This window comes from Cetorhinus maximus, chromosome 10 (genome assembly GCF_964194155.1).
Source record: "Cetorhinus maximus chromosome 10, sCetMax3.hap1.1, whole genome shotgun sequence".
NCBI lineage: Eukaryota > Metazoa > Chordata > Chondrichthyes > Lamniformes > Cetorhinidae > Cetorhinus > Cetorhinus maximus.
In genome coordinates this window covers 107,744,379-107,816,467 of record NC_135888.1, presented here as the reverse complement: position 1 = coordinate 107,816,467, position 72,089 = coordinate 107,744,379, and the positions used below count along the sequence as shown (strand labels likewise).

The following is a 72,089-nucleotide window of genomic DNA, read 5'->3' as shown; positions in this document are numbered from 1 at the left end:
GGGGTGGCCAGCACTCTCCGGGAAGCGCTAAGGGGCCGTCACACAGGGCCAGGAAAGGTGCTAAGTACACACATGATAACCAGGTCTCTCTCTCTCTTTCATGCTGCAGGAGGACCACATCAGGAGCATGGAGCCTGGTGACCTCGCTGTATGTCTGATGGCCTAAAGGAAGCGAAGAAGACGGAGGAGAGAGCGACCGAGGGACCTGGCCGCGCAAAGGCAGGAGCAACAACCTCAGGAAGAAGCGGCTGCTGGGGCTCCCGCACAAACTGCCCAGGAGCAACAGCGAGCCGTGGCTGGTCAGCGCCTAGCGACACCTAAGGTCTACAGATGCCGCCTGCCTTTCCTGCAGATGACCGAGAACCAGTGTTGCCGATGACTGTGCATGTCTAGGGACCTGGTCGCTCACATCTGCCGTTTACTTCAGGACTTGGCGCCAAGGGGACATGGAGGGCATCCAGTTCAGTGGGTTGTGAAAGTGACCACGACACTCAATTTCTATGCCAGTGGCTCCTTTCAGGTTTCCACAGGTGACCTCTGTGGGATATCACAAGCCACCACCCACAAATGCATCCATGAGGTCACGGATGCCATTTTTGAGGGCAGACAAATTTGTGTATTTCGCCCGGGACTGGGTAAGCCAGGATGCAAGGGCCATTGGATTCTCCTGGTTTCGGGATTCCCACAGGTGCAGGGTGCACCCATGTGGCACTCAGGTTTCTGTCGCTACACTTGATGGACTACATAAACCACAACGGATTACACTTAGTGAATGCGCGGCTGGTGTGCGACCAACAGAAACACATCCTGCAGGTATGCACACAGTTTCCAACGCCTACATCCTCAGTCGGTCACAGATCCCTGGAGTCTTCCAGGGTCCACAGCAGCTACAGGGATGGCTCCTCAGAGCCGAGGGCTACATACTGTGGCTGTGGCTGATGACACCCATGCGGTGGCCTCAGACTGCAGCAGAGCGACGCTATAACAAGGCTCATGCAGCAGCTCGCAACTTGGTGGAGCAGACCATCGGGATGCTGAAGATGAGGTTCTGGTGCCTGGATGGGTCTGATGGAGCCCTGCAATATAGTCTGCAGAGGGTGTCATGCATTGTCGTTGTCTGCTGCGCCCTTTACAACCTGGCTCTCCAATGGGGAGAGGAGCTGGCTGAGGAGGAGATGGAGGAGCTGCACCCATCCCATCCAATGAGGAGTCATCCAACGGGGACAAGGCTGAGGAGGTCCTCGGAGGCGACAGTGATAGGGATGAGGCCTCGCACTGGCTAGACGAGGCAGGCGTGCTCGGGAGGCCCTCATAGCTACCATATGTGTGGAGGATGATGACGACATGCAGTGAGGTAACCCCATAGTACCTCACAGCGCATTTGTAAATGCTTGACTCCAGTCTGGCTTATGGCAGCGTGAATACCCTCTGTGAGAATGCTCCTGTCATGGAGATGCAGTGGAGGGCCCAATAATCGTTCAATCACAGGAGGATGATGACAACATGCAGTGAGGACACTCCATAAATCTTCACATAGCCTCCAAGAATGTCTGACTCCTGTCTGGCCGAGAGCAGCTCGCTTGCGCTCCGTGATCAACGTCACATCATAGAGTCGCAACCAAGAAGCTTTAGAAGCATCTGATGCTTTGTCCACCTTCAGCACCTGAGCCCTTCAGCAGTCACAGATACTGACGTGTACTCCTTCCGGCACCAGGTTTTCATCTGCCTGGCCCGGGAGGAGTGCAGGGAGGGGGCCTTTAATGTGGAATAAGAGGGGGCCGCCTACCGGGTCTTTTGGACTGCAGATGGTGTGCGGTGCCATGCCTGCAAGGAGGTGGGGCATGTCCGTAAGAACTGCCCTGCCTCCAAGGCTGCCAGTGTTACGCAGGTGGCCGCGGCTGGCACCACTGCTCCTCCCCCCGACACCCCTCCACCCGCCACTACCCCATCTTCTTCCCCGCCAGGGTAGGTGCCGACAGCAGCCATCACCATCTCGGCTGCTGGTGAGGCGGGGGGGAGAGGCCCTGCACCGTAAAAAGGCGCGGATGAAGACCCGCCACCTCTGGGGGGAGCTCAAACCCCTGTCACCCCTGTTACTCCTGTTCCCTCGCTGCAGTCCCAAGCAGGGCCCCCTCGGGGGTTGCTGAGGGTACCACACTTATGGTAGTGCCCCCACCCCGACCCACCTTGTACCCCCGAGATGTCATCTGGCTCGCCAGGGGACTGCAGCAGTTCATTCTTAGCCCCTGTAACTGGGTCATTGGTTGGCTGTGGCGAGGAAGGCCTCCCTGCTCCCTCCCAACCTTCAGCACCGGGCGCCACTTTCTTAGGTCCAGTGCTTTTTCCGGACTCGCCAGACGACCCTGTGCTTGAAGGGGGGAGCGGGGCTATGAGCCGCCGCCACCCTCTGACCCCAATCCCCAAGAGGAGACCAGAGAGGACCCCTCTGGTCTTGATCCTGGGGGTGGGATCAGTAGGGGGGAGGGATTGGAAGCGACGACCTGGAGGAGGACAGAGTTTCAGTGGTGAGCACTGAGGACGACTTAGAGTCGTTGTCGGGTGAGGTGGTGGATCCCCTGATGCCCCCCACCGACTCTCCCCTCATCCCTTAGGGAACTCCAGGACTTTTTAGTGAGTCATCGCAGTCGCCAAGACAGGGTCCGAGTTGGCCATGGACTGGTGGTATTCGTTTCCGCTGGTGTTCTGGTCCACTCACGAGGCCCTAAAGGTCCCCAAGTTGAACAGGAGTGCCCGGCAGAGGGTCCATACGTTTCTCGCTGGGCTCCTGAGGGAGAGGAAGACTTAAAATAAAAATCCCTCTCCTTTTATTTAGTCTCAGTGATGGTAACACATACTTCTGACAATGAAGACTACCATAGCGAGTCTCAACATCCACAGCAGCAGGAACGCACAGCACAGGTTCCAGAACTTCTTGGTCCTCCGGAACAGGAAGTATGCGGTGTGCTTCCTGCAGGGAACCCATACCGTTCCGGGAGACAAAGCTATGTAGCTCCTGGAGTGGCGAGGCGGGGTCTACATGAGTCACCTAGCCTCCAATTCTGGCGGGGTGGCTATCTTGTTGGCCCCACATTTTCAGCCGGAGATCTTGGGGGTCAAGGAACCAGTGCTAGGCCGGTTGCTGCACCTTACTGTGCGCGTGGGGGGTGAATGTGTACGCTCCCCTGGGTGCGCAGCAGCAAGCGAGCTTCTTTGAGGAAGTGTCCACTCATCTCAGCTCCATTGACGCGGGCGAGTGCATCGTCCTCGGTGCGGTGGGGGGGCCGTCACGGTACCCAGCACCGCACGCTAGGTGTGAGTAAGTTGCGGGACCTGGTCAGGTCCTTCGACTTGGTGAATGTCTGGTGACATCTCCGTCCTGACTCCAGTTTTTTCACTTTCATGTCACCTGGAGTCGGAGCGTCCAGATTCGACCGCCTTTACGTTTCTAAGGCGTGTGTGTCCTGCGTTCCATCAGCTTCTGTGCGATGGGTGCCGTGCAGAGACCACCGTCTGGTGTGGGCGGAGCGCGCTCCGTTTTGCGCTCGGACGGGGTCCGCGTACTGACACTTTAACAACCTGCTGCTGGAGGACGAGCGATTCCTGGACTCGTTCCGTCATTTCTGGGCTGGCTGGAGAAGGAAGCGGGAAGGCTTCCCCTCCTTGAGCCTATGGTGGGACATGGGCAAGACTCACGTCCGCGTCTTCTGTCAGGAGTACGCAAGGGGGTCGACAAAGAGACGGAAATCCAGGGTCGAGGAGTTGGAGAAGGAGGTGCTCGACCTGGAGGCACGTCTCCGTCAGCCCGATGCGGACCCGGCCCTGCGGTCGGTGTACGATGAGAAGGAGGACGCGCTGCGGGACCTGCAACTCGTCGGGTACTGCGACGCGTTCGTGAGGTCACGTATCCGGTTCCTCCAGGACCTGGACCACAGCTCCCCCTTCTTCACTGGAAAAAAGGCACGGGGTCTGTCAGCAGCTCCTTACGCTGCTGGCCGACGACGGATCCCTTGTCTCCGATCCGGAGAGCATCAGGGTTATTGCCAAATCCTACTACACTGCCCTGTTCTCTCCGGATCCGTCCAGCGAGGATGCTCACAGAGTTTTGTGGGAGGACCTACTGCAGGTCGGCCTGGAGGGCGCTGGAAAGCTTGACTCCCCCTATAAGTCAGGAGGAGCTGACCGACGCCCTCGCCAGCCTCTCCAGGGGCAAATCCCGGGGACTGGACAGGCTGACCGTGGAGTTCTTCAGGGCGTTCTGGGACATCCTGGGGAACAACTACGCGGGGGTCCTGGGGGAGAGCATTGCAAATGGGGAGATGTCCCTTTCATGGCGCAGGGCATGACTTAAGAGTGATCCCGCATTTACCACGTCAGATGGCAGCTCGTTCCACATTCCCACCACTCTCTGAGTGAAGAAGTTCCCCCTAATGTTACCCCTAAACCTTTCCCCTTTCACCCTAAAGCCATGTCCTCTCGTGTTTATCTCTCCTAATCTAAGTGGAAAAAGCCTACTTGCATCTACTCTATCTATACCCCTCATAATTTTGTAAACTTCTATCAAATCTCCCCTCATTCTTCTACGCTCCAAGGAATAAAGTCCTAACCTGTTTAATCTTTCCCTGTAACTCAACTCCTGAAGACCCGTCAACATCCTAGTAAATCTTCTCTGCACTCTTTCAATCTTACTGATATCCTTCCTGTAGTTAGACGACCAGAACTGCACACAATACTCCAAAGTTGGCCTCACCAATGTCTTATACAACCTCACCATAACATCTCAACTCCTATACTCAATACTTTGATTTATGAAGGCCAGTGTGTCAAAAGCTTTCTTTACAACCCTGTCTACCTGTGACGCCACTTTTAGGGAATTATGTATCTGAACTCCCAGATCCCTTTGTTCCTTCACACTCCTCAGTGCCTTACCATTTACTGTGTATGTCCTACCTTGGTTTGTCCTTCCAAAATGTAACACCTCACACTTTTCTGCATTAAATTCCATCTGCCATTTTCTGGCCCATTTTTCCAGTTGGTCCAGATCCCTCTGCAAGCTTTGAAAGCCTTCCTCGCTGTCCACAACGCCTCCAATCTTAGCGTCATCAGCAAACTTGCTGATCCAATTTACCACATTATCATCCAGATCATTGATATAGACAACAAACATCAATGGTCCCAGCACAGATCCCTGAGGCACACCACTAGGCCTCCAGTCTGAGAAGCAATCATCCACTACCACTCTCTGTCTCCTCCCACACAGCCAATTTCAAAATCCAGTTTACAACCTCTCCATGGATACCAAGTGTCTGAACCTTCTGAACTAACCTCCCATGTGGGACCTTGTCAAAGGCCTTACTAAAGTCCATGTAGACAACATCCACAGCCTTTCCTTCATCTACTTTCTTGGTAACCTCCTCGAAAAACTCCACAAGGTTCGTTAAACACGACCTACCACGCACAAAGCCATGCTGACTATCCTTAATCAGCCCTTGGCTGTCCAAATAATTGTATATCCGATCTCTCAGAACACCTTCCAATAATTTACCTACTACTGACGTCAGGCTCACTGGCCTGTAATTATCTGGTTTACTTTTGGAGCCTTTTTTAAACAACGGAACAACATGAGCTACCCTCCAATCCTCCGGCACCTCACCCGTGGCTAAGGACATTTTAAATATTTCTGCCAGGGCCCCTGCAATTTCTACACTAGTCTCCCTCAAGGTCCGAGGGAATATCATGTCAGGCCCAGGGGATTTATCCAACTTTATTCACTGTAAGGCAGCAAGCACCTCCTCCTCTTTAATCTCTATCTGTTCCATGACACTACTGCTTGTTTCCCTTCCTTCCTTATATACTATGCCAGTTTCCTGAGTAAATACTGATGCAAAAAAACTGTTTAAGATCTCCCCCATCTTGTGAGGCTCCACACATAGACGACCACTCTGATCTTCAAGGGGACCAATTGTGTCCCTTACTATCCTTTTACTCTTAATATACTTGTAGAAACCCTTCGGGTTTACCTTCACATTATCTGCCAAAGCAACCTCATGTCTTTTTGCCTTCCTGATTTCCTTCTTTAGTATTTTCTTACATTTTCTATACTCTACAAGTACCTCATTTGCTCCTTGTTGCCTATACCTGCTATACACCTCTCTCTTCTTCTTAACCAGATCGCCAATATCCCTTGAAAACCAAGGTTCCCTATGCCTGTTAACTTTGCCTTTAATCCTGACAGGAACATGCAAACTCTGCACCCTCAAAATTTCGCCTTTGAATGCCTTCCATTTACTGAACACATCCTTGCCAGAAAACAACTTATGCCAATCCACTCTTCCTAGATCCTTTCTCATTTCCACAAAATTGGCCTTTCTCCAATTTAGAATCTCAACTCGAGGACCAGACCTATCCTTATCCATAATTAACTTAAAACTAATGACATTGTGGTCACTGGACCCAAAATGTTCGCCTACACATACTTCTGTCACCTGACCTGTCCGGTTCCCTAATAGGAGATCAAGTATTGCATTCTCTCTCATTGGTACCTCTATATATTGATTTAGAAAACTTTCCTGAACACATTTGACAAACTCCAAGCCATCCAGCCCTTTTACAGTATGGGAGTCCCAGTCAATATGTGGAAAGTTAAAATCTCCTACTATCACAACTTTCTGTTTCTTACATCGGTCTGCTATCTCTCTACAGATTTGCTCCTCCAATTCTCTTTGACTATTGGGCGGTCTATAATACAACCCTATTAGTGTGGTCACATCTTTCCCGTTCCTCAGCTCCACCCATATGGCCTCTGTAGACGAGCCCTCCGGGCTGTCCTGTCTACGCACAGCTGTGATATTTTCCCTGACTAGTAATGCCACTCCTCCCCCTTTCATCCCTCCCCCTCTATCACGTCTGAAACAACAGAACCCCGGAACATTGAGCTGCCAGTCCTGCCCCTCCTGCAACCAAGTCTCACTAATAGCAATAATGTCGTAATCCCACGTGCCAATCCACGCCCTAAACTCATCTGCCTTTCCAACAATACTCCTTGCATTGAAATAGATGCACCTGAGAACATTTCTATCACATACAAACCTTTGATTTCTGTCTATACATGCATTCCTCACTTGACCTTTATCCTCCTCCACCTCACTATCTGCTCTAACACTCTGGTTCCCCATCCCCCTGCAAATCTAGTTTAAACCCCCCGGAGCAGCACTAGCAAACCTACCCGCAAGGATGTTAGTCCCCCTCCAGTTCAGGTGCAAACCGTCCCGTCGGAACAGGTCCCACCTTCCCTGGAACAGAGCCCAATTGTCCAGAAACATGAATCTCTCCCTCCTGCACCATCTCCTTAGCCACATATTTAGCTGCATTATCTTCCTATTTCTAGCCTCACTAGCACGTGGCACGGGTAGCACTCCTGAGATCGCAACCCTGGAGGTCCTGTCCTTCAACGTAGCACCTAACTCCCTAAACTCTCTTTGCAGGACCTCCTCCTCCTTCCTATCCACATCATTGGTCCCTACATGGACCGCAACATCTGGCTGCTCACCATCCCTCCTGAGAATACTGAGAACTCGATCCGAGATATCGCGGACCCTGGCACCAGGGAGGCAACAGACCATCCGGGATTCTTGATCGCTCCCACAGAACCTCTTATCTGTCCCCCTATTGAATCTCCTATCACTACTGCTCTCCTCTTTTCCCTCCTTCCTTTCTGAGCTGAGGGTCCAGTCTCGGTGCCAGAGACGTGACCACTACAACTTGTCCCTGGTAGGTCGTCCCCACCAACAGTATCCAAAACGGTATACCTATTGTTGATGGGAACGGCCACATGGGTGCTCTGCTCTTTCTGTCTATTCCCCTTCCCTCTCCTGACAGTCACCCAGCTACCTGCCTCCTGACTTTTAGGTGTGACTGTCTCCCTGAAACTCCTGTCTATTACTGCCTCTGCCTCCCATATGATCCAAAGTTCATCCAGCTCCAGCTCCAGTTCCCTAACTCGGTTTGTCAGGTGCTGTAGTTGGATGCATCTTTTGCAGGTGTAGTCATCAGGGACAATTGTGCTGTCCCAGACTTCCCACATGCTGCATTCAGAGCACTCGACTGCTCTAACTGCTGCCTCCATTACCTACTCCTAATTTAATTAAAGGAACTTACCCGGCCTTACCTCACTGGGAGCAAGCTCATCCTCAGCCGCCACTCGCCGAAGCCTCTCGAGCCAAAGCCTCAAAGCTCCACTCCTTCACTGGGCCACACACACTTCTGGGACAAAAGGCTGCACTGGGTCGCTGCTGAGGTTCTGAGTCTCCTGCTTAGGGAGGGTGGTCAGGTGCTGGTGTGCCTACACACCCAGGTGGTGACCTTCGCCTTCAGGCCCTGCAGCGATACCTTTACGTTGAGCCTCCTCTGAGATGGTGTGCCCTGGCAATGTATTTCTTCCGCCAGATGTACAGCCTGAATTATGATGTGCAGCTCCTGTTTATAGAGCAGAGGGGCCTTGGTGGCTCCTTGCAGGCGTTGCCCATCTTTTACCAGGACTTGATCAAAGTCTGGAACATGGTCGCCTCGTGATGCAGCTCTCCCCCGTCAGGTGTAGCGGCTATCGTCAGAGAGCTGCTCCTCAGGAATCCGCCCCTTCGTCTGTTTCAGTGGCTGGCAGAGAAGGGGGCTGTGGCTGCCGGGGTGACCAGGATCGGGGACATGCTAGGTGACGGAGGAGTGGGCTGGATGCTACCACAGGAGTTGGCGCATCGCGCGTCCATGGACGTCCGGCTCACGGCCAAAGCCATTCAAGACCTTAGGACAGTCATGCTCAGCCCCAACGTCATACTGGGCCTCGAGGTGGCGCAGGTGTGCGGTGGTCTTCCGTCTGAGCGTACCTGTTTGGACGGAATTCCTCATTGGCCCCGAACCCTCCCTCGGGAGCTGGTGCCCTGCAGCCTGAGTCACCTTGTGGAAATGCTCTCTGTGTCCTTTAGCACAGCGTGAAGGGGGTTTCCTGTACGGGCTACTGCTGCACACCCTGCGCTTCCTTGCCCTCGCCCGCCACCCAGACACGCCCTGGCGTGCCTTGTTGCCGTCCGGTGGTGGAGGTCCCGGTGGGGGGCCCTCTATGGAGGTGTCCTCCCGCTTTCCATCGAGGACCTGGGGTGGAAGGTGTTGCACGCAGCAGTCCCATACAACTGCAGGATGTGTCGATTCACGAACCCCCAAGAGACCTGGGCCTTTTGTGGCCTTGTGGAGTCCGTGGACCACATGTATATAGGATGTTGTAGGTTGCACTCCCTTTTCAGTTATTTAAAGAACCTTTTATTGATGTTTTGTTTGCACTTCAGTCTCACGCTCCTGATCTACGGGCACCCGGTGCAGAGGGGGGCAGGTGCGGGGAGGAGGACCTCCTCATGAACCTGCTCCTGGGCCTGGCCAAGTTAGCCATTAACAGGTCCAGGCAGCGGGCAATCAAGGGGGTCGTCCAACCCAACTGTCTACCCTCTTCCGCGGCTACATTCGCGGCCGGGTGTAACTGGAGAGGGAGCACGCAGTGTCTGCCGACACTGTCGAGGCCTTCCATGCTCGGTGAGCACCACGGGGACTGGGGTGCTTTATCCACCCCTTTAATCACATTTTGATGTGATGTTTGTAAGTTTCCTCTAAATTTTGTCTTTGGTTTTGCAGTTCCCTAATTTAGGGGCTGTGTTTATTTTGTTCCTCATTTTGTTAATTTAGTTTAATTGGTTGACTCCAAAAGAGTTAAATAGTGAGGAGGATAGCCTTAGATTCCAGGAGGATATAGGCGGGTTGGTCAGACCCAGATCAGTGGCGAATGGAATTCAATCTGGATAAGTGTGAAGTGATGCACTTGGACAGGACAAACAAGGACAGGAATACATGATGAACGGTAGGACCCTGGGAAGTACCGAGGGTCAGAGGGACAGTGTGCATGTCCTCCGGTCCCTTGAGATTGCGGGACAGGTAGAAAAAAATGATTAAGAAGGCAAATGGGTTACTTGCCTTTATTAGCCTTATATAGAATATAAGAACAGGGAGGTTATGCTGGAACTGTATAAAACACTGATTAGGCCACAGCTAGAGTATTGCGTGCAGTTCTGGAGTCCGCATTATAGGAAGGATGTGATTGCACTAGAGAGAGTGCAGAGGAGATTTACCAGGATGTTGCCTGGGCTGGAGTTATTTTCCCTGGAGCAGAGGATATTGAGGGTGGATATGATTGAGGTGTATAAAATTATGAGGGGCATAGATAGGGTAGACAGGAAGGAACTTTTCCCCCTTGGTGGAGGGATCAATAACCAGGGGGCATAGATTTAAGATAAGGGGCAGGAGGTTTAGAGGGGATGTGAGGAAGAAATATTTCACTCAGAGGGTGGTGGGAATCTGGAACTCACTGCCTGAAAGGGTGGTAGAGGCAGAAACCCTCAAAACATTTAAGAAGTATTTGGATGTGCACTTGTGATGCCATGGCATACAAGGCTATGGGCCTAGTACTGGAAAATGGGATTAGAATAATTAGGTTTGACTGGTGCAGACTCGATGGGCCAAAGGGCCTTTTTTCGTGCTGTAGACCTCTATGACTCCAGCAACTGTGACATGACCGAGTCCAGTGGCTTGTCATCTGACTCGGACTCAGCAGATTTCTGGCCTCCAGCAGTCCTCCGAATGACGGGGACCTGGGAAGTCCCTGCCGCCGCCTGCAGTGGATCAGTATTATGGACTCACCAGATTCTGATCCAGTGTCTATTCTAAAGCTAGGTCCCACCAAGGTGTGCGTCTCTGCACTGGTGCAGGCTGTGGGTGAGCGCTGTGACGGAACTTCGAGGAGGATGCCTTCAGATTCCCCTTCGGAGGTTTCTTTGGGGCTTGATTGGAGGCTCTGGGTCATGGACTCTGTTGGCTATTTCACAGATGTGCCTGCGAAAGCTAAGAGAGATAATTAGTGCATGGCAGTGGCATGTGAAAGAGGACACATCACTCGTGGCACAGTTGTCTAATGGATGTTGCACTGCTGGATCCTCACTTGGGAGAGCAGCGCCGACCTCACCGTTAGCACAGGACTGGTCCAGATCCTCGCCAGCCAGCTGGATGGCTCTGTTTTCAAAGTCCGTGAGGATCTTGATATCATGCATTCCGCCACCGGTCTGCGACCTCTCCCTCTTGTGTGCCAGCTTGTCCTGCATGGATAGAGATGGAGAAAGTGTAAGCAGGACGCCTGCCAGGCCAGATGATAAATGAGCCTGGCCTGTGCGGGCGATGAGTTGTACCATGGATGGGCTGAGGACAATCAAGGTGTGTGTGAATGGTGATATCCCTTGAACTGGCAATGAGTGAGGGCCCTGTGGATGTATGCTGGGTTACTGAGTATGAGAGTTGAGACTGATGAAAAAAGAGTGACTTACCCTGGCGAAACAGAGGAGATGTTTCATCCTCTTGCGGCACTGGGTGGCTGTCCTCTTCTGAAGGGCATTGGCACTGACCATCGCTGCCACCGCCTCCCAAGCCAGATTGATCACATTGCTGCCCGTCCCACGGCCAGTGCGGGTGTACAGGGTATCCCACTGGGGCCTCCGCGACATCCAGCAATTGCTCGAGGTACCAGTCATTAAACCGGTGGCGGGGGGGGGGGCGGGGCTGCAGTCTTTTATCCTTTTGCTGGCCATGTCTCCCGGGCAGCAGTGGTGAGCTGGTAGCAATAAACAGTGTACTGGTGGCAGCCTTTTAAATATGGCAGCCGGCGTGATGCAGCAGCAGGTTGATAGCCGGCAGGTGAATGAAAGCCCATCCACCATGGAAACGGTGTGTTTCCTGGGAATACATAAATAATGTGGTGGGTTTGGGAACACCACTTGGAGGAAACACGGAGGGTAGCAAGGGCGCAGAATGTACTCTGGGTGAGGGACTTCAATGTCCATTACCAAGAGTGGCTCAGTAGCATCACCACTGACCGAGCCCTAAATGACATAGCTGCTAGACTGTGTCTGCGGCAGGTGGTGAGGGAACCAACAAGAGGGAAAAACATACTTCACCTCATCCTCACCAACCTGCCTGCCGCAGATGTATCTGTCCATGACAGTGTCGGTAGGACTGACCACCACATAGTCATTGTGGAGACAAAGTCCCGCCTTCACATTGAGGATACCCTCCATCGTGTTGTGTGGCACTACCACTGTGCTAAATGGGATAGATTTCAAACTACTCTAACAACTCAAGACTGGACATCCATAAGGCACTGTGGGCCATCAGCAGCAGCAGAATGGTACTCGAGCACAATCTGTAACCTCATGGCCCAGCATATCCCCTACTCTACCATTACCATCAAGCCAGGAGGATCAACCTTGGTTCAATGAAGAGTGCAGGAGGGCAGCCAGGAGCAGCACCAGGCATACCTAAAAATGAGGTGATAACCTGATGAAGCTATAACTCCGGACTACATGTGTGCCAAACAGCATAAATATCAAATGATAGACGGGGCTAAATGACGCCATAACCAACGGATGTTGTAATGCTCTGTAGTTCTGCCACATCCAGTCATGAATGGTGGTGGACAATTAAACAACTAACTGGAGGATGAGTTGTCCAGCACATCTGCACAAAGGAGAAGACTGAAGCATTTGCTACAATCTTCAGCCAGAAATGCTGAGTGGATGATTCATCTCGGCCTCCTCTGGAGGTCCCCAGCATCAGATACCAGTCTTCAGCCAATTCACTTCACTCCACCTGATATCAAGAAACGGCTGAAGGCACTGGATACTGAAAAAGCTACGGGCCCTGACAATATTCCAGCAATAGTACTGAAGACTTGTGCTCCAGAACTTGCCATGCTCCTGGCCAAGCTGTTCCTGTACAGCTGTAACACTGGCATCTGTCTGTCTATGTGGAAAATTGCCCAGGTATGTCCTATACACAAAAAGCAGGACAAATCCAACCCAGCCAACTACCGCCCCATCAGTCTACTCTCCATCATCAGTAAAGCAACAGAAGGGGTAATCAACAGTGCTATCAAGCAGCACTTGCTTAGCAACAACCTGTTCACTGACACTCAGTTTGGGTTCCGCTAGGGCCACTCAGCTCCTGACCTCATTACAGCCTTGGTTCAAATATGGGCAAAAGGGCTGAACACCAGAGGTGTGGTGAGAGCGACTGCCCTTGACATCAAGGCAACATTTGACAGGGTGTGGCATCAAGGAGCCCGAGCAAAACTGGAGTCAATGGGAAGCAGGGGGAAAGCTCTCCATTGGTTGGAGTCATACTTAGCACAAAGGAAGATGTTATGGCTGTTGGAGGTCAGTCATCTCAGCTCCAGGACATCACCGCAGGAGTTCCTCAGGGTAGTGTCCTCGGTCTAATCATCTTCAGCTGCTTCATCAGTGACCTTCCTTCCATCATAAGGTGAGAAGTGTGGATGTTCGCTGATGATTGCACAATGTTCAGCACCATTCACGACTCCTCAGACACTGAAGCAGTCCATGTCCAAATGCAGCAAGACCTGGACAATATCCAGGCTTGGGCTGACAAGTGGCAAGTAACATTCGCGCTGCATAAGTGTAATGCTATGACCATCTCCAACAAGAGAGAATCTAACCATCACCTCTTGACGTTCAATGGCATTACCATCACTGAATCCCCCACTATCAACATCCTGGGGGTTACCATTGACCAAAAACTGAACTAGACTAGCCAGATAAATACTGTGGCTATTAGAGCAGGTCAGAGGCTAGGAATCCTGTGATGAGTAACTCACCTCCTGACGCCCTAAAGCCCTGTCCACCATTTACAAGGCAAAAGTCAGAGCGTGATGGAATACTCTCTGCTTGCCTGGATGAGTGCAGCTCCCACAAGACTCCAGAAGCTTGACACCATCCAGGACAAAGCAGCCCCCTTGATTGGCACCATGTCCACATATATTCCCTCCCTCCACCACTGACGCACAGTAGCAGCAATGTGTACCATCTACAAGTTGCACTGCAGGAATTCACCAAGGCTCCTTAGGCAGCACCTTCCAAACCCATGACCACTACTATCTAGAAAGACAAGGGCAACAAATAGATGGGAACGCCACCACTTGGAAGTTCCCGTCCAAGTCATTCACCATTCTGACTTGGAAATATATAACCATTCCTTCACTGTCACTGGATCAAAAGCCTGGAACTCCCTTCCTGACAGCACTGCGGGTGTACCTGCCCGACATGCACTGCAGCGGTTCAAGAAGGCAGCTCACCACCGCCATCTTTTGAACTGGATTTTTTCTCTAGAGCAAAAGAATTCTCTTAGTCGCTCCTTGGCATAATGACATTCTAGAAACTAAAAGACAGCCTGGGACTCTTCAAACCAATTTCAAAGGAAGCTACAGGAATTCCATTTGTGTTTGATAAGCCAACCTCGTTGGCAGAGTCAGTAGGTATACCGAGACAATGGCTTCCCAAATGCCAGACCCTCAACATAAATGGCTCATTAATGGCAATTTCAACTCAATGGCTGAGACATTATCAGCCCTGAAAACAAAGACAATTCCAGATGTTAGATAAACATTCCTTTCAAAGTCATTGTGGAGGAAGAAGGTCAGATGACCCAAAACTCTGGTCCTTCGAACAGTTGAATATTCCATTGCTGGGCTCCACACCCAGTTTACTTTTTTTACCATCCGAGTGGCAAGCTACAAAGAAGCTGGCTCTGTCCAGGCAGGAAAACTGGCCATCCAACCTGACTCTACTGGAAGATTTCCTACAGAGCTGACTCAATCTCTGCATGCCTGCTTCATCTTGCAACATCAACACCGCCTGAAAAGTGAATCTTACAACATTGGTCTCCAGCCAGCCGAACTCGAAACACCGATGTAAAAGAATTTCTCATTGGACTCTTGACTTTGGGACTCGGTTCACGTGAGTTCCAAATATTCAGTTTTTTCTATGGTCCTTGTACAGTAAACTTTTCTCTATTTCCCCCTTTACGGTGTGACTGTGGAGTAGGACGTTATGGGGACTCCTTTCACAGATTTTGAATGTGTGAAATAAATTAACCTTCTGAGTTCCTCCTAGCTAGAGTTTGCTGTGGATTATTAGTAAAAACAAAAATCGAGGGGTTGAAAAAAAATACACCGCGTATTCTTTAAAACAAACTAATTCAAAGCACCTTCTGTTTCTGGACAGGTGGTAAGAGGAAAACAGTGCTCTTTGAACTGACCCCTTTCTGTCCATAACAGAAATTGGGGGCTCATCAGGGCTAACCCATTTGAATTTGATCAGAGCCCAAATCTTAAGACATCAGCCAAATTGGAGGGAAACATAAACCCACGCCTACATCCCACCCCCAGGTCCTCCCTGACGGCCAAGGCACTAATCAGTGGAGTGGGAGGAGGATTAGTCTTTGCCGCCCCCCCGCCCCTCCATAGGGTCTACCTAGAGTGTAATCTAATTTTGGGTAGGAATTGTCCCCAAACTACCAGTACCAGGAATTGATTTCTTCCTTGGAAACGAATTGGCTGGCAGCAAGGTGGTGGCCATCAGAAGACAAGAGGCCAACATCAGTCAGCAGAACTCTGCAGGAATGCAGAGAGTAGAGCTGGAGGACGTTCTGAGGCCCTAAAGGATTAAATAAAACCCATAACAATTGAACGAGAGCTGCTTGAATTTAACAAGGCTGAAGTACAGCCAGTAGAGTTAAGAGGGGTTCAGGAAGGGCCAATAGAATTTAAAACAAACACAGAATATCCCAGAATTAAGTAGGGACCAGAAGAAATACCAGAGCAGGAAAAGAGATAGTGAGGAAGATGCCCCACATAGTCAAAAAGCCTCAAGGAAGACAAGTCATTAAAGTGAGAAAGATAAAGCTCAAGGAATTGTCTGAAGTATGACTGGTAGAAACCTCTTTCCAAATTTAAATAGGGACAAAGAGTTCCCAAACAAACAAACTAATAGTGAGTGGGATGTCTCGCCTAGTTGAAGAGCCACAAGGAGTATACAGGAGCTGAAGATCCACTTGAGGGCAGAAGTGTTCTAGGGAACATGGAACATGTTAGGAGAGAGCCCACTCCCAAGCCAAAGGCACAGGCTAAGGAGCCAATGATTGGTCTGGCCAATAGCTTTATGGCAAACTTAGGATGAGGATCAGGAAAGTTCCCAAATAGATCCAGAAAGAGTGAAGGTGATGCCTCACTTGGTTGAAAAGCAACAGGGAAGTACAGTGGGAGCTGACCATCCACCGGGAGGGCAGAAGTATTCCAGGGGCACAGCTTAGGGTAAAACCCATTTCAAAGCAAAAGAGAAAGCGAGGATCAATAACAATGAATTACAGGGAAACGTAGGTGAAGTCCACATTGAACCCCTCACTATCTGACTGACCAGACATTACAAGAAGATTGGACTTCACACTCACCCACTTTAATGCAGAATCACGAGGCAACCTGACAGAGCTGACCAGTGCATTTATAACAACCTGTAAAAACACACCAGGCTGCGTCACTGTAGCTCTACCTCTCTTCCATAAGACAACTTCACTATCACCTGGGCCCAGAAAGGCTGGCCCAGGTTCAGGAGAAGATTACCCACCTGTTACCCATAGCACTTAGCAACAGTAACTGGAACACCCCAGTTGTGCTCATGCCCAAACTGGACACTGAATTGGAATCCTTAAGAGACCGAAATCGCATTAAAAAACCTCAATCACCTGGCAATCTGCTTGACCACAGTGCCTGGGTTTGAGCAACTGATTCCACAAGTTGCCAAGATGGACAGGGAAGAGTAAGCTGGGCCAAAGCCACCCAACCCTATGATCAAAAAACCTTGCATTCACAGTGAGAAATCCAGAATTCCCCTGCAGATAGCCCAGAACAGCTTGACCATTATTAACCACCTAGATGCTAACCACCATGTAAAAACCCCAGGCCCTTTAGAAGATACTTATCAGAAGATACTTATCAGGATTTAGACAGGCGTTGAGTTCTGAAAACAATGACTTTGCTTACACCTGAACCCCAACAGAGAAAAATTCAGAATCTATTCCCGAATAGATTTTCCCCAATACAGATTTTGAATGCCCCAGGTCAACCTAAACACTACCAACATCACAGGAAAGGACAGATGTTCTATCCTGAATTTAAACTTCAGAAATGCTTTCCAGTGTGAATGAGAGAATGACAGCTTATCTCTTTACTTCCTGGTTTTCTTTCACAAGACCACACGAAAGAAAGGAAATACAATTCATTTTATTCTTCGCGGGGGTGGGAGGGAAGGACTGTCGGGTTCCTCCAAGAATGAAAAGAAACCCAACACTATATATTTTAAAACTTTATCCTTATTGCTATTTTTTTAATCTTTAAACTGGACTTTTTCTCCAGAACAAAATAATTTTCTTAGTTTCTGGAAAGTCACACCTCATTATGCCTAGCAAGCTGCTAACAGACAATCTGGGACTGTTCAGACCAATTTCAAAGGGAGCTACAGGAATGCCACTTGCACTTGATAAGCCAACCTTGCTAGTGGAGTCAAATAAAAACAGAAAATGCTGGAAAACTCACTCATACGGAATCAAAACATTAACTCTGTTTCTCTCTACACAGTTGCTGTCAGATCTAAGTTTTTCCAGCATTTTCTGTTTTTATTTCCGACTTCCAGCATTTGCAGTATTTTGCTTTTATTTTTGCTAGCGGATTCAGTGGGTCTGCTGAGACAAATGCTAGACCCTCAACATAAATGGCACACCTTTCAACCCATAGTGGCTGAGACATTATAAGTCCTGAAAACAAAGCCATTCCAGATGCTGGATAAACATCCCTTTTAAAGTCATTGTGGAGGAGAAAGGTCATATGATCCAAGACTCTGGTCCTTGGAACAGTTAAATATTCCATTCTTGGGCTCAATTTGCTGTTTTACCATCTGACTGGCAAGCCACAAAGATGCCGGCTCTGTCCAGACAGGAAAACTGGCCTATCCAACCTGACTCTACTGGAAGATTTCATACCATTGCCTACGGAACTGGCTCAATCTCTGCGTGCCTACTTCATCATGCAACATCAACACCACCTGACAAGTAAATCTTACAATACCAGTCTCCAGCCAGCCAAACTCAAAACATGCACATGAAAGAATTCCTTATTGGACTCTGACTTTGGAACTCTGAAACTCATGTGAACCATTTTCAGTTTCTCTGTGGCCCTTGTGCCGTAAACCACCTTTCCTCTATCCCCCTTTACTGTGTGATTGCAGAGTGGAATGTTGCCGACACTCCTTTCAGGTTTTGAATGTGTGAAATAAACTAACTTTCTGGAGTTAATCCAAGCTCAAGTTTGCTGTGGATTATTAGTAAAATTGGATCACACAAAAAAAATCGAGGGGTTGAAAAAAAATACACCACCGCTTATTCTTTAAAACAAACTAATTCAAAACACCTATTTATGGACAGGTGGTAAGAGGAAAACGGGGGAGCTGAGACAGGGGAGAATCTGGTCAATGTTACGGAGGTGGAAATAGGTGTTCTTAGTGATACCACAAATATGAGGTTGGAAGCTCACCTCAAAGTCAAATGTGACACAAATATTGCCAACAGATTGACTTAATTTCAGGCTGTTGCCAGAAAAAGAAATGAATTCACTGACTATGGAACGGAGCACGGAGGGGTGTCCGAAAACAACTGCTTCAGTCTTCCGGATATTTAATCGGAGGAAATTTCCGCTGATACGAAAATGGATGTTATATAAGCAGTTGGATAATTTAGCAACGATGGAAGAGTTGAGAGGTTTTGGTGAGTTGGAGCTGGATGTCGTCAATACACATGTGAAAACTAATGCTGTGCTTTCAGATCATGTCACCAAGGGACAGCATGTAGGTAAGAAATAGGAGGGGGCCAAGGATCAATCCTTGGGGAAAACCATTGATAAGTGCCAGAGCAAGAAGAGAAGCCATTGCATGTGATTAGACCATTAGACATAGGAGCAGAAATTAGGCCATTCGGCCCATCGAGTCTGCTCCGCTATTCAATCATGGCTGATAAGTTTCTCAACCCCATTCTCCTGCCTTCTCCCCGTAACCTTTGATCCCCTTACCAATCAAGAACCTATCTATCTCGGTCTTAAATACACTCAATGACCTGGCCTCCACAGCCTTCTGTGGCAATGAATTCCATAGATTCACCACTCTCTGGCTAAAGAAGTTTCTCCTCATCTCTGTTCTAAAAGGTCTTCTCTTTACTCTGAGGTTGTGCCCTTGGGTCCTGGTCTCTCCTACTAATGGAAACATCTTCCCCACGTCCACTCTATCCAGGCCTTTCAGTATTCTGTAAGTTTCAATCAGATCCCCCCTCATCCTTCTAAACTCCATCGAGTATAGACCCAGAGTCCTCCAGCGTTCCTCATATATTAAGCCTTTCATTCCTGGGGTCATTCTCGTGAACCTCCTATGGACCCTCTCCAGGGCCAGCACATCCTTCCTGAGATACGGGGCCCAAAATTGCTCACAATATTCTAAATATGGTCTGACCAGAGCCTTATAAAGCCTCAGCAGCACAGCCCCGCTTTTATATTCTAGTCCTCTCGAAATAAATGCCCACATTACATTTGCCTTCCTAACTACCGCGTCAACCTGCAAGTTAACCTTAAGAGAATCCTGGACTAGGACTCCCAAGTCCCTTTGCACTCCAGATTTCTGAATTCTCTCCCCATTTAGAAAATAGTCTATGTCTCTATTCTTCCTACCAAAGTGCATGACCTCACACTTCCCCACGTTGTATTCCATCTGCCACTTCTTTGCCCATTCTCCTAACCTGTCCAAATCCTTCTGCAGCCTCCCTGCCTCCTCAATACTACCTGTCCCTCCACCTATCTTTGTATCATCTGCAAACATAGCCAGGATGCCCTCAGTTCCTTCATCTAGATCATTAATGTATAAAGTTAAAAGTTGTGGTCCCAACACTGACCCCTGCGGAACTCCACTAGTCACCGGCTGCCATCCTGAGAAGGACCCCCTTATCCCCACTCTCTGTCTCCTGCCAGACAGCCAATCTTCTATCTATGCTAGTACCTTGCCTCTAACACCATGGGCTCTTATCTTACTGAGCAGCCTCCTGTACGGCAACTTCTCTGGCTCCAATTAGGTAAAAATAGAACCAAAATGAGAGCATACCCAACCAGCTGGATGGCAGTGGAGAGGCATTGGAGGAGGATGGTTTGGTCAACCATGTCAAAGGCCGCATACAGGTCAAGGACAAGGAGGGAAAAGTTAACTTTTGTAAAGGTCTCAAAGGATGTCATTTATGACTTTGGTAAGAACTGCTTCGGTACCTTGGCAGGAGCAGAAACCAGATGGGATTCAAACATGCAATTCTGGGAAAGATGGGAACGGATTTAGGAGATGACATTTTCAAGGACTTTGGACAGGGAGGGTGGAAACATAAGGGTAGTTTGCAAGGATTGTTTTTTTTTGAGAGCGGTGATGACTGCAGATTTAAAGGAGAGCACTTAACAATATTGGCTAACATAAGGACCAGGAAGGGAAATTGGGCAAGTTGGTTATTTCATGGAAATAGGGTCAAGAGAACAGGGCCTGAATCTCATGGAAAAAATGAGCTGAGAGAACGCATGTGTGGAAATGGGATAGAGAGATGCAAGCCAAAGATTAATGTGGATGGAGGGGGCAGAGGAAGTTTGGCCAGATGGGCTACTGGAAGGGCAGGGAACATGACAGAGGCAGCTTATGAGATGGTCTCAAACTTTGTGATAAAGAACACCATGAACCTTTCGCACATCTTTTTGGAGGGGAGTGGAAGGAATAGGGATGAGAGATTTAAGAAAACAGTCTGCAGTTGAGAAAAAGAAGCTGGGGTGTTATTTTTGCATTTCAGAATGATTCTTGAATAGCGAGCAGTTTTAGGAGACGAGAGCTGGACCAAATAACGTTTTAAGTGGTCCAGCCAGAACTGGTGGAAGATAGCCAAACCAGTTGTCTGCCATCTTCTTTCAAGTCTGCATCCCACGGACTTAAACTGCAGAGATGAGGGCCATACCAGGAGGAATGGTCAGGGTAAGAGATAGTGCAATGGTTTTATTGGGAATTAGGGAAAAGGAGGTGGTGAGCATGCTGTTGAGCAAATTAGTGGCTGCAGAAGTTGTGGCAAACAGAGGGCCAGAGGCTAAACAGTTGAGATTTTGCAAGTGTAGTTCCATGTAAATTGGGAGATAGTTTTATCTTCCAGGGACGGATACAGAAGGATCATGGGAGGGGTATGTGGGTGGTGAGTGATATGAGGAAGTGAATGATCAGAGATTGCCTTATCTGTAATTGATAAAATGGGACTTGCAAAGCCATGCGAGGTGGCAAGATCAAGGAGGTGGCCATGAACAGAGAGTGTATTAGAGTATGTTTCTTGGAGCAATATGTTGTGGAACCAACCAGGGAGCAGGCTATTCTGGATTTGGTTTTGTGTAATGAGATGGGATTAATTAATGATCTCATTAATGACCTGAGTACTTTCAGCGTTTTCTGTTACTTTAGCTTCTCAGCATCTGCAGTATTTTACTTTTGTGCTGAGTAAAGAAGTCATTCAGTGCAAAGGCTGAGGGAGAAAACTTTTATTGTATTTGGGAGGGTGATAAAGAAATATTTTGAAAGAGAGGTGAAAGGGGTGCAACAAAGTGAGATAATCAAAGGAGGAGAAAGTGCCAGAGGAGTGGGTTTTGGGCCAAGGTGTGTCCTGGTGATAAGCAGATATTGGCTGATAGCTTAAACCCAGAAATGGGGGCAACAAAGTTGAGGAAGGGAAGAGCCAGAGATGGAACATGTGATGGGAGGGAAGGGTAGAAATTGGAAGCAATGTTGATGAAATTTTCCAGTTCAAGGTGACAGCAAGAGATAGCACCAATACAGACAATGTACTGGAAAGAGGTGAGAGGGGACCAGAATAGGTTTGGAACAAAGGTATGTATGTCCCACGTACCTTACGAAAAAAGGCAAGCTTAGCTAGGACCCAACATAACAATCTTATATTTGGAAGTGAGTGAAGTTAAAGGAGTTGTTACATTTAAGAACAAGTTCAGACAGGCAGAGGAGGGTGGTGGTTGATGGGAACTGGTTGGACCCCCATTCCAGGAAGAAGCAGGGAGCTCTCAGACCGTCCTGGGGTTGGGGGGGGAGGGGGGGGGGGGGGGGGGGCGGAGAGAGAGAGAGAGAGAGATGGTAATGCGTTTTGGCTCCTGACCTCAAAAATGTTTTATAAATGAATGCTAAGACCTCTCCATTTGAACAATTCAGTTACCAACGTACATTGTGGGGATGCCTGTTGAACCAGCTCCTGATTCTAAGCATTCTAATACATTTAAGGCCAACAAGCAAAAGGATGAAAGTTGTAAAGGAAAAAAATTAGACACCAGCTCAATTATTTCACACGTTTTAAATCCCAAATGACAATTAAACTACGAAATTTCTGCACTCCAGTCAGACCAGAATAGGAAGGAAATAACATTTACTTTGCCAAACAATTGACCTTTTACACTGCTAGAATGACGTGAAATAAAACTGCGATAAGATAATCTCTCAACAGTCAGAAAGGTTCAATCCCCATAACAGAACGTAGTTGCCGCATAAAATTATGTCACTTGCGAAAGAAACTTTGCATGTGCCGCCAAATGCAGTGAGAGCAGAGTGGGCATGCGCACCAATGCTTGCCCATTGGTGAACTAATTATCCAGTGTCTCCTGCATGCTTGAGATGTCCCTTGCATTAAAATGCCCTGCTGACATTGACAACATTGGCTCTCTCATACATAATATCACTTGGGCAAGGTACTTGAGAGCAACCTCCATCATGGCACTATATCTTAAGGAATTAAGACTTCTCAGAGTAGAGAAAAATAAATTGCAAAACTGCTATACTTTTTTAATCCTTCACTCAAAGCAGTGTCCACCAAATTTTGTTTAAAATCCTTCAATTTTCACAAAATCATTGAAATTCATTGTAGTTGCTAGTTTCAAGCCCATATTCTTTGGTGATTTGAGGTCTGCACTTGAGTTTCTTTCTTTCATGATTGACAAAGCATCCGCCATTTAATGTTTTCATTACCATATCGATGTTCTGGATTAATTTCAATTATGATTTGAACCTGTATTTCTAAACTTTCGAAGAGATGTCAGCTTCGTGAGAACTTGCCCAGCAAATCTTTTTTGTCCATTGATATTAAGAACTGTATGACAATTGGCACCACGGTACATTTGCAAGTGAGGGAACAATGTTTCAACACTGTTTACAAAATAACTCAAGTCTCATCTTATCTATCATAAACTGTGCCCAAATAACAACAACAACAACTTGCATTTATACATTAAATGTCGTAAAACATTCGAAGGTGCTTCACAGGAGCATTAACAAATTTGGCACCACACTACATCGTGGGACAGGTGTCCAAAATCTTGGTCAAAGGGGTAGCTCTTCAGGAGCATTTTAGAGGAGGATGAGAAAGAGAGAGGGAATTCTAGAGCTTGGGGCCTAGGCAACTGAAGGCACAGTAGCCATCGGTAAAGCAATGAAAATCAAGGACGCGCAAGATGCCAGAATTAGAGTACAGAGATTTCGGCAAGTTATAGGAGGTTACAAAGATAGGGATGAACAAGGCCAAAGGGGTTTGAAAAGAAGCAGTAAAATAATGATTTAAAAACGGAAGGACATTTCATTTAAAAATAATTGCTGGCTTTGATAGAGTAAATGCAGTCCTTGAATGTGATACTGAGTCATACAAACCAGCTGATCTTACCCTGGTTGGCAGTAGGAGCAAAACTATTTGGTCAAGAGACAAAGCCCTGAATTTCTTGCTCTAAATCACTATCTAGATCTCTTGTGAGTAAATGCATCGGATTATGGTGAAATAACTTGAAGCTTACGCTCTAGGTTAACACAGACGCACAAGCAAATCAATGGTTTCACGAGAAGGAAAGGAAAAAGAGGCTTTTGGGGAGAAGGAAGCAGTTCAGTTGCACACAAAAGAAAATTTATTGTATTTTCAATACGTTAGCAGTTGTGCATCAGAAATTGTAACAAAGGTAACACTCCCATTACAACTTTTGTTGTATTTTGCATTAGAATTGAAACCTTTCCTCAAATACTGCAATTGCCAGAACAACACTTCAATGAAATACATACTATATAGGAGCCAACAAGTCAGCTATATCTTGTAGTGTATTGCTCATGCTTTTATACAACTGATTGTATGACAAGAGCAGATCTTTGAGTGGTCTGCAACTGTATTGACAGAGGAGCCAATATTTGTGCAGAGGTTTCCAGAGGTACTACATTGCATAACTCCCACAGAAAGTACACACACAGCAATGTTAGGTATAACACTACTGTAGTATACAATTCACCATAAAAATGTTTTTTGCTGCAAAACTGGTATGAAATATACTAAAGCAAGTCTAAATTAGATAAATGCGAATAGAGAACCTCACCCACTTGTGGATCAACTCAGGTTTAGGCTTGTCACATTGAGGTGCAACTCTGATTCATTAGATAGACTTTAAGCAACAAGAATTAAGTTGCACAGGTGAAATACAGAAACAACGACAAAGGATGTGCTAAAGTACAATGTCGTATGACTTCACTTGGAGACCTGTGAAAACAGGAACAGGAAACCAATAAAATATCATGGGAGGTTCTCTTGGGTTACACCGTAGATTGTCTATCTGACTTTTATATATTTTTTTTTACTGAATTTTAGGTTTAAAAAATGTAAGAAATGAGCTACAAGCAACTATGTGCTTTTTAGGAACAAAAATATGGCAATATGTTTTTTTGAGAGAAAACTTTGGGTTTAATTGGGAAGTTAAAAGTGAAAAAACATCTACTCAGTACAACTCTGGGCAATGAACTGAAACTGTAATTTTGCAAAGGAGAGGTGCATATACCACATGCCATGAATCATGACAAGAAAGAGACAGGAAGAACACAATTTAGGTTCAGGACTTTGTATTTAAGGATTTGTGAGGAAAAGCTTAGCAAGTCATCTTCTGGGGCAATTACTGAGTTTCATTAGGTCTAGCCCTAAAATCATATGGCCTAATTGTTGAAAGGAATAAATGTGCACATTATAATCTCCTGAAAGCTAACCCAAAATGTTCAAAAATGACATTATCTTTGCGATTTATAAAATTCTATATTTATATCCATACTATTTTAAATATAATAATTTTGTTATTTTGCATAAAAGCAGAAAATGCTGAACACACTTAACAGGTCAGGCAGCATATGAACTGGTTCTGACAAAGGATCACATATCTCAAGCATTAACACAATCGTCCTCTTTTTACAGATCCTATTTAAACTGGTGAGTATTTGCAGCATTTTCTATTTTCTTTCAGATTTCTTGTAACTGCATTATTTTGTTGGTTTTTTTTAAACATTATATGGAATTCTTAACAGCTGTAAAGTGGGAAAGAATCACTAAGAGATCATACACAGAAGTACCTAAAACTAAAATATGGCTATAGGTCATTAATTTACTCATGGAAAAAGAAATTATTCAATAAGCTAAAAAAGCAGATTCATTGAAATATTTAATCTATCATCAGGTACCTTTATGGAGAATTGCCTTTACTTTTTGGGGAGAAAGGGTGTTCAGTATCACATTATTTGCAGTTCTAAGCACCAGCTAAACAATCTTAACTTAGTTGAACTCTACTGTATTTTTTGGTTTTACACCACCACAGAAATGTAAAGCCTGAAAAATTATAACAATTATACCAACAGAAAATGAAAAGATAAGACTTTAAGCAAAGAACTAGAGTTATTCATGCTCTCTACATTATACATTACAATGGGAATGGTGCAGTAACTCAAAATGGTTTCCATGCATGCAAAGACTGCATGCCTTTTTAAATGGTTTTACTGAGAATTCTGAGTTCTTTTTACAAACAATGCTGCAAAAAAGAAATTGAGTTAACATGTATCAAAGCAAAATTAGAACTTAACGTGTCCATTCCAAAGAAAGCTCTCTTGGAACTATTCACGACAGTCTTAACTTGCAAAACAAGTGAAATATTTTTAAACAGTTTAGGCCAGCCACGTGTGAAAATTATTTTTGGCATATCTAATACTTTCTTGCAGACCCCAAGTAATGAAATCAAAGATATCAATACTTAAGCACATGGAGATGTCACAGAAGAAAATTCTGTAAACTGTAAAAGTGTACACCTTGTGAGGGGTGGTTGGAGAGGGGGGGGGGGGCAAGAAATGTCGTCTATTGGAGTGATCAGCACGTATGTTGCATTAATGACATAGGCAACAAAAGTAAGACTTTGTTTTAAAAGTACCTCTTTTTAAAAGAATTGCTTCTGCTAAAATGCAACGCAGATGCACATGAATGTGAAATTCATTACTTATCACATTTTCATGTCTGTTAAAAAATTCTTTGCATACAGATTACAAATATTGTAAATATTTTAACTACAAATAAAGCATCAGATAACTTCATCTAAGGATAATGCCAGATTACACCAACTTGTGTTTTTTTTGGAGCAAGAAAGTAGATTTAACCAAAAGATACGCGGGGACCAAAATTCTTCTAACAACAATCCTGTGACGCAAGTTATATGGAGTTGAATCTATATGCAGGACCCCACCCTTGCACCAAATTTATAAAAGCTCCCAGCAGGTGGAGCTTCTGTCAGCCCAAACACGGCATCTGGAATCTGAAAGGGCGCAGCCAGGAGTCCCCACATTGGGAACTTCCTCGGTCTTGGCCCCTAAATACCTTGACACAGGTCCTTTCAATGGTCAGAAATATCCCCCTTAATCCAGAAATAATCAATATTGGCTCTTGTAAAAGAGGCTGATTGGCACAGCAATAAATTGATGCATCAGTGTCTCTGGCCTATCACTGACTGGCTTTTCAGTATTGTTATTCCTGCTCCACCTTCCCCACCCTCGCAAATGCCCAAGATGGCACCTATATTGGCATGACTTTGCTCTGGCACTGTATACTTATGGTAGATTGGGGAGTGGAGGTTGCTGCTGCCAACTCCACTGCTGCAGGAGTGAGGAATTTTGGACTCAGTGTTTAAAAGATCCAGGAAATTAAAAGGCTTTTTAAGCTAAATGAATATGGCTGATACCTGTAGATGGGCCCTCCACCATTTCCTTGCATACTGAACATCAGCTGATGTAGTGTTTTTTTTGTCGACTTTAACAAGACGACCACAAAGTAATGTTAAATATGTCTCTTTTCAGGGCTGATAAAACTGGACAAATTAGGCTACATAATTTCTTTTAACTTTAGGCCCAGAACATGGAAGACAATATTTATTTCAAGCTAAGAAATGCACAACAGGCAAATTTTCAAAAAGACTGTACACTAAATTTCTTTTGTGTGTGTGTGTTTTTTTTTAAACTTTCTATTAAGCCCAACCATCACGAACACCAGCTGGAAACATACAAATCTCTCCATATGGCTGTGTCGTATCAACCTTTTCAATTGGTGCACAGGCTAGGGAACCACTATTTCAACCAACAGTAATAAAGTGTGTAATTTGTTTTTATGCCACATACAACCAGTCTTCACCAGGGAAAAAAAGACATGTACAGGTGAATTTCAAGTGTTTAAGGGATACAATAAATAGTCATAATGACATGTTTTGATAATGCATTCTGTTCTTCAAAGGATCGTATCTGGAGAACACAATTTGATTTTACAACATTGTTTGGACACATGGCTCAACAAAAAAATTGAATAGCAGATTCTTCGGGTTGCTACACTGGAAAATATTTGGGATTTACTGATTGTAGGTTTCCCCCATTTCCGGGATTATGCTTCAAATTCGAATCCAAGACCGAGTTTATGTCCACCAGCATTAATATTCTTGCCATCCAGCAGTGCCGAAAGGGTTAACTTAATACCTAAGGAGAAAAATGATAAGCCATGTAGTACTCATTGCATATCTCTCTCAAAGAAAAGGACGATGTGAATAGTGAACTTTTATCCAAAAGGGCACATTCATAAAATGATCAATACGAAATGTTTGGTTGGTAAGAATTGGGTTATCAGTTGGTTTTAACTTCTGTAACTGAGAATTCCTTTAATCCCAGGTAAATTCCAACATTATTGCTGTAACCTTACAACTTTTTATAAATAACATCCCAGTTCCTACATTCATGTATATAGTGTATGAAGAGTGTAACCTCTACCCACCTCCAGATTAAAACATTTTTGCTGCTTGCATTGAATAATCATGGATTGGACAAATGGTCAAAACATATTGGGTAAAAGTATCTGTGTGCAATGTTACATTTCTGTTCAGAACTATGTATTCTTGAAAAGAACAGGTGAGTTTTTATTTGAGGTTGTGGAGGAGGAGGAGGGGGGGGTTGTTATTTGTCCCCTGCCTTTATTATGTCCTTGAAGCTTAGCTCCTACCCATTATTGACCTCAACTTGCCTCTTTAAAGAAAATGAACACAGTGAAGATCTGTTAAAATATCAAAGAAAATTCAGGTGAAATTGGCCTCAATTAATAGACAATCACACTCAGGTTCTAAGAGACATTTTATTAGTTATCTAAAGTAAAAAAAAAAAGTCACCAGTGTCCCTTCTAACATCACTTAAATGTACGTATCAGCAGACTGAAAAGGATGATCAGTGGAAATGACCACAGGTAGACCCCGTGACTATTTTAATCAAGACCAAGTAAAAGAAGCCAGAAGTAGGAATTAAAGCTTAAAGTAGAGCTGTAGGTAAGAACACTTAAAATAAAGGCGACCTAACTTATTGATCCCATTCTTTCAACAAGCCATGTACAATTTGCACCATCAAGGAGATTCCCAAACTTACTTTAATTTCTCAACTGAAATGAATGAGCAAAAAGACTAAACTGGAATTTCTCTCTGAACACTGAAGGTGATCCAAACAAAACTTCAGAATTCAAACAAACATTACAAACTACGTTATTACAACTCTCATTGGTTATATTTCATAGATGATTCAATGGCCTAAGAAGGATCAAAATTATAGTATTCCAGAGCACTTGATCATCTCGATGTATACTTATGTTCAATGACTTCCAATACTATTCTGAACTGCACATTCATCCAGCTTCTTTTAAAATTAATCAACATAATATTCTCACCTCAGTTCTTCCATTTGCCTCTTTTCTAGAGGCACTGATTCCGACTAGTGTCTAATTCAGATTTACCAGTAGCCCACAATTGTTTTATCAAGAGTCAGTTTTTTAAACATATGACAGGAAGTATCAGTGGATTATTTGGCAGTCCACACATAACTGAACTCACTGGCTATCAATTAAAAATGGGAGTGCTAACTTTATTTATTAGGCCATGAAGAACACAGCTTTTTTAAAATGCAAAAATATAATCAGTTTCCTCAGTGGCTAAATGGATGTAACTGCATTGCTTTATGTGCTATTGAACCAAATAGACTAATGGAACCTCAGATCCATCCCAAGTTTGATCATTGACTCAGCTGGGTGGCAATGAGGACAAAGTGGCATCAGTGTCACTGGCCATCAATGTATTAATAGCCATGCCTATGAAACCAAGTGTTGATGAATGCCAACAAAGCACAGGTTTGGGTAAGGCTTCCAAGATAATACTTAAGGTGCAAACTCTCACAGGAAGAATCAGGAGCACCAAAGGGACGCCAGAACCTTGTGGAATGCCCTACAAATGCAATATTCCCTAAGAAGGGAGGAGTGGGAAAGATGTTAAAAAATAATCCTATTATGGAAAGCACTTTCTGGTGAGAGCAAAACATACTGGAAAGTCCTATTTCTCATCCTCATGATTGTTTTAGAATACTTGCAAAATTATTCTTGAACAAGACTACATTTGTTTAAGATCAAATGTGGCTCACCTGGTTTCAGCATTTGAGAGTATCCAAGTCCAATCAGACTTGAATTGTTCACTTTAATCTGTTAAAGATAAAAAGAACAAACTCCTTATAACAATTCTCCAAAAATTAAAGTAATTGTCAACTTTGCATTATTTTATCAGCATGATATGCACACTGGAATGCAAATAATTGTATTCCCCTCCACCCGCATTACATAGTTATGCACACACCAAACAAAAAATAAAGTTAGCGGGCCTGACAGCATCTGCGGAGAGGAACACAGTTAATGTTTCGAGTCCGTATGACTCTTCAACAGAACTAAGGAAAATTAGAAAAGGGGTGAAATATAAGCTGGTTTAAGGGGGGCGCAGTGGGACAGGTAGAGCTGGATACAGGGCCAGTGATAGGTGATATGGGCCTATGACAGGGCCCAAACACTCCTTTCAAGTGAAGCAGCATTTCACTTGCACTTCCTTCAATTTAGTCTACTGCATTCGCTGCTCCCAATGCGGTTTCCTCCACATTGGAGAGACCAAACGCAGACTGGGTGACCACTTTGCGGAACACCTTTGGTCTGTCCGCAAGCATGACCCAGACCTCCCTGTCGCTTGCCATTTCAACACTCCACCCTGCTCTCATGCCCACATGTCCGTCCTTGACCTGCTGCATTGTTCCAGTGAAGCTCAATGCAAACGGGAGGAACAGCACCTCATCTTCCGACTAGGCACTTTACAGCCTTCTGAACTGAATATTGAGTTCAACAATTTTAGATCATGAACTCTCTCCTCCATCCCCACCCCCTTTCCGATCCCCCTTTTTTCCAATAATTTATATAGATTTTTCTTTTCCCACCTATTTCCATTATTTTTAAATGTATTTCCATCCATTGTTTAATCTCTACCTCTTAGCCTATTTCGATCCCTTCCCCCCACCCCACCCCCACTAGGGCTATCTGTACCTTGCTCGTCCTGCTTTCTACCCTTAATGTCACCTATTATCACATTCCTTAGATAATATCACCATCTTCAACACCTCTTTGCCCTTTTGTCTATGACATCTTTTGGTTATCTCCACCTATTACTGGCCCTGTATCCAGCTCTACCTGTCCCACCCCCTCCCCTTAAACCAGCTTATATTTCACCTCTTTTCTATTTTTCCTTAGTTCTGTTGACGAGTCATACGGACTCGAAACGTTAACGGTGTTCCTCTTCGCAGATGCTGTCAGACCTGCTGAGTTTTTCCAGGTATCTTGGTTTTTGTTTTGGATTTCCAGCATCTGCAGTTTTTTGCTTTTATAAAAAAATAAAGTTAATTTGGTACATACTCACCGAGCACGTTGCGTCATCATCAATCATGTATTTTGCTGCAATACCAAATCGGGTATTGCTATTCCCAGCTGTCCAAGCTAGGTTGATGCCAGTTTCAAGATTTTCACTGACTTTTTGATAAATGGATCCTCCAAATTCTGTACCATCATTCCTGTAATGAAGAGAAAGTCACTAATATCACAATTTTCAAAAAAATACAAAAGAATGAAAGGATTAATAACCTAAGTTTTCTTCTCCAATTATTTATATATCCCACTTTAGCTCACTCAGAATCATATGCTATTACAACCTTTCAATTACTTACTGGCCTCTACTGATGTCACTCTGTAACCCAGACCCTAGAAAATATCGAAGAGTCTTGGGGCCCTATTCGCCCTCTTTCTCTCCCTGAACACAGTCCTCACTCTAGAGAAAAATATAAATATAATAGACTGATAAGCCTAGATTAACTGAAGCAACAGAAAAAATACTGCATTGTCAGATACCCAGTTTCTTAGCAAATTATTGGGGATAGAAAATAAAAAATAGAAGCAGGAGTAGGTCATTCAGCCCTTCGTGCCTGCTCTGCCATTCAATGTGATCATGGCTAATCTTCTATCTCAACACCATATTCCTGCTCTCTCCCCATGACATCTTTAGAGTCTAGAAATCTATTTCCTTCTTAAATATATTCAGTGACTTGGCCTCCCCAGCCCTCTATGGTAGAGAATTCCACAGGTTCACCGCCCTCTCAGTGAAGAAGTTTATCCTCATCTCGGTCCTAAATGGCCTACTTGTATCCTGAGATTGTGACTCCTTGTTCTAGACACCCCAGCCAGAGGAATCACCATCCCTGCATCCAGTCTGTCCAGCCCTGTCACAATTTTATATGTTTCAATGAGATCCGCTCTCATTCTTCTAAACTCCAGTGAATACACGCCTAATCAGCCCAGTCTCTCCTCATACAACAATCCTGCCATTCCGGGAATCAATCTGGTGAACCTTCGCTGCACTCCCTCAATGACAAGTATATTCTCTCTCAGGTAAGGAGACCAAAACTGAACACAATACTCCAGGTGTAGTCTCACCAAGACCCTGTACAGCTGCAGTAAGGCTTCCTTGCTTCTGTACACAAACCCTCTTGCAATGAAGGTAAATGTACCATTTGCCTTAACTGCTTGCTGCACCTGCACGCTTGCTTTCAGTGATTGGTGTACAAGGACACCCTTGTCCCTTTGTACATCAACATTTCCCAATCTATCACCATTTAAATAATACTCTGCCATTGTTTTTCCTACCAAAGTGGATAACTTCACACTTATCCATGTTATAATGCATCTGCCATGTATTTGCCCACTCACTCAACTTGCCTAAATCGCCTTGAAGCCTCTTTACATCCTCCTCACCACTCACATTGCCCCCTAGTTTTGTGTCATCAGCAAACTTGGAAATATTACATTTGGCTCCCTCATCCAAATCACTGATATATATTGTGAATAGCTGGGGCCCAAGCACTGATGCCTGTGGTATGCCCCAATCACCACCTGCCTTTCTGAAAAAGACCCATTAAGACCCATTTATTCCTACTCTCCTTTTCCTGTCTGCTAACCAATTCTCAATCTATGCCAATATATTACCCAATCCCATGTGCTTTAATTTTGCATAGTAACCTCTTTATCAAAAGCTTTCTGAAAATCCAACTACACCACATCCACTGGTTCTCCCTTATTTATTCTGCTAGTTGCATCCTCAAAAAACTCCAGTCGGTTTGTCAAACATGATTTCCCTCTCATAAATCCATGTTGACTTTGTCTAATGCCGTTGATATTTTCTAGGTGTCCTGTTATCACATCCTTCATAATAGACTCTAGCATTTTCTCTACCAGGATGCTTTACAGAAGCCCAAAATACTTAATCATATACGCTTAGTTCACTAATATTCACAGACTGGACTTCATGGGTTGAAAACTTCCTACAGCAACCACCACTTATCAATCTCACTCACATTTGTGGAACAATTCAGCTGTTGCCATTAAGTAGTGAACATGGCTGTGCCTCATGGCTTATTTTATTCACTACCACCCACCTGTGCCCTTACCCCCAACTCTTGGACCCTTGCACTGGATTACTCATTACATTAAACACAGTTTTGACCTGTAATTAATCACACTAAGCAAATATGTCTAACTTTATTGAAATACTTTCTAGTCTAAAGGTATAGCATCCTTCAGACAAAGCATAATAACATCAGTTCAAGTCATGATACAATTGCATGTTACTTCAACATACAGGGCTGGCCAGACATAACAAAGGAACAGCAAAAATTAACTTTGAATTTTAAAGGTTTCAATACAAAATGTTATGGGTACCCATAGGCTTATAAAAGCAGATATAACTAGCTGAAGAATGGGAAGGTACAGAAAGTGTTAGATTGGGGTAAGAATTAGATGGACAAAATATCCAAGAGTGAGAAATGAAAGGTAGCATGACTAGATGACAGAAAGGGGAGAAGTCAGAAGGGATTGGCTAGAAGTGAAAAAAGGTAGAAACATTGGCCTCGGGTCTGGAGTGGCAGTCAAAATGTGCATTGGGCACTTGTTTTTTTGTCATTATATTGATGTGATTTTTGCCTACAAACATAAAAAATCTGACCAATGTTTGCGGTGGGGATGTCTCCTTCAATAGCACATGTTGATGTGATAAAAGAGAAACTGATTTTGGAGGTGCATACTGGATCGATCAGTGTGCAGAAGCTGAATTTACAATCACTGCTTAAACATTTTAAAAATAGATGGCCAAAGATCACATGTAACACCTTCTTGGTCAGTATGAAGCAGATTTCACAAGAGAGAGTGAGCTTACCAACCTGACCATCAAGAGAGTGCGCATTTGTTTACCAGGAGCAACACAGCTTTCTTGTTGACAACTTATTAAAAAAGTGACTAGAGCCAAGCACACATGCATAGTGAAGAAAAATAACTTGCTTTTCTCAACCTCAATATAGCAGAATGCTTTACAGTCAATAAAGTACTTATGGAATTTAGTTAGTTTAAAATGGGGCAACCATCAGGGGCACTTCTTTATGTTGACTGACCAAGTCAAATCTGTTTATTAAATTGAATTCTGGAGTTTTAAAGCCAATATTCCAGGAACTGTGCTCTGTGATTCTGTTCTTTTTCCCATGAAAATTGCAAAGCAGCAATCTTAGTCATTATCCTTAGTTAACAGTTTTCAGAATTGAAGGTAAAATTCCCTCTAAGGATTATGCTTCACTTTTTTTATACATACTCTCAATTTTTCCTATTAAAATTTCACACTATTTATTCTATCACTTAAGCTAAAGGCAACAAAACATCATGGTGTCAGCTATGACTCATGAGTAGCATAGTAGCAATATTACTGGACTAGTGGCCAGGATATTGAGGTCGGCGAGCGGGGGGGGGGGCGGGGCCCACTTGCCAACGTGTAAAATGACACGGGATGACGTCGGGCGGAACTCCCAACGTCACTCCCGGGTCATTTCAATTTTCAGGATGGCGCGGGCGCAGCCCAATCAGCTGTGCGCCCGCCAACCTATCAACGGCCAACTGAGGCCATTTAAAAACTAATTCAACTAGTTAATAGACCTGCCTGGCCAACCTTAAGGTTGGCGGGCAGGCCGGGAGCCTTGGCAGGCTTCAGACAAAGCATGAAACCTCATCCACGGGCCATAAAAGTAATGGACATGTCCCAACTCATGTGACATGTCAGGGAAATTTTATTTTTGTGCATTGACCATTTTTGAATTTGGTGCCGATCTCCCTGAGGCAGCACTTAGCCTCAGGGATATGAGTGCGCTCTTTTGTGCGCATGCGCGAAAGGGTGCACTCCCGGCTTAGGGACTCCCCCCCGCCCACACATGGACCGCATAGCGCTTCCTTGCGGACGTCACGCTGGGCGAGCCTTAATTGGCCCGCCCATGTAAAATGGCGGCGCGCATCTAGCGCGCCCACATGTGCCTGCTCCTGAACTTCCCTCCGACAGGGGGGGGGATGTTCTTCCCAGTAATTCAGAGGCCGGACTAGTGATCTAGGGGCATGTGTTCAACCAACACTGCAGCTGGAGGAATTTAAATTCACTTAATAAATTAATAATGGTTGTGAAACTACTGGATTGGTGTAAAAGCCCATCTAGTTCACTAATGTCCTTCAGCAAAAGGAAACCTGCAATGTTTACCCGGTTTGACCTATGTGTGACTCCATACCCACACCAATGTGGAGTTAACTCTTAATTGCCTGCTGAAATGGACTGGTAAGCCACTCAGTTGCAGGTGAGAAAATAGGGATCAGCAATAAATCCTGACCTTGCCAGCAACATTCACATCCCAAGAACAAGTAAAAAAGATCTTTCATTTCAGATTGAAGTTGACGCTGAAGTGCAGTACTGAGAGAACTGCCAGCTTTCCAATGAGATGAAATCAAGGCCCTATTTGCATGGATACAAGTGATCTCCAGGCATTATTTGAAGAGGAGCAGGGGAGTTTTCTCTGATGTCCTGACCAAATGTATTCTTCAATAAACAGTAATTAGATTAAAGCAGAAAATCCTCAGCAGGTCTGGCAGAACACAGGTCACTGACCTGAAAAAATAATTCTGTATCTCTCCCCAGATGCTGCCACGGTTGCAAGCATTTCCAGCAATTTTTGTTTTTAATTCAGATTTCCAGCATCCACAGTATTTACCTTTTGCATCACTAATTCAATTATCTGGTCATTATCTCACTTATTTATAGAACTTGCTGTGTGCAAACTAGCTACTACATTTCATATAGGATATTCAGCACAGAAACTGGCCTTTCAACCCAACCCATCCATACCAGCATTTATGCTCCACTCAAGTTTCCTCCCATCTTTCCTCATCTAAATTGATCATTGTATTCATTATTCTATTATTGGGCACCTTATCGGAGGCCTTTCGAAAATGCAGATACATTACATCAACATTACACCAGTGGCTACTCTTCAGAAGTACTTCACTGCTTGCAAAGCACTTTGGGACATCCTGAGATCATAAAAGACGATGTGACAATGCAAGTTCTTTCTTCATCCACCCAATTTTCTGAATACCAGAAAGCTGTAAGTTGAAAAGAACATTTGTATTTCTGCTCCCCTTTTCATGGAGAGTGACGCAAGTGGTGGCAATGGTAGGTGGGTAATGTAACAGAGGTGGACACCAAAGCTGCTTCCCCATTTACCAACTCAATATTATATTAAAGCATTTTAATATATCAAAAGCTGCATGAATCAGTGGAACTGTGATGTGATTTTGGAAACTTATAAGATGCATTTGCTTCCAAGATAGTTCATTATCTGTTGGAACCTCATTATATCTCCTATCTTTAGGATTGCACTGGGTGTATACCTACACATTTGTATGGAGCTGGAATTCCTCTGTCTTGTAACCAACAGCAAAGTTACTCTGGGAGACCCTAGATTTTGCAGTTTCATAGGTCATTTGATATCCTGCTAACCATCCATCAAAACCAAACACAAAGGCTCCACGTATAGCAGCCCCTGCAATATCAAAGTCGACATCAAGTCCCAAGTTGATGTGTTCCCTCTTGTAGCCACTCTTGATTTTTCCACTTTTCTTTCTGTGTTAAAAATAAAATAGCAAAAACAATTAAAACATATCCTATCCTTATTACTTTCAAAAATACTACTTATTCAATTATTTTTCTGTTTTCTGAAGTAGACAAATTTAAAAAGTTCCTGAAAATCTTTTCCTTTTTTTTTAAAAAAAGGCTTTTTTTTTGTTTCTATTAAGGCAATAATTTTAAATACATAAAATGCTAAGCAGAGTACTCAAAGCTCTTAACACTGTACTACAAAATGACAAGATATGGAACTTATTCTAGTCATGCTAAGAAATTTACAAATGGATATGGACAGGTTAGGTGAATGGGCTAAAATTTGGCAGATGGAGTTTAACGTGGATAAGTGTGAAGTTATCCATTTTGGTCAGAAGAATAAAAAGGCAACTTATTATTTAAATGGAGAGAAACTTCAGAATGCTTCAGTGCAGAGGGATCTGGGTGTCCTCGTGCATGAATCACTGAAAGCTAGTATGCAGGTACAGCAGGTAATAAGGAAGACAAATGCAATTTTGGCATTTATTGCTAAAGGAATAGAGTATAAAAATAGGGAAGTGTTATTGCAACTGTACAAGGCATTGGTGAGACCGCACCTGGAGTACTGTGCACAGTTTTGGTCCCCTTACTCGAGGAAGGATGTAGTTGCACTGGAGGCGGTTCAGAGGAGGTTCACTAGATTGATTCCAGAGATGCGGGACTTGTCTTATGAGGAGGGATTGAGCAGTTTAGACCTATACTCGCTAGGGTTTAGAAGGATAAGAGATCTAATTGAGGTATATAAAATGCTAAAGGGGAAAGACAAAGTAGACGTGGAGCAGATATTTCCCTTTGTGGGGCATTCTAGAATGAGAGGCCATAGTTTTAGGTTAAGGGGTGGTAGATTTAAATCAGAGATGAGGAGGAATTACTTTTCTCAAAGGGTCGTGAATCTGTGGAATTCACTACCTCAGAGTGCAGTGGATGCCGGGACGCTGAATAAATTTGAGGAGATAGACAGATTTTTAATTAGTAATGGGTTGAAAGGTTATGGGGAGAGGGCAGGAAATTGGAGTTGAGGCCAAAATGAGATCAGCCATGATCGTAATGAATGGCAGGGCAGGCTCAAGAGGCTGAATTGCCTACTCCTGCTCCTAGTTCTTATGCTGTTATGGAAAGATGCACCGAGGCCAGGTGCTTCTTCGCAAAAGAGGAAAATTGAAACGTTGTCTCTGATTGCTTATGCATCTCTGATCTGCTAGTTATAAAGCATCATTGGCAGAGTCTGGGAGGATACTATCTAACCATCTTCTCTACCAGAGACAATAGGTGGTTAGGAAAAGGCGAAAGAGAATAATTTTTTTTTAAAAAGAGTTAAATGCACTAGATTCATGAATATTATATTATGTTGAAAGAAGTAAAGCTATTGCTTTAAGTTTAAAAAGTACTTGTCAATTTTTTTTTAGCTCTCTCTTTTCTTACTCACCCAGTATTAGGTGAAAACGAAGAGTCAAATCCAATCTTCAAACCTTTCAGAAGCTAAACAGAAAAGAAGTGTAGTTTGCATTTTGGCTTGAAAGGCAAAATAAGATTAATGTTTATCATTTTTGCTTAGTTACCTGATCTTCAATGGTAATTTCAGTTCCCAAAGTATTATCGGTATTCCATTTTTCTGTGAATGTCAGTCCATAATCCACCCACTTGTACCTTGTTTCCAGGCTACCAGTGACTTTTCCAGTATCCATGTTGGCAGAACCAGCACTTGTGAATTCCTACACCAGGAAACAATTATTTAAAAGGCAGCAAAGAACTCTATTTACAGAATTGACATCAGTGTATCAATCCCTTAACATAGGACTTCCCAACTGTGCTTTGCGAGACATCTCTGGATACAATGAAGGGGAAACTGTCTAATAGTAGATTCTCTTGCATTGCCTCCACCTCAGGTGCTCACCTGAATCATCCTTTATCTCCTTTGGTTCACTCGCTCTCATATTTCCTCCCCTCACTTTCACACACATTCTCCAAATCTCACTCTCACACTGCTCTCTCTTTATCTAGAGATGTGCACTCTTCAGTTATTCTGACATTAGGGACCAGATTTTGCAGTCCAAGACAGGACCAATGGAGGCAGGATGGCAAAAAAATGGTGACCAAGTGGGGCGACTAGAAATCCAGTCTTCATTTCTATCCAGCACCATTTTGTGAAGCACAGGAAAGGGCGTGGCTGGAAACCAGATCCATGCCTATTAAAGACCCACGTAACATCATTGTAGGCTCATTAAGAACCCACCCCAGGTATGTTTTATTTTAATTTACAGGGAGGTAGTCGGTCATTAGCAGCTGTCGGGTTTTACACCAGCTGCATAGAGGCTTGAATCATGGACTGGAGGCAGTAGGAGTTTAAAAGGTAAGTAAAATGGCTGTCTCCTTTACAGTTCATCATGAAATGCTATAGAATGAATTGTATCTATCTTTATTAAGGTGAGTCATGACAGTATTGTGATTGAAATATGTAACCACCCATTAATCAACTGCAATCTGTCAAGTAAAAGATCAACATTATAAATGTGGAAAAGTTTTCAGGTGAATTAAAAAAGTTCATGAAATGGATAAAATGGTAGTGTATATTTTACAGTATTAAAAGTAACAATGTCGAATTGCTTAAGCTTTTCCCTTTGCTTTTATGTATTCAGTTTAGACATCTGTTGAGATACCGGTTCTGAAGTCTGTTTGTTTATTCAGGAAGCTTTGAGCTTTTAGCTGCAATCCAACTGCCTAATCATTTTACATATGCTTGACTTTGTTGCACAGCTGGTTTGAAGAGTCAGTTTGTTTACTTGGGGAGACTTATAGGCTGTCCAAATATTATATTAGGGCTTGTGAGTTCTGTTCATAAAATGAAATATGGATGAGCTAAGGGGGCTGACGGGGTTGGGGGACGGGCTTTAAATTGATCACTAGGTTTAAATTTCTATAGATTGCAAGGTCTTCCTGATACACCTCAATGTTTGCCACTGATTCCATTTAAAGAACTGGGTCAATGTATTTTGGGAACAGAGGCAGGCCTTTTAACCTGCCTGCTCCAGAATCATCATGCTTTTGTCCTTGCCTCGGGCCTGCCACTTGCTCCAGGCCAATTAAGGCAGTGGCTGCCTAGAAAGTCCTGTTTCCTGCTAGCTTGGCGCCAGAGGCAGGATCACGATGATGAGATTAATCCATCCTCCAAGAAGAAAATCCGGTCCTAGGTTCCATATAAACCACTGTGCAATTTTACTATCAGGAGGTGATTAGAGCAGGTTTCCAAAAAATTTACTTTAAATCTAGGTGAAGCTGAATGGAGGACCTGGTTCTGATGAAATGTCAACAAGCTGAAAGATTAATTTTGTTTCTCTCTCAATAGATGTTGCCAAACCTGCTGGGTATTTTCAGCATTTTGTTTTTATTCATATGAGAGAAAGTAGAATATTTCCTCCCATTTCAGTAGAACTTGTTGCAAATTGCATTGAATTAGAAGCTGTAGACTCCCAGTCACCAGCATTAATGGCACTATGGGCAGTTAAATAAAAAGGGTCTTTGGAGTTAGCTGGCAGCATTTGATTGAGTTTAAACATTTTAGTAAGCGGAACTGCCACTTGCTTTGTTAACATAGTTTAAAATTTTTAAAAATTGCAATCAAGGACATTACCAAGGTCACTACTGACCAGACATTACAGGTGGTGGTGGAGGCATGTCACAATGTGCTGGAATATTCCTTGGGCTAATATGTTTAGCTTTCAAAGTCGAAACTTTGCTGGTTGTTGTCCTTTTCTCCTTTCCACTATCTTTCAAGGTCGCGATTTTGACTTGTATACTTTTTATTAAAAAAGAGGAATTCAAATTATTTTATGCTTTGTAAACAGTCATTTTGAGAAAATGTTTGACTTATTTTCACAATCTTCCCTTGCGGACTGCTCTGGTTTCTGATAAATTGTTGATTTTTATTAAGTATGGGCTGTTCTCAATTTAAATCTGAAACACATTGCTTGACGAAAAACACGGACATTAAAACGTGAATTTTTAAAACCTAAAATGTTAACGCTTAGAGGAAACAAACTGGTCAAAGCAATTGCGTAAGCAGTCTATTTTTAGATATGTTTGATGTTAAGTACAATAGGATGCATTAACAATATTGCAGCTGGAGGAAGAGAAAAGTTCACTTAAAAAGTAGACATTTTGTAGGTACGGTGGTTACAAGACGGAAAGACACCTAGTGCTGAGAACTGCATTCACAGTAAAGTTCCTTCACTCGTGGGGGGGGTTACGTTCCCTCGAAACTTCACAAACAGCGAAATCACGAAAAATGAACATGATTTTCAATGGGACTCCATGAAATAGGTTCCAGCCATGAGAGGGCAGCATTGGTTTGGGCAGTTACTGTACAGCAAATTGTGGTGCAGTACTGTATAAGACAGATGGGGGAGCCTCTGAGCAATACATCGGTGAAGGTTTCAAAATTGAACAGAACCGTTACTGCAGTTCTGGACTGAGAGATTCGGACATTTCTGGGTTAATCCCCTCATTCGGGCTGCACTTCAGCTGCAACCATTCCAGGCTCGGCGCAGTCATGGCTGCAATCTTCCCGGGAAAGAGGACAGGGGGCGAAGAAAACACGGATGAGCGAACATTCCTCATGTGATGGGTGGTGCAGTGTACAAAGTGCAGGTCAGTGAAAACATGAACAAGGAAGTTGTGAAAGGCTGGATTTTACTGTACTAAAACTTGCATGGGGCAAGTTTACTCTGGGAACAGAAAAACCCTCCACATTCTTGAACTTTGCAGTGTCAAAGATGCTTTTGAGAAATGTCAGATAGGAATGAATGATAATAATCAAATGGTGCCTTAATTATTAATGGCAGATTCATGTTAAACTCACGTCTGGCAGGATAGGTTTATTCAGTACGCAGTGAAACGCAAGTAGCTGGGTCCACTAAACTTTGTAACTTTTTCTACAACATTCCAGCCACAAGACTTGTCAATAGAAGAACAGAGAACCTCTTGGAAATCTCAATTGCTGCCAGACTCAAGATTGTTGGCACAGACATGAGGGGCTGAAGGGCCTCTTTCTGCACCATAACTTTTCTGTGGTTCTATTAAGTTCTAACAAAAGCAATTGGCTGAGCTTTGGGCTCAAATGTGAGCCGTTCCCAAATTTTGGTTTTGATCCCGTTTACTGCAACTTAGTTGTGTGAAAGTATATTTTCATCACTCACTGAAATGAATTACTTGTCTTAAACCCCTTTGATCTCCTCCATTCTCACCAACAAGTGTGTGGAGCTCATGGACCTCTTTGTCACTAAGACTGAGATTATCCAATCAGCTGCCACTGCCACTTCTCTTCCTTCCACTAGACTAATGGGAAGTTTGCTCTAAAGCTCTTCCGTGCCCTAGACCTTAAATTGCATTTTTCTCTAGTTTCTCTCCTCATGCCCTGAGCTTATCTTGTCCATGAGACAGACCTCCTACCCCGAGACTATCTGACTTAACTGCATCCACTCAAATTCCCTTCCTGACTCCTTTGTTGTTTGATACAGTTAATGGTTCTCTCTTCAGGGCCTCTCTCCTTCTCCTTCAAATCTTCAGTCAACACCCTCCTCGTTAAAAAAATTAATTCTTGATCCCTCCCATCCTTGCAAACTATCACTAACATCCCTTTCCTTTCCAAAGTTCTTGAATGGGCTATCACCTCCCAAATCTGGGTCCATTCTTCCTGGAACTCTATGTTTAAATCCCTCCAGTTAGGTTTCCGATCCTGCCATAGCATCAAAATGGCTCTTATCAAAGTCACAAATATTGGGAGGACTTGAAGCCATTGTTTTTGGTCCCTATCACAAACTCCACTACTTAGCCACAAACTCTTATTACTCTCCTTGGTAAATGTCCGAGGATGAGCCAGGCTGTTTGCAACCTCGGTGACACATTTGACAGTGAGATAAGCTTCCAACCACATTTCCAGACCATCACTATTTCCACCTCCATAGCAGCGACCAACTCTACCATGCCTCAGCTCATCTGTTGTTGAAGTGATCATCCATGCCTTTGTTACCTCTTGGCATGGCTATTCAACGCACTCCTGACTATCCTCCTACATTGTACCCTCCATAAACTTGGTATCATCCAAAATTCTGGTAGAATCGTGCAGCAAGTACTGTTCACCCATCACCCATGTTCGCTAATCTACACTGAGGCATTGCTTAACTGGGAACCAATTTTAAAATTTTCACCCTTCTTTTTAAACCCCTCCATAGCCTTTCCATTCCCCAACTCTGTAGTCTTTTCCAGCCCACAGATCTCCAAGATAGCTACCAATTCTGGCCTTTTCAGCATCCTCAATTTTCATCGCTCCACCCGTGATGACAGTGCCTCCAGCTGTCTGAGCCCCAAGTTCTGGAATTCCCTCCCTAATTCTCTACATTTCACACTTCTCATACCTATCTCTTTGACCAAGTTTTTGGTCATCTGCCCTATCTCCTTATGTGGTTCAGTATCACGCTTTATTTTATAACACCCCCATGAAGGGCCTTGGGACATTGCAATGTGTTAAACGCACTAATATAAATACAAGGCATTGTTAAAATCAAAGTATTTTCAGTAATTTTGTATAGAAACAATTTGCCACTCAAACTATCACCTATCACTCCAAGCACTGTAAGCCTTTGCTCAAACAAATGACCTAATTTATCATATTACTGGCATGTACTACTATTACGGCATTGTTTCTGTATTATAATTTGTACATTTTGTACAGTGTTTGGGCAGTAAAGGGATTGAAATATTAAAACTGCATTCTGGTCCACAGGCAGTTGTTAGATCTGGAAAAGATAAATGAAATTTGGGAATCTCTGCTTAAGGGAATATGAGCTTAGTCTATGCAACCTGTCCTCATAACTTAACCCTTAGAACCCCAGTATTATTTTGCTGAGCTTGCACTGCTCCTCCTCCAAGTATAATGTATCCCTCCTGAGCTGTAATGCCCAGAACTAAAAACAATATACCAGATGCAGTCTAACCAGAGGTTCACCAAGTTTAGCATAACTTCCACCTCTTTGCAATTGGCTTTTAATCACAATTGAACAAATAAGTATTAAAGCATATAGATGACTCTGCCACTGTGGAAAACTTTCCTCTTGCTCGCCTCAACAAGCCAATAAATCTAAGAACCAGATGCATTGTATTATGTAAATAAAAACAGCAATGCACAGTTCTTAGAATACAATATTCTACTGACAGACTATGCACAGATCTGAAAGGTTAATGGTTACCAGCATGATGCTATGAAGCAAGAAGATCTGATAGAATGGGATAAAAATGGAAAAAGGTTACCAGTTACTTTTCTAGCTGTGGTACTTACCAGCCCATTTGCTGACTTGGTTTTCAAGTCAAGCTTTATTAAACCAAATCCTATCAAGAGATCAAAGATAAATTTAAGATGCTTAGATTTCATTCATGAAACTTATTTTAGTTGTATAGCTACATTACTTGCAGAACGTTTACCAATTAAGCAAAATCAAAATTTCAATAAATTATAGTTAGATATGTAATTAAGCGTAACATAATCTTTAAACAATGGCTCATTACAAAAAAGCTTTGCTACCACTTTGCAGCCACATCAAACTTTGCACGCATGTATTTGACTTAATTAAGGAAACTGGATTTCAGCGCACAAACTGTTTCAGACAATGAGAGTGATCCTCGGGCCATTTCCTTCTCCCCTTTCAGGGGTGATGCCAAAAATCAATTACAGTACACCGTGTCTCATTATGCAACTGAATTTAACAATGGCATATCGCAAAGTGCACTGGTCAACACCCCACTTTTCATGGTGCAATAATCCACACACACACTTTGGCGACAAGCAGCTACTGCAGACAGTTTCTGCCAAAAACTGTACCATACCTATAAATATTGAATTCCTTACCATAGCCTTTGGTAAAAACATCTCTGGCTGCTTTTCCAAGATCTGCATAAGTTGGTGGAATTGCCATTTTATCTGGAAAAGGAATACACAGCAGTAACACTCACTTCAGTGATTATTGTGCTTAACAATCAGATGTCTTTGTGTCAGTTATAAAAACAACTTATACTTATATATATTATCATAACCACAATACGAACTTGCTGTTCATATTCAAATGAGAACGGTCATGGCTAACCTGCCATTGATTACGGTCAAGACACCATCTTAAACATTAAACCACAGCCTCTTTTACTGAATCCTTGTAGTAAAAATACCATGACATTAATCACTAAAAGCAAGTAGTAACCCCAAGATCATGGTTAACATTCCCAAAAGCATAACACACTTTGGTTTGCAACTGACAGTACAATTTTAATGCACCCCCATGATCAGCTAGTACATTGTATAATATTGATACATATCATTACATTTTATAGACTGCAAGTTTTTTTCCTAAATAATTGTTACAGGACCACTTGACTTTTTTTTCTTTCATTGGATGTGGGTGTCGCTGGCAAAGCCAGCATTTGTTTCACATCCCTAATTGCCCTTGACTGAGGCAATTTCAGAGAGCAGTTAAGAGTCAACCACATTTCTGTGGATCTGGAGTCACATGTAGGCTAGACCAGGAGAGGATGGCAGATTTCTTTCCCAATTAAGTGGATATTAGTAAACCAGATAGGTTTTTACAACAATTAAAGATAGATGCCATGGTCGCCATTATCAAAACTAGCTTTATATTACAGGTTTATTAATTGAATTTAAGTTTCACCAGCTGCCGTAGTGGGATTTGAACCCATGTCTCCAGAGTATCAGCCTCTGGATTACTAGCCCAGTGACATTACCACTATGCCACCATTTCCCCACCATCTTCATATTACGTTCTTCCATGTGAATAGCAAATAATATCACCAATCCCATGCACATTAGTAAATACTTGCATTGATGATCACTGGAATTGGGCACAAAACTAAATAAAGCATTCCAGATTTTGGAATTCTTGAGGAGCCTGAGGCAGAGAGAGACTGGGGAATGGAACAGGCTTTATTAAACACCAGGGGAAAAGGAAGGCTGGGAAATAGGGTTTGGCAGATTGGGGGTCTTGCAGGTGGGGGAGAAAGTGTTACCAAGGATTGGGGGGATTAGAAAAGAGGGGGAAACTGGGGAAGCTGAGGCTTGAGGCCCTCCATTTCCAGCAGAACCAAGAGATACAGCAATATAGTAAATGGCACCAGGAGAGCAACAGCCAGTAAAAGTGGGGGGGGGGGGGGGGGGGGGTGGGGAAGAGGGAGAGAGAGAGAGAAGGTGGCAGTGTCATGAAGCTATTAATGTATATATTATTGGAAAATATTTTTCTTTTAAAATAGAGCTTTAGACTGTGGGTGTGTCTTAATTGGATTAAAGCCAGCTGGTCTGGGTGCTTTGATGTGTACTAGTTTTGAGATGTAAGAGAGGTACAGTGCATTTGCATTTTTTTGAATAGAGCATTCAAGGCGGCAAGTGAAATCTGGCACCTAGCTAGCAGAGACCAAGCGATATGTTTATATTACTAATAAAACTATGAAAAGGGTTTTATTGTTAGAAGAGCCTGGTGATAGAATGAGAATTTACATTCAATGAGCTGGGCTAGCTATAACTTCAGCAGTTTGTGTGTGCAGGGCAGAGGCAACGCAAGATCAAAGTAGCTGTAAGCCTACAACTATCTCCACAGGAACCAAAGTGAAAGGAACTTCATTTTGAATTCATAAGATGAAAATGCTTTGCCTGGTGTCTGGTTAAGCCTATGGGTTGCTGTTGCCTTAATGGAGATTAGTTTGGGAATTTGTTAAAAGTTATGATAGTAGTAATTTGTAATCATATGTATATATTTAACTTGTGCAAATTAATAAAATGTTTCATTTAGTTTAATATAAAACCTCTAAAGAACTGGTGGTCTGATTCCTGAATTTAGAGTTGCATCTCAAACATACAAAGCTATCAGTTATGACAGTTGTTTAAAGTTTCCCTCTGGCGAATAAAGGTAGATAAATCCCCCGGGCCTGACATGATATTCCCTCGGACCTTGAGGGAGACTAGTGTAGAAATTGCAGGGGCCCTGGCAGAAATATTTAAAATGTCCTTAGCCACGGGTGAGGTGCCGGAGGATTGGAGGGTAGCTCATGTTGTTCTGTTGTTTAAAAAAGGCTCCAAAAGTAAACCAGGTAATTACAGGCCAGTGAGCCTGGCATCAGTAGTAGGTAAATTATTGGAAGGTGTTCTGAGAGATCGGATATATAATTATTTGGACAGCCAAGGGCTGATTAAGGATAGTCAGCATGGCTTTGTGCGTGGTAGGTCATGTTTAACGAACCTTGTAGAGTTTTTCGAGGAGATTACCAAGAAAGTAGATGAAGGAAAGGCTGTGGATGTTGTCTACATGGACTTTAGTAAGGCCTTTGACAAGGTCCCACATGGGAGGTTAGTTCAGAAGGTTCAGACACTTGGTATCCATGGAGAGGTTGTAAACTGGATTTCGAAATTGGCTGTGTGGGAGAAGACAGAGAGTGGTAGTGGATGATTGCTTCTCAGACTGGAGGTCTGTGACTAGTGGTGTGCCTCAGGGATCTGTACTGGGACCATTGTTGTTTGTTATCTATATCAATGATTTGGATGATAATGTGGTGAATTGGATCAGAAAGTTTGCTGATGACACTAAGATTGAAGGCGTTGTGGACAATGAGGAAGGCTTTCAAAGCTTGCAGAGAGATCTGGACCAACTGGAAAAATGGGCCAGAAAATGGCAGATGGAACTTAATGCGGAAAAGTGTGAGGTGTTACATTTTGGAAGGTCAAACCAAGGTAGGACATACACAGTAAATGGTAGGGCACTGAGGAGTGTGGAGGAACAAAGGGATCTGGGAGTTCAGATACATAATTCCCTGAAAGTGGCGTCACAGGTAGACAAGGTTGTAAAGAAAGCTTTTGGCATACTGGCCTCCATAAATCAAAGTATTGAGTATAGGAGTTGGGATGTTATGGTGAGGTTGTATAAGACATTGGTGAGGCCAACTTTGGAGTAGTGTGTATAGTTCTGGTCACCTAACTACAGGAAGGATATCAGTAAGATTGAGAGAGTGCAGAGAAGATTTATTAGGATGTTACCAGGTCTTAAGGAGTTGAGTTACAGGGAAAGATTAAACAGGTTAGGACTTTATTCCTTGGAGCGTAGAAGAATGAGGGGAGATTTGATAGAAGTTCACAAAATTGTGAGGGATATAGACAGAGTAAATGCGAGTAGGCTCTTTCCACTTAGATTAGGAGAAATAAACACGAGAACACATGGCTTTAGGGTGAAAGGGGAAAGGTTTAGGGGTAACATTAGGGGGAACTTCTTCACTCAGAGAGTGGTGAGAGTGTGGAACGAGCTACCATCTGACGTGGTAAATGCGGGCTCACTCTTAAGTTTTAAGAATAAATTAGATAGATACATGGATGGGAGAGGTCTGGAGGGTTATGGACGAGGTGCAGGTCAATGGGACTAGCGGAATAATATTTCGGCACAGACTAGAAGGGCCGAATGGCCTGTTTTCTGTGCTGTAGTGTTCTATGGTTCTATGATTTTTAAATAACTTAGCTTTACTGAAAGGAGCGAAAGCTGAGAACTTGTCAGTGGAGTGAGTGATATCACTTATTGCTGAGTGAGGTGCAGGAGACAAAGACTGACGATTCTCACTGAACAAGAGGAGAAAAGCTTTAGAATTGAGCACAATTAAGACCATGGGATGCTTCCTCACAAGTGGATGCTGAGGCAGAGACTAGGTAATTTAAGAGAGTTCAAAATTCTGACAAGAGGTCATAGACCTGAAATTCTGTTCCTCACTTCATGGATGCATTTTCTGTTTTTATTTTAATTTTAAAAGGGATGGGGTAAGTATTTGAAAAAGAGGAATATAATGGGACAGTGGATTGGAATGGGGTTACAGGCACTGGGAGGGTGAACAGCCTCTTCCTGGGTTATAATTTAAAACATTCTATGAAAACTCTTTTATTCAATCTGAGTTCAGGAAGTGGTTTGAAATATCGATGCTGATCTAAGCTGTAATGATGTGCCATATGGCAAGCGCCCCAAACACCGAGCCTGTTGTCTTCTGTGCAGTCACTAGGTGTGGTTCCAGTTGGGTCTGTGCCAGGCAGTTGTGTTTGTGAAATCTAATACAGATTACAGGTTGGGCCTGATTGGGGCTTCCAGTTCATAGCCATTCACACAACAGTTGGAACAAACCAGAGTTCAAAGAGCTAGATGGGGTGCTGGGGTCAGTTAAAAGTAGCATAACTAAGAAGCCTGACCAAACTGTGCAGTTCAGGGGAATTCTAGCTATAATTACAGGGTGAATATCAGCAGGTTACAAGATTACTCTTGTTTCCTAGATAGGATATTAGGGCAATTACTAATAGCTAGATGTAGAGTTGGTTGTCAAGGGAATTCAGTGTAACCAATCTTACTATTAGTCATTGATGCAATTTCAATGAATTACTATTAGTTACAGGTGGAATCAAAATTCTTCAAAGGTCGTCCCTGTATATGGAAGTGACAGAGTCTGTGGAGAGCTGATCCCCCAATAAAAAGTTGTTTCTCATCTGCGCTTGCTGCTGATGGCTCAACTGCACCTCACTAGTGAGCCTGTCAGCATGTGATTGGAGGAGCAGCAAGAAGTGAGTAGTGGCACATTAACCCAAGCACCACAGCAAAGGCAGAGAGAGGTGCACCCCGGGGGGAGAAAGAGAGAGCAACGTTCCGTGGAAGGCAGCGGAGAGAGAGAGAGAAGCTCCAGGGTGCGGCAGGGAGAGGGAGACTATTATCTGTAGTAACACATAGGGAGCCTGGGACACTTTTTAAATATACTCTCTTCCTACTCTGCCATGTATATATTTACATAGGCCGGGGCCTACTTCATCTAGTCTGTCAGGATGGGGAAATTTATGATAGATATTTCAGACAGCCATACGTCTGTCTGTTTCCATGTGTGTGTGCAGGCTTTCAGTGTCCACATAAAAAGTATGGCATTGGGGGGTTACGGTTAGTGAGTTAACCATCTCTATGAAGTGGTACGTATCTTTAATGTAACTGGGGTGCTTCTGTGCTAAGGGCCCCCAATCTTTATCTCATTAAAGAATGGGTGATCATACAAGGCTTGGAAAAAGAAAATTAATTCACATATAATTCACATTTCACTAAACAGTTGATTATTTGATGGCTAGCCTGGTGCTGAAGAATTAATGTTTGTGTATTCGGGTTATTGCACAGTTGGGCCTTTGGAAGTCAGCATCCTCTTGTGTTTGTCAGCACTCAATTTAAAACAGAAGCGCTGAGAGGATAGAAACTTGAAATTGATGGAACAAAACCAAAAAATGCTGGAGAGTGCTATTTGCCTGCAATTAATGTTTTAAATGGGCTGCAGATATAAGCCTTGTTCTCAATAAGTTACCTTGTGCCAAAGAGTTACAATTTTCATTTAGGAAAAGGAGTATGGCAGATTTATTTATAATAATTTAACAAAAACATTTTTTTAAATCAGCTGTGCCAGCTGTGGAAGGGACTGCCACTCGTGAATTGGCCTCGACAGCCACAACTGATGATATTCAATACAGAAGTTACATACACCCCAGGTGCAGTCCACTGTCTCCTGAGACGGACAGGTATTCGTGTTACATTATCTATCTAAAGAAGGAAATCTTAAATAAATCAACACAAACACGGAAGGTAATGTTACTACATGACTGCATCACTTGATAACGGAGTTATTGCGAATGAAAAGGGAGCACCCGAAAATCAAAAGGTAGCCCTCTGGGAAATCTCAAGAGCCCTCAAAAAAAAATTATTTTGACCCCTGTTCCTCACTCAACATCTGTTTGTACAAAACTAGGAACAAAGATACTCAACTACAGGGAACCCAATCTTTATATGGTAAGTGCAATAACATTTGCAGAAGTCAGAGTAAGCTGTCATCATAGTCAGATGTCATCATAGTCAGATGTCATCAGACCTTCAGGATTGCCTCCAACCAGAATCGGTAACCCTTTTTAAGAAGCAATGGGAGTGCAGTTTCGAAAATGAGGAAGGGATAAATAGGTTGCTTGAAAATGGACACAGATGGTAGGACTAGAGGTGACACCTATAAAATGAAATGGAAAATTTAGATGAGATAGCAGCCAAAGGTCAATGACTTTCTGTAAACTGCTGAGAGATATACTGAATTGAGAGTAACTACAGCCTTTTAAATGGGGGCAACTTTCTGAAAGAAGAGGAATTCCACTTATTATGAGAAAGTTGCTGCTCAGCTGTAATTGTGGCAAAATGCAACAACCACAAACTCTGAGCTTTCTAGATTGTCTCACAATGTTGGAAAAGAAATACAAGAAATTCTTTTTCTGTACTGGTTACAAGTTTTATTTAAAAAATGTTGCCTTTCAGGTACAGCAGGTCTGTGAACAGTATGTAAAGTTGCATTGTTGACTGGATTGGAGGGCAGGGTGGCTTGATGGGCTGGTGGTAATTTCTCACCTTCTTGTATGCATATGATAAAAATTCGACACCCTTATTGTTACAGTTTGGTCAGGTTTTGGTGAACTTACTGGCAATTATTTTCTAGGTACCAGTCCTAAGACAGATACAATAAACTTTAGCCACATCGTATACTGTATAGAATTAACAAACGAAGTCACCAAAATTTCAAAAACACAGGGATTTCAAATAGATCCCTTTCTTCCTTCCTTAAAAGCAGTGGAAACTTACACTGGAGCATGGAACCACAGGCAGTAGCAGCCCTCTGATACATCACCCAGGTTGATATTCTTGAGTGAGCTTGGCAACAAGTATTAAAATGCTGTTCAACTATGAGGCATTACACCAAAAGCTGACCTTGCTTTCAACCTTATGTTGCAGATCTTATCCAAGTCTACAGATGACCACAAGGGCATTTCAAATTATATGTTTCCTTTAAAAAAAAACTCATTTTTCTTCCTGCTTCTTAAGGCATTTCTTTATAGTGGAGTACAGCTGCCAGCAGCTCTTTAGCATGTTACTTCAGCAAGCATTCGTGTGTTAACTGCAAAAATTAAGGGCATCACAGCTGAGCCCAATCTTGTCCTTCCCAACAACATGTGTGCATTTTCAACAAGGAAACACAGGGTAATGATTCTACTTAGCCCAGAGGTTCCAAGGTGAACTGCAGCTTCCTGTTGCCACTTTAAGCCAACCACACAAATAAGGGCCCAGAACTTCTGTTCTCTGGGGGATGGTACCCCAGAGATACCCCAGAAGATGTGCAAGGGAAGTCCCCACGCAAGCACTGCATGGGAATTGCCCTGGAAGTTTAAACTTCTATTGAGCAATTACCCTGCACCTGAAACCTTCCAAAACTCCGAGTTAAACCAGAGACTTCGGATGGTTCTGACTCTCTTAGCAGAATAGTTACCCAGGAAAAGTTAAAAGGATTAAAACCACTTGTAACTCTGGGTAACTATTATACTGAGCCCTGCCCCCGTCTCCCCCACCTAAATCCACCCCCCCGTCTCCCCCACCTAAATCCACCCCCCCGTCTCCCCCACCTAAACCCCCTCCCCCCTCTCCTACTTCCACCTCTCTACTATCTTCAAAAGAGATTGAATGACTGAAGAGTTAATCTTCCAGAGTCAAAGGGAATGATGATGGAGGCAAGAAAAAAAAAAAATGTACCTAGAGAAGTTCAACATTAGTGTTAGGTAAAGTCTTAGAGACAATAATCAGGGACAAAAATTAACATTCACTTGGAGAAGTTTGAGTTAATGAAGAAGAGGCAGTAAAGATTTGTAAAAGGCAGGTCGTGCTGGACTAATCTAATTGAATTTTTTGATGAATTAACAGAGAAGGCAATGTGGTGGATGTTGTCTGCGTTTGACAAAGTACCACACAAAAGGCTGGTTAACAAAATTGAGGTGGGTGAGTGTCAGCCTGGATAAAATAATTGGCTCAAGGACAGAAAACAACAAGTCATGGTAACTGGTTGGAGGATGGTAGACAGCAGTATTCTTTAAGGGTCAGTGTTGGGACAGCCACTTTTTTTGATGCATAAATGACTTGGATATAGAAATACAGAGTAAAACTTCAATTTTTGCTCATACCAAACTTGGAGGTGTGACAATAACGATGAGACCAATCGATTGCAACAGGACATAGAAACATAGAAAATAGGAGCAGGAGTAGGCCATTTGGCCCTTCGAGCCTGCTCCGCCATTCATTATGATCATGGCTGATCATCCAACTCAATAGCCTGCTCCCGCTTTCTCCCTATGAGCAATATCTAATTCCTCCTTGAAAGCATACAATGTTTTGGTCTCAACTACTTTGTAGTAACAAATTCCACAGGCTCACCACTCTCTGGGTGAAGAAATTTCTCCTCATCTCAGTCCTAAATAGTCTACCCCATATCCTCAGACTGTGACATAGGACAAAGATAGGCTAGCAAAATGGGCAGACAAATGGCAGCTGAAATTTAGTACAAATATATGTTAGGTGATGCAATTTGGCAAAAGGGATAGAGAGAGGCTATATAGACTTAAAGGTTCGATGAAGAATCCAGGAGGGCATACCAGGAGCAGCACCAGGCATACCCAAAAATGAGGTGTCAACCTGGTGAAGCTATAACACAGGACTACTTGCGTGCCAAAAAGGATAAGCAGCAAGTGATAGACAGCGCTAAGTGATCCCACAACCAGCGGATCAGATCTAAGCTCTGCAGTCCTGCCACATCCAGTCATGAATGGCGGTGGACAATGAAACAACTCACTGGAGGAGGCCCCACAAACATCCCCATGCTCAATGATGCTGGAGCCCAGGACATCAGAGTAAAAGATAAGGCTGAAGCATTCACAACAATCTTCAGCCAGAACTGCGAGTGGATGATCCATCTCGGCCTCCTCCGGAGGTCCCCAGCATCACAGATGCCTGTCTTCAGCCAATTCGATTCACTGCACGTGATATCAAGAAACGGCTGAAGGCACTGGATACTGCAAAGGCTATGGGCCCCTGACAATATTCTGGCAATAGTACTGAAGACTTGTGCTCCAGAACTTGCCGTGCCCCTAGCCAAGCTGTTCCAGCACTGCTACAACACTAGCATCTACCCAGCTACATGAAAAATTGCCCAGGTACGTCCTGTACATAATTAGCAAGACAAATCCAACCCAGCCAATTACTGCCCCATCAGTCTACTCTCAATCAAATAAAGTAATGGAAGGGGTCAACAGAGCTATCAAGTGGCACTTGCTTAGCAATAACCTGCTCACTGATGCCCAGTTTAGGTTCCACCAGGGCCACTCAGCTCCTGACCTCATTACAGCTTTGGTTCAAACATGGACAAAAGAGCTGAACTCCCGAAGTGAGGTGAGAGTGACTGCCCTGGTATTCAAGGCAGCATTTGACAGAGTGTGGCATCAAGAAGCCCTAGTAAAACTGGAGTCAATGGGAATCAGGGGGAAAACTCTCTGCTGGTTGGAGTCACAAAGGACGAGGCTGTGGATGTTGGAGGTCAGTCATCTCAGCTCCAGGACATCACTGCAGGAGTTCCTCAGGGTAGTGTCCTCGGCCCAATCATCTTCAGCTGCTTCATCAATGACCTTCCTTCCATCATAAGGTCAGAAGTGGGGATGTTTGCACGATGTGCAGCACCATTCGCAACTCCTCAGATACTGAAGCAGTCCATGTCCAAATGCAGCAAGACCTGGACAATATCCAAGCTTGGGCTGACAAGTAGCAAGTAGCATTCACACCACACAACTGTCAGGCAATGATCATCTCCAAGAGAGAATCTAACCATCGACCCTTGATGTTCAGTGGCATTACCATCACCGAATCCCCCACTATCAACATCCTGGGGGTTACCATTGATGAGAAACTGAACTGGACTAGCCAAATAAATACTGCGGCTACAAGAGTACACACGTCAGAGGCTAGGAATCCTGTGACCGAGTAACTCATTTCCTGACTCCCCAAAGTCTGACCACCATCTACAAGGCACAAGTCAGGAGTGTGATGGAATACTTCCCACTTGCCTGATGAGTGCAGCTCCCACAACACTGAAGAGGATGGACACCATCCAGGACAAAGCAGTCTGCTTCATTAGCACTACATCCACAAACATTCACTCCCTCCACCGTCGACGCACAGTAGCAGCAGTATGTACCATCTACAAGATGCACTGCAGGATTCACCAAGGCTCCTTAGACAGCACCTTCCAAACCCACTCCCACTACCACCTAGAAGGACAAGGGCAACAGATAGATGCGGAACACCACCACCTGGAAGTTCTCCCCCCAAGTCACTTGCCATCTCACTTGGAAATATAGCACCGTTCCTTCATTGTCGCTGGAACTCCCTTCCTAACAGCACTCTGGGTGTACCGACACCACATGGACTGCAGCAGTTCAAGGAGGAAGCTCACCACCACCTTCTCAAGGGCAACTCGGGATGGGCAATAAATGCTGGCCTAGTCAGCGATGCCCACATCCCATGAATGAATAAAAAAAAATTTGACATGCAATGTAAATGTACATTTTAAATGGAACCTGTAAAGTGTAATGAGGCACCTCATGCACTGTACTGGAAAAAAACTGATCTGTATTGTAGTTTATGTCATGTAATGTATTTCTACAAATTTTATGAATAAAGTATATTTTGGGGGAAAAAATGGAACAGTTCAAAAAAGCATGCAGGAACAGAGAGATCTAGGGGTTCATGTGAATGGATCTTTGAAGTGGCAGGTCATGGTCAGAGAGTAGTAAGTAAAGTATATGGGGTCTTGGGCTTCATATACAAATGGATTGTGCCCAAAAGCAGGGAAGTTAAGCTTCATCTTTATATAGTTCTGAACAGGCCACAACTAGACTATTAAACTGAGATCTCATTCCACACTTTAGGGAAGAGATGAAGGCCCTTGAGGGTGTGCAGAGGAGATTTACCAGAATGGTTCCAGATAGAAGGGAATTTAGCTACAAGGTTAAGTTGGAGAAACTGGCGGATATTCTCCTGGAAGCAGAAGTTGTTGAGGGAAAGTCTGATAGAGGCGTATAAGATTATAACAAGTTTAGATAAGGTAGACAGAGAAAAGCTGTTCCCTTTATTGATGGTACAAGGACTGATCGACACAAATTTTAGGTTTTGGCCAAGAGGTATTGGGGGGTGGGCGTGGAAATATGAGAAAGAACAATTTTACACAATGAGTGGTAATGAACTGGATCTCGCTGCCCATGAGGGTGGTGAAAGCGAAGATGACCAATGATTTCAAAAGGAAATTGGATGGACATTTGAGGGAAATAGCTTGCAAGGCAATGGGGATGCAGAATGGTGGTGATTGGATTTCTCTAGAGTCACTATGGACTCCATCATCCAAATGGCCACTATTTGTACAGTTATGACTCTGTGAAGTTCTTCATTACAACATTTTAATCACCCTTTGCAATGCATTATTCTCAAATTTTTTTTTATTCATTCACGGGATGAGGGCATCGCTGACTAGGCCAGCATTTATTGCCCATCTCGAGTTGCCCTTGAGAAGGCAGTGGTGAGCTTCCTCCTTGAACTGCTGCAGTCCATGTGGTATGGTCTTTATGACCTAATCAATGAAGAACTTTTTTTATAGCACCTTTCATAATCTCAGGACATACCAAAGTGTCTCAGTCCAAAATGTCAAATGTTAGTACACTGCTTAGCCCTGAAATGATCTTTCTTCTCCACATTTAATATATCAAAGCCATTTTTTTTGCCTCTGTATCACCTGCATCTGTCCCTAACTCTCCTCCTTCAGTAGAAACCATTATCTACACCTTATAGCTTAAGGCACAATCTCTCTGATCTTTTCCCCGTCTCGCTTGTCTTCAGAAACTATGACTCATCCAAAATGAGAGAGTTCACATTCCTGTCCACGCCAACATCTTGCATTTTTAAAATCGAGCTTCATTGGATCTTTATGCTCCATCTAATTGACCAAGATTTTCTTTTTTTTTCCCATTCCAACCATTGCTTTGCTCCATCCAACATCTGATATTTTCCTCTAGCAGTACATTTCAGCAGAGACTAACCACTCATCTGACACTTTAAATTCCTTCATTAATGGCTCTCTCTTTTGTCACTGAGCCACTATCATCTGGATCTCTCTCCTCCAGCATTTCCACATTGTCCTTTCCATCAAAGTCTCCCACAATCCACACTGTTCAATTTATTCACATGCCCCAAACTTGCTCCCCTCTAGTTTGCTACGTACTCTGTAAAGCATTTTGAGACAGCTCTGAAAGGCAGCTATGGAAATACAAACTTTTATTAGAATAACAGAACTGTATGGCAGCACCATTAACAAAAGCTGAGAGCTTCCCAGGCTAGACTAATGAACCTCATTGTATGAGATTACTTCCCCTCAAGAGCAGCATGTTGTTTTTAAAATGCTGAAATATTTGACTAAAATGCTATCAGCATTCTGTAAAATAAAAACCCTAGTAACCAGCATCTGAAATGTACAGCTACAGGCACAGGTCAGCAAACGGGCAGCATCAACTAGATTTATTACGACAGTATAAACTCCATTATCTAGCTTAATATTAGAGATATCCTGCCTAGTAGAAAATGGACATTGATGTAACAAAAAGTTCCCTAATTTTGTTCTCATATAGATCTTCAATCAATATCTTAGGAACATGGATGACAGCAAACGAAATAGAAATAGCAAACCAACTTTAATTGTTTTTTTAAAAAAGAGTCATAGAGGTCTTCGGCCCACAGAAAAAGGCCCTTTGGCCCATCAAGTCTACGCCAGTCAAACAAGTACCTAACTATTCTAATCCCATTTTCCAGCACTAGGCCTATAGCCTTGTATGCCATGGCATCACAAGTGTTTTAGGGATGTGAAATTGATTTGAGTCAGTCACAGGGTTTGTATTGACATTAGTCATCTCAATTTCTCTGCTCCTCTCACCCACTCTAACCTGTCTCTCTCGGAATTGCTGCACTCTGTTCTCTCAGGTCCAACCCTGACATTGTCATCAAACCTGCTGACAAGGGTGGTGCTGATGTTGTCTGGTGCACTGACCTCTACCTCGCAGAGGCTGAGCGTCAACTCGCAGACACTTCTTCCTACCTCCCCCTGGACCATGACCCCACCACTGAACATCAAGCCATTGGTTCCAGGGCTGTTACTGACCTCATCTCCTCTGGAGATCTTCCTTCCACAGCTTCCAACCTCAGTCTCCCAACCTCAGATGGCCCACTTCTACCTCCTACCCAAAATCCACAAACAGGGCTGTCCCGCCAGACCGATCATATCAGCCTGTTCCTGCCCCACGGAACTCATTTCTTGCTATCTTGACTCCATTCTCTCTCCCCTTGTCCAGTCCCTTCTCACCTACACCCATGATTCCTCTGACACCCTACATCATATCAACAATTTCCAGTTCCCTGGCCCCAACCGCCTCCTCTTCACCATGGACGTCCAATCCCTCGACACCTCCATCCCCCACCGGGATGGTCTGATGGCTCTCCGCTTCTTTCTCGAACAGAGGCCCGAACAATCCCCATCCACCACTACTCTCCTCCATCTGGCTGAACTTGTTCTCTCACTGAACAATTTCTCCTTAAACTCCTCTCACTTTCTCCAAATAAAAGGTGTGGCTATGGGTACCCGCATGGGCCCCAGTTATGCCTGTCTCTTTATGGGGTATGTGGAACATTCCTTGTTCCAGTCCTACTCAGGCCCCCTCCCACAACTCTTTCTCCAGTACATCGATGATTGCTTCAGTGCTGCTTCATGCTCTCGTCTGGACCTGGAAAAATTTATTAATTCTGCTTCCAATTTCCACCTCTCCATCATTTTCACGTGATCCATCTCTGACACTTCCCTTCCCTTCCTTGACCTCTCTGTCTCCACTTCTGGTGATAGACTGTCGACCAATATTCATTACAAGCCTACCGACTCCCACAGCTACCTCAACTACAGCTCCTCACACCCCGCTTCCTGTAAGGACTCCATCCCATTCTCTCAGTTCCTTTGCCTCCGTCACATCTGTTCTGATGATGCTACTTTCAAAATCAGTTCCTCTGACATGTCTTCCTTCACCGAGGTTTTCCACCCACGGTGGTCGACAGGGCCCTCAACCGTGTCCGGCCCATCTCCCGCACATCCGCCCTCACACCTTCCTCTCTCTCCCAGAACCATGATAAGGTCCCCCTTATCCTCACTTATCACCCCACCAGCCTCCGCATTCAAAGGATCATCCTCCGCCATTTCCGCCAACTCCAGCACTTTGCCACCACCAAACACGTCTTCCCTTCACCCCCCCCGGCGGCATTCCGCAGGGATCGTTCCCTTCGGGACACCCTGGTCCACTCGTCCATCGCCCCCTACACCTCAACCCCCTCCCACGGCACCTTCCCATGCAACCGCAGAAGGTGCAACACCTGCCCCTTTACTTCCTCTCTCCTCACCGTCCAAGGGCCCAAACACTCTTTTCAAGTGAAGCAGTATTTCACTTGCACTTCCCTCAATTTAGTCTACTGCATTCGCTGCTCCCAATGCGGTTTCCTCTACATTGGAAAGACCAAACGCAGACTGGGTGACCGCTTTACAGAACACCTTCGGTCTGTCCGCAAGCATGACCCAGACCTCCCTGTCACTTGCCATTTCAACACTCCACCCTGCTCTCATGCCCACATGTCCATCCTTGGCCTGCTGCATTGTTCCTGTGAAGCTCAACGCAAACTGGAGGAACAGCACCTCATCTTCGGACTAGGCACTTTCCAGCCTTCCGGACTGAATATTGAGTTCAACCATTTTAGATCATGAACACTCTCCTCCATCCCCACCCACTTTCCGATCCCCCCTTTTCCCAATAATTTATATAGATTTTTCTTTCCCCACCTATTTCCATTATTTTTAAATGTATTTCCATCCATTGTTTTATCTCTACCTTTTAGCCTATTTCAATCCCTTCCCCCCACCCCACCCCCACTAGGACTATCTGTACCTTGCTCATCCTGCTTTCTACCCTTAATGTCACCTATTATCACATTCCTTAGATAATATCGCCACCTTCAACACCTCTTTGTCCTTTTGTCTATGACATCTTTTGGTTATCTCCACCTATCACTGGCCCTGTATCCAGCTCTACCTGTCCCACCCCACTTAAACCAGCTTATATTTCACCTCTTTTCTATTTTTCCTTAGTTCTGTTGAAGAGTCATACAGACTCGAAACGTTAACTGTGTTCCTCTCCGCAGATGCTGTCAAACCTGCTGAGTTTTTCCAGGTATTTTTGTTTTGGATTTCCAGCATCCGCAGTTTTTTGCTTTTATCACAGGGTTTGTATTAGTGGGCTGTGCAACAAGCCATTTACCATTTGATTCTATTGCTCAATTCTAATTTTACTATTTCTGTCCAGAATGACTGATTGGTAGAGTACAAAGTTAAAAATGACCACTCAAAGTAACCATTAGGTTCACCGTCAGGTGTCCTCCCTTCATACAATCCTTTATACAGTCTCATGCCTGCTGCATTAGTCTGAAAGTCTAAAAGACATGTCCTGATCAATGTAACAGTTTATCTCACCTGATCTAGCACTGGGTCCTCCTTTCCATACCTGGAATCAGACACTTTGTGTGAAATATCCACCAGGTCTGAAGAGACTGTTAAGTTTTCTATCACATAAAAAGAGAGTGGGTTTTTGATTTTTTTTTCCCCTTACGTCAATTTAATTAGTTCCTTTACTCTTGTCCATCATTACACTGCACCTAACAACTTGTGTCAGTCACTTATTTTTGGTGATGCCTCCCATAAATTCTCAAGTGACCTGTTTCATTAGAACTTGAGTGAAATGCGATTTTCTCAATTTAATTTATTAGCTCGTTATCCTATTCATTCTCTTAAATTTGTATAGCAATTAAAAAACTACAAGTACTACATATCCTAACAACACCAGATTTCATAAACAGTCAGCCAATCACATAACTCAAACAAATTAGTCAGATAATAAATATGATGGTCTTAAGTTTTACTACAGTATATATCAGGCTGATAATTCTCTTAAAACTACAAAATAACTCCACAGCTAATATTGCCAGTCTTGGCACAGTGGTAGCTCTTTTGCCTAAGGCAACAGAGTGGTGTCCAGAAACTTGAACACATCTATATTGTATCTGACTGTATTGTAAACAAATTTGTTGACGACAGGGATAAGTAGGAAAGTAAATTGTGAGGAAAGCAATTTGAGAGGAGGATAATACAAAGAGTATGCAAAGGAATACAGATAAAGTGAGTGGGCAAAAATTTGGCAGATGGAATAGAATGTGGGAAAATGTGAGGCTGACAACTTTGGCAGGAAGAATAGAAAAGCAGAATACTATTTAAATGGAAAGAGACTACTGAATGCTGCAAGTATAGAGGGATCTGAGTGTCTTTATATATGAATCACAAAGTCAGCATGCAGATACAGCAAGAAATTAGGAAGGCAAATGGAATACTGGCCTGTATTGCAATGGGGATGGAGCATAAAAGTAGGGAAGACTTGCCATAACTGCACAGGTGAGGCCACACAGAGGTCATCTTAGTTAAAGTAGGGACATACCTGCACTGGAAACAGTTCAAAAGTACATTAGGCTGATTTAAAAACAAAGTTCTGGAAAAACTCAGCAGGTCTGGTAGCATCTGTGGAGAGAGAAACACAGTTAACCTTTTGAGCCCAATAGGACTACTATTAGGAACCGTTCCGAAGAACAGTCATATTGGACTTGAAACGTTAACTCTTTCTCTCTCCACAGATGCTGCCAGACCTCTTAAGTTTTTCCAGCATCTTTAGTTTTTATTGCAGATTTCCAGCACCTGCAGTATTTTGCTTTTATATTACTAGGTCGATTCCTGGGATGATGGGGTTGTCTTATGAAGAAAGGTTGGGCCTATACTCATAGGAGTTTAGAAGAATGAGAGGTGATCTTATTGTATCATAAGAGTCTGAGGGGGCTTGACAGGGTAGATGCTGAGAGGATGGTTCCTGTTATGGTGGGGGGGGGGGGGGGGGGGGGGGTCTAGAATTAAGGGGCACAGTTTAAAAATAAGGAGATAGAGATAAGGACGAATTTCTTTTCCCAGAGGGCCATCAGGGTTGGGAATTTTCTCCCCTAGTGAGCATTGGGGGCTGGGTTATTGAATATATTCAAGGCTGCGTTAGACAGATTTTTGATTGACAAAGTGTTATAGGGGGGTGCAGGTTGGTGGAATGTGGAGTTAAGGCCACAATCAGATTAGCCAACACTGTACTGAATGACAGAGCAGGCTCAAGGGGCTGAATGGTCTACTCCTGCTCCTATTTCATATGTTCTTATGTACATAATCTAAGATGACACTTCAGTGCAGTAGTGAGGGAGTGCTACACTGTTGAAGGTGCCAGCTTTTGTTAAACTGAGGCCTTATCTGCCCTCCCAAGTGGATGGAAAAAATCCCATGACACTTTTGTGCATCATTCAGCAGGTTATAGAGTTATACTGGCATAGTGCAAGTCACCTTCCTAAACCCTTGGTTGGCATGCAGTAGAAAGAAAACAAATCTAAACAGAGAAAATCCAGAGGTACAAAAGTACTTTACTAAAAAAGTCTGCTGAGTTAATCTGAATTATACGAAGTTTCATTTAAATCATGAAATTTGCAGTACAGTAACATACCTGGGTATGGTAGCATAGTGGTTATGGTGTTGAACTAGTAGTCTAGGATCCTGGATTAATAATCCAGAGATCGTTAGTGCAAATACCATGACAGCAGTTTAAGAATACACCTTCAGTTTATATAAAAATATGGAACTAAATAGCTGGTTTCAGTAAAAATGACCATGACACTGCTGTTTTGTAGTAAAAACCTAACTGCTTCAGCAATGTCCTTTAGGAAAAGAGACCTGCTGTTCTTAGCTGGTATGACTTATATACGTGGCTCCAATCCCTCCCACACCAAGGTGACTGACTCTGAACTGCCTTGAAAGTGGCCTAGCAAGTCACACAGTTGAATCAAATCACATGCAGCATTTCAAAAAGGCAGTTCATCATCACCTTCCCAGAAAAGTAGATAAAGGAAATAAATGCTGGCTTAGAGCCACACCAGAGGATGAAAAACAAACTAATGCTGCAACTTGGCTAGTTGCAACATGATGTACACGTATCTTCTACTGATTTAGATATGGCTCATAAAGTCAGCTCAGTGATACTACTTAACTTCCCCTTTTGAATGAAAATCATATTTCCGAGGGAAGCCTGTGGAGTACCTCCACACAACATTCCAAAAATTTCAAGTTGCACTGTAGAGTCTTAACACAATTTTACATCAAGGAAGCAGACCCAATGGAGGATACAAATACAGAAAACTCTTAATATTTGAATGCATTCATGAATAAAGATTTTACAATGGTTTGCTGATTCAAGGACAAGTATCACTTCCCATCTTATGTAATGCTTATCTCAGGTTTTAGAAAAAAAATACAACATCCCAACACTGCAAATAACCAATGCAGACTGTACTTTCCAAATTAAAATAAATTCTACTGATATGTTAAACAAGCCTAAAACATTAAAAGGACATGCAAATTGGTGCTGATGCTTGATATTTTCCTCCCTTGTTAACTTTCTCTATTTAAAAACTGCAAAATAAAGGCCAACATTTGGGGGGACACCCTCCATGACACAAAACTATGAAGGTCATGTCCAATTATATCATAAACACTGCACTTTGCAGCATTTCTCACATTTATAATACCAAGAATGAAGTCTAACTAAAATGTTATGGAGATGGAAATGATTTAGGTGAGCAATTGGAGATCTTTATCGCAAAGTATTGACTTAAATATACCAAAGAAAAATCTGTACTGATCAGTCTTAGGACTCACCACCCTAAGGAGGGTATGAAAATATTTGCTTTCCAAGGCGAGTGTTCTCTATGAACAGCATTTTTACAGTTTTTGTGCAATTTCTTCATCCCAAAGTTTTAGTCCGAGATTCAGACATGCACATTTGCAAATGTCATCCTAACCCACCCAACCAACCACATCTGGGGAGCTATTTACAAGCTGGTACGACCTTTCTTTCGCATGCTGCAAAAAAAAAGTTACAAGACTCAATACACTAGGTATAAACGAACAGTATCGAGTATATTTGAAAGTAGAGTTCGTAATAAAAGTAAAATAAATTGTAACTCGTTAAACTCAAAGGCAGGTTTTATGAATACAGCAGGAATGAGGCGTACTTGCAAATGCGGCACTACTTAAAAGCACTTACAATGTTACAAAGCCTTTGGCCAAGAGACATGCAATAGCTGTCAGCGTCCCAACCTTGCATGCTCTTAAAGGTCACAGTCCAGCCGCCATCCAATAAACTCCAGCCAGCCGAACACATTGATCCCTACTGCAGAAATTTATAATACCTTTAACCAGCTCTGCCCGCCCATGGATTCAACCTCGAGGCAGAGGGGAAGGTTATGTACCGCAACCCTGGGTAAGAACAGGCTAACACGATGCCATCTACTTACTCATGGCCCCGGCCTTTCAAATAAAAGTCTGTTCAGCAAACTCCAGAGCAAAGCACTAGTGCCTCCCATCCCCCCATCCCTGAATATATTGTCAGGTTTCCACCCATCTCCAGTGTTTTGGCCCACACTTACCGCTGAAGAGCACACACCGACTGGGAGGGGAGGGAGATCCAGCAGACGGGAATCGCCAACCGAAACACACTCAGCAGCAAACACTGGCCGAGAGAGGAGCTACACATGCGCGGCACTCAGGAGTTAAGCGAGGAGCGGCGCCTGCGCGCAGAGGGCGAGGGGCAGCGCCTGCGCCTGCGCGCAGAGAGGGCGAGGGGCGGCGCCTGCGCGCAGAGAGAGTGAGGGGCGGTGTGTGTGATGAAAGAGGCGAAGCGACAGATCCTGCAGAGGATCATGACGATAAAAGGCGTAGACCTTTTTCAGCCAGTCTATGCAGGCGTTTATATTCTACTGGAGTCTCCTGCCTTCCCTGATCTAAGTCTACCAACGTAACCATCTATTCCCTCCTCCATCATGTGCCTGTCTTCCCCTTAAATGCATCTGCATGAATTGCTTCAACCACTCGCTGTAGTCGTGAGTTACACATTCTCACTGCCATGATAATAGTTGATTGTGGTAGTGGACTCCAGTATTAGATACTATACGGTACTCTGTACTAAATATGGGTCTGAAGGTCAAATAGCACATGTTGGAGAAAAGCAAAATACTGCAGATGCTGGAAATCTGAAATAATAACAGGAAATTCTGGAAGAATCCAGCAGGTCTGACAGCTTCTGTGGAGAGAGAAACAGCATTAACGTTTTGAGTCTGTATGATCCTTCTTCGGAGCTAAAGAGAAGTAGATGTGATGGAATTTATACTGTTTAAAGGGGTTGGAGCAGGTGAAGCTGGATAGAAGGCCAGCAATAGGTGGAGGTTAAGGAGAGATTGAAAAAGATGTCATGGACAAAAAGACAAAGGGAGTGTCAATGACAGTGGTAAGGGCTAAAGGAGGTGCTGATAGTGGTATAAAGGTAAGAAAGCAGAATGTGTTAATAGCAGAATAAAGGTAAACACTCTGAAAGAACAACATGGAACAAGTAACAGATGACTCTTTTGGGGTGGGTGGGTGGAGGGGACATAAAACAATGAATAAAAATGGGTAAAAAGGGGGGGATTAAAAAAGGGGTGAAGATAGAGGAGAGTTCATGGTCTGAAGTTGTTGAACGCAATGTTAAGTTCAGAAGGCTGTAAAGTGCCTAATCGGGAGATGAGGTGCTGCTCCTCCAGTTTGCGTTGAGCTTCACTGAAACATTGCAGCAGGCCAAGTATGGACATGTGGGTATGAGAGCAGGATGGTGTGTTGAAATGGCAAGCGAGAAAAAGGTCTGGGTCATGCTTGTGAACAGACCGAAGGTGTTCCACAAAGCGGTCACCCTGTCTGTGTTTGGTCTCCCAAGTGTAGAGGAGACCGCATTGTAAGCAGCGAATGCAGTAGACCAAATTGAAGGAGGTGCAAGTGAAGCGCTGCTTCACCTGAAAGGAATGTTTGGGCCCTTGAACGGTGAGGAGGGAGGAGGTAAAGGGGCAGGTGTTGCACCTTCTGTGATTGCATGGGAAGGTGCCGTGGGAAAGGGATGAGGTGTCGAGAGTGACGGACGAACGGACCAGGATGTCCCGGAGGGAACGGTCCCTACACAATGCTGATGGAGGGTGGGGGAAGATGTGTTGGTGGTGGCATAATACTGGAGTTGGCGGAAATGGCGGAGGATGATCCCTTGAATGCGAAGGCTGGTGGGGTGAAAAGTGAGGACAAGGGGAGCCCTATCATGGTTCTGGGATCGAGGGGAAGGTTTGAGGGCAGAGACACGCGAGATGGGTCGGACATGGTTGAGGGCCCTGTCAACCACAGTGGGTGGGAAACCTCGGTTAAGGAAGAAGGAAGACATGTCAGAAGAGCCATTATGGAAAGTGGTACATTCGGAATAGATGCAACGGAGGCAAAGGAACAGAGAGAATAGGATGGAGTCCTTACAGGAAGCAAGGTGTGAGGGGCTGTAGTCGAGGTAGCTGTGGGAGTCGATAGGCTTGCCGTGAATATTGGTGGACAGTCTATCACCAGAATTGGAGACAGAAAGGTCAAGGGAGGGAAGGAAAGTGTTGGAGATGGACCACGTGAAGGCGATAGAGGGGTGAAAATTAGAAGCAAAGTTGATAACTTCTTTCAGGTCCAGACAAGAGCATGACACGGCACTGAAGCAGTCATCGATCTGCCAAAAAAAGAGTTATGGGAGGGGGCCTGAGCAGGACTGGAACAAGGAATGTTCCACGTACCCTATAAAAAGATAGGCATAACTGGGACCCATGTGGGTACCCATAGCCACACCTTTTATTTGGAGGAAGTGAGGCAAGTTTAAGGAGAAACTATGGGGTTGGAAGCTGTAGAGAGATCTCCAGAGGAGATAAGGTGAGCGACAGTCCTGGAAAAAATGGCTTGATGTTCGGTGGTGGGGTCATGGTCCAGGGGGAGGTAGGAAGAAGTGTCTGAGAGTTGGTGCTCAGCCTTTGCAAGGTAGAGGTCAGTATGGCAGACAACAACAGCAACACCTTTGTCGGCAGGTTTGATAACAAAGTCAGGGTTGGACCTAAGAGAATGGAATGCAGATAGTTCAGAAGGAGACAGGTTAGAGTGGGTGAGAGGAGCAGAGAAATTGAGATGGCCAATGTCACGCCGACAGTTCTCAATTAAAACATCAAGATCAGATAAGAGGTCAGAGGGAGAATTCCAGGTGGAGGGAGAATACTGGGGTGGTGGTGAAAGCATCCGTGGAATGGAGGGAGGACTCCTGCTCAAAGAAGTGAGCAAGGAGACGAAGGCGGCGAAAAAGGTGTTGAGCATCGTGATGAGCCCGAAATTCATTGAGATGAGGGCGTTAGGGTATGAAACTGAGTCCCTAGCTAAGTACAGACTGTTCAGCATCAGAGAGGGGAAGGTCAGAAGGTATGGTGAATACACAGCAAGGGCTGCAGTTAGAAGAAGGGATGGGGTCAAAGGGATGAGAAGGGGTGGAGGGTCCTGGATGAGCATTGGTATCAATAAGTTGTTGGAGCTTGCGTTTCTTAACACCTGAAAGAAAGAGAGAAAGCTTCTTGTTAAGGCATCGGATGAGACGAAGAATAAAATGAAACTAGGGAAAAGGACAGCTTTGACTTAGAATGAGTTGGTGCTGCTGGAGGGAGAGGTCAAGTGTGTTCATGTGGCGGTGCATGGCACTGAGCGTGGATCTCAGGAGCGTGGTGTACTGACCTCTACCTCGCAGAGGCTGAGTGCCAACTCTCAGACAATTCTTCCTGCCTCCCCTGGACCATGATCCCAACGGTGAACATCAAGCCATTGTTTCCAGGACTATCACTGACCTTACCTCCTCTGGAGATCTTCCCTCCACAGCTTCCAACCTCATAGTGTCCCAACCCCAGACAGCCCGTTTCTACCTTCTTGCCAAAATCCACAAACAGGACTGTCCCAGCAGACCCATCATGTCAGTCTGTTCCTGCCCCATGAAACTCATTTCTTCCTATCTTGACTCCATTGTCTCTTCCCTTGTCCAGTCTCTTCCCACCTACATCCACGATTCCTCTGATGCCCTACATCATATCAACAATTTCCAGTTTCCGGGCCCTAATCACCTCCTCTTCACCATAGACAAACAATCCCTGTATGCCTCCATCCCCCACCAGGTGGCCTGAGAGCTCTCCGCTTCTCCCTTGAACAGAGGCCCGAACAATCTCCATCCACCACCATCACTCTCCTCTGACTGGCTGAACTTGTTCTCTCACTGAACAATTTCTCCTTAAACTTGTCTTACTTCCTCCAAATAAAAGGTGTGGCTATGGGTACCCGTATGGGTCACAGTTATGCCTGTCTCTTTATGGGGTATGTGGAACATTCCTGGTTCCAGTCCTACTCAGGCCCACTCCCAACTTTTTTATCGATACATCGACGACTGTTTCAGTGCAGCATCATGCTGTTGTCTGGACCTGAAAGAATTTATCAATTTTGCTTCCAATTTCCACCACTCTTATCACCTTCACATGGCCCATCTCCGACACTTCCCTTCCTTTCCTTGGCCTCTCTGTCTCCATTTCTGGTGATAGACTGTCTACCAATATTCATTACAAGCCTACCGACTCCCACAGCTACCTTGACTACAGATCCTCACACCCTGCTTCCTGTAAGGACTCCATCCCATTCTCTCTGTTCCTTCGCCACCGTCACATTTGTTCCGATGATGCCACTTCCTAAAATGGTGCTTCTGACATGTCTTCCTTCTTCCTTAACCAAGGTTCCCCACCCACTGTGGTTGGCAGGGCCCTCAACTGTGTCCGACCCATCTCGCGTGTCTCTGCCCTCACACCTTTGCCTCGCTCCCAGAACCATGATAGGGTCCCCTTGTCCTCACTTTTCACTCCACCAGCCTCCACATTCAAAAGATCATCCGCCGCCAACTCCAGCATTATGTCACCACCAAACACAACTTCCTCTCACCACCCCCCTCCCTCCCTGCCCACAGTCAGCATTCCGTAGGGACTGTTCCCTCCGGGACATCCTGGTCCACTTGCAACACCTCATCCCCTTCCACCACACCTTCCCGTGCAATCGCAGAAGGTGCAACACCTGCCCCTTTACCTCCTCCCTCCTCACTTTCCAAGGGCCCAAACACTCCTTTCAGGTGAAGCAGCACTTCACTTGCACCTCCTTCAATTTAATCTAGTGCATTCGCTGCTCCCAATGCGGTCTCCTCTACACTGAGGAGACCAAACACAGACTGGACGATCGCTCTGTGGAACACCTTCGGTCTGTCTGCAAGCGTAACCCAAACCTTCCTGTCATTTGCCATTTCTTGGCAATTTGCCATTTCAACACTCCACCCTGCTCTCATACCCACATGTCCGCCCTTGGCCTGCTGCAATGTTACAGTGAAGCCCAACACAAACTGGGGGAACAGCACATCATCTTCTGATCAGGCACTTTACAGCCTTCTGAACTTAACATTGAGTTCAACAACTTCAGACCATGAACTCTCCTCAATCTTTACCCACTTTTTAAAACCCACTTTTTAAAATTTATTTTTATTTTTTATCCACTTATTTTCATTTTTATTCATTTATTCAATTGTTTTATGCCCCCTTTTTTATCTCCTTGTTATCCCTTTTACAAGGCTTTTTCCCCAACCACTGCCCACTCCCCCAACCCCACCCCCAAAAGGGCCATCTGTTACTTGTTCCATGTTGTCCTTTCACAGAGTGCTTAATCTTGTTCTGCTATTAACACATTCTGCTTTCTTACCTTTATGCCACTATCAGCACCTCCTTTAGCCCTTACCACTACCATTAAGACTCCCTTTGTCTTTTTGTCCATGACATCTTTGTCAATCTCTCCTTAGCCCCCACCTGTCGCTGGCCTTCTATTCAGCTTCACCTGCTCCACCACACTTAAACAGTATAAATTTCATCACCTTCGTACTTTTCTTTAGCTCTGAAGAAGGGTCATACAGACTTGAAACATTAACTCTGTTTCTCTCTCCACAGATGCTGTCAGACCTGCTGAGTTTTTCCAGCATTTTCTGTTATTATAGCACGTGTTGGAACCTGTCTTGATAGAATTCAGTTACTGCAGATATGTGTTTATGTTAGGAAAATGTGTTATTAATAAAGTTAGCTCAGCTACAATATCAACGGCCTGTGTGCATCATTGAAACAAAAAACAAGACATGCTGTCAGAAGTAAACTAAATGCAACATTGATGTTCTGAAACCACTGACAGAGCTCAGCTTGGAGGGCAATCTCACTGAAAGCTGGAGGAGGTTCGAGTAGCAATTCGAGCTGTACCTAGCAACGGACAGTGATAAAAAAGGCCCTCAGTTGCTGTCTTCCATCTTTCTTCACGTAGCAGGGGAAGTCTGTAACACATGCATGTTTGAAAGTGATGAGAAACAAAATGACTTGAAAGAAATAATGGAAAATTTAAAAGCCTATTGCAGCCCTAAAGAAAATCATGTAGGAAAGATACCGACTTTTTTATGTGCACGCAAGGTAGTGACAACATTAGTCAGTATGTAACTGAGCTGAGAAAATGAGCTAAATCATGTGAATTTGGAGAATCATTCATCCAAGGTAGAATAATTTACGGAATTGGAAATGACACTCTGAGAGAATAGCTTTTGAGAGAAGTTGATCTCACCCCGGAGAAAGTAATAAATATCTGCAGAGTGGCAGAGACAACAAAATGCCAGATTAAATAGATGATAGAAGATGATAAGCTGTACACGGTCAAGCAATTAGATGCAGTTAAACAGAAACAGCCCCGGGAAAGAACAATTGGACAATCTGAATGTAAAAAGAATAAAGCTACTATTAAAACATTTAAATGCAGCCGATGCGTAACAGAGCATTTACAATGTAGTTATCCAACCTATGGAAAGCAGTGTAAGAACTGTGATAAATTAAATCACTTTGCTAAGATGTGTAAATTGAAGAAAGTGCACACAATTGCAAATGATGACAGAGACACTGAAACTGAATTTTTTGTTGGTGCAGTAACAACAAATTCCAAAGAAGACAAATGGAAGGTTGATTTAAAAATTGCCAACATGATGGTGAATTTCAAGCTTGACACAGGTGCCCAAGCAAATGTCATTCCTATAAGCCTGTATTGTAAGATAAGCAAAGAAAAACAGCTAACTAAAACAAAAGTGAAGTTGTCTGCTTATACAGGTGAAAAAATTGCAGTAAAAGGCAAGTGCACACTTAAAGTAACTATGAGAAAACAGTCTCAAGCACTTTTTTTCATAGTGGTGAAAACTGATGCAAAACCCATTCTTGGAATCAAAGCTTGTGAAAATCTGAAGCTAATCAAGAGGATAATGACTGTCACCACTGATGGCATCCTGAGCGAGTATAAAGATGTGTTCCAGGGGACTGGCTTCCTAAAAGGAGAACACACCATCAAGACTGACGAATCTGTGACACCCAAAATACACCCACCCAGGAAAATACCAGTAATGCTGAGCGACCAACTGAAAGCAGAGTTGGACAGAATGGAGAAACTTCACATCATCAAGAAAATTGAAGAACTGACAAAGTGGGTTAATCCAATTGTAATTGTAGAAAAATCAGATGGGAATCTGTGAGTCTGTCTGAATCCCAGAGACCTAAACCAGGCAGTACAAAGAGAGCATTACCAGCTGCCCACAGCTGAAGAGATCACACATAAGCCAGCTGATGTTAAATACTATTCAGTCTTGGATGCGAGTTCAAGCTTCTGGCAGGTCAAGCTGGATGAACGCAGCTCCTATCTTTGTACCTTCAACAACACCATACAACGATACAGGTTTTTACGCTTACCTTTTGGTATTAATTCAGCTCCGGAGGTGTTCCACAAAACAGTAATGCAGCTGTTTGAAGGGTTAGGGAGTATGGAAACCTACATCGACAATGTGCTGGTCTGCGGAGCCTCACAAGAAGAACACAACCACAGACTGAGGCAGGTGCTGGCCAGAGCTAGAGAATGGAACCTCAAGTTGAAGAAGGAAAAGTGCAAAATAGATCTTCATGAAATTAAATACTTGGGACATGTGCTAACAAGTGAGGGACTGAAGCCGGACCTAAGTAAAATCGAAGCAGTCGTGAACATGGCACTCCCCAGAATGTAAGAAAGACTTGGAGAAGTTTTCGGGAATGGTGACCTATGTTGGAAAATTCATTCTGAATATGTCAGACCTGACAGCACCTCTCAGAGAACTTCTACAAAATGA

General features: G+C 44.0%; 1 protein-coding gene across 2 annotated transcripts; it reads right to left on the bottom strand.

Moving 5' to 3' along the window:
* Positions 1-25,517: 25,517 nt before the first annotated feature.
* vdac1 (voltage-dependent anion channel 1) lies at positions 25,518-64,556 on the bottom strand. Of its 2 annotated transcripts, XM_078550981.1 has the most exons (10): positions 64,417-64,505; positions 60,335-60,423; positions 44,691-44,762; positions 44,124-44,173; positions 38,353-38,505; positions 38,220-38,272; positions 36,530-36,757; positions 31,148-31,298; positions 29,841-29,898; positions 25,518-27,872 (listed from the first exon to the last, which is right to left on the bottom strand). In XM_078550981.1, exons 3-10 carry the CDS (start codon positions 44,755-44,757, stop codon positions 27,781-27,783), a joined length of 852 nt encoding a protein of 283 aa, XP_078407107.1. In that variant the 5' UTR covers positions 44,758-44,762; positions 60,335-60,423; positions 64,417-64,505; the 3' UTR covers positions 25,518-27,780. The 2 variants fall into 2 exon arrangements, with proteins under 2 accessions (XP_078407107.1, XP_078407106.1); XM_078550980.1 differs by lacking the exon at positions 60,335-60,423 and having other exon boundaries at positions 64,417-64,556.
* Positions 64,557-72,089: the final 7,533 nt, after the last annotated feature.

Bases quoted from the DNA above. Each gene is read 5' to 3' on its own strand.
- vdac1 (XM_078550980.1), bottom strand. From the start codon at position 44,757: ATGGCAATTCCACCAACTTATGCAGATCTTGGAAAAGCAGCCAGAGAT. The intron at 38,506-44,123 runs GTAAGTACCACA...TTCCTGGTGTAG, and splicing joins CCAAGTCAGCAAATGGGCTG to GAATTCACAAGTGCTGGTTC. The intron at 27,873-29,840 runs GTGAGCCACATT...TTTTCTCCTTAG, and splicing joins CTCTCAAATGCTGAAACCAG to GTATTAAGTTAACCCTTTCG.